The sequence below is a fragment of the Dioscorea cayenensis genome, chromosome 15, assembly GCF_009730915.1.
Source record: "Dioscorea cayenensis subsp. rotundata cultivar TDr96_F1 chromosome 15, TDr96_F1_v2_PseudoChromosome.rev07_lg8_w22 25.fasta, whole genome shotgun sequence".
Taxonomy (NCBI): domain Eukaryota; kingdom Viridiplantae; phylum Streptophyta; class Magnoliopsida; order Dioscoreales; family Dioscoreaceae; genus Dioscorea; species Dioscorea cayenensis.
This window is the reverse complement of record NC_052485.1, coordinates 12211116-12283204: the sequence shown is the minus strand read 5'-3', so window position 1 is coordinate 12283204 and position 72089 is coordinate 12211116. Positions and strand designations below refer to the sequence as shown.

At 37.2% G+C, this 72089-nt stretch overlaps 2 protein-coding genes and 1 non-coding gene across 8 annotated transcripts; 1 reads left to right on the top strand and 2 right to left on the bottom strand.

Annotated features, from left to right (window-relative positions):
* Positions 1–35891: 35891 nt before the first annotated feature.
* LOC120277903 (probable inositol transporter 2) lies at positions 35892–38708 on the top strand. Of its 6 annotated transcripts, none has more exons than XM_039284764.1 (7): positions 35892–35987; positions 36117–36281; positions 36563–36633; positions 36781–37116; positions 37192–37299; positions 37406–38002; positions 38113–38708. In XM_039284764.1, the coding sequence occupies exons 2-7, from the start codon at positions 36149–36151 to the stop codon at positions 38599–38601; spliced, it is 1734 nt and encodes a 577-aa protein (XP_039140698.1). In that variant the 5' UTR covers positions 35892–35987; positions 36117–36148; the 3' UTR covers positions 38602–38708. The 6 variants fall into 6 exon arrangements, with proteins under 6 accessions (XP_039140698.1, XP_039140696.1, XP_039140697.1 ...); XM_039284762.1 differs by having other exon boundaries at positions 35909–36024; XM_039284763.1 differs by having other exon boundaries at positions 35929–36035.
* Positions 38709–45173: 6465 nt separating this feature from the next.
* On the bottom strand, positions 45174–46193 carry LOC120277697. The gene is made up of 4 exons (XM_039284551.1): positions 46020–46193; positions 45868–45927; positions 45725–45787; positions 45174–45473 (listed from the first exon to the last, which is right to left on the bottom strand). Exons 1-4 carry the CDS (start codon positions 46191–46193, stop codon positions 45174–45176), a joined length of 597 nt encoding a protein of 198 aa, XP_039140485.1.
* Positions 46194–68566: 22373 nt separating this feature from the next.
* On the bottom strand, positions 68567–68673 carry LOC120278392. Its single transcript, XR_005541722.1, has one exon. It is a non-coding gene; the product is annotated as a small nucleolar RNA R71 (small nucleolar RNA).
* Between the last annotated feature and the right edge of the window lie 3416 nt (positions 68674–72089).

Below are 72089 nucleotides of genomic sequence, written 5' to 3'. Positions count from 1 at the left end.
AATTAATATTGTGATTACTTCTTCATCGACATATTTATTAGTGAATTAGTACTGGTTTCTACTAGTTTAGTCCTGGATTTGCAGCTATTATCGCTTACGTTGGAATATCATGTTTCAAAGTGTTCCGAGTCTATTAAATTCAATAGTAAACTTGTGTAGATTGTATGTGTCGATGCGCAGTCATATGTATTAAATAAATATTTTCAATGGTATTATCTTTATTAATACAAATATAACTTCTTTATTGCACACTGAATATAAAATACTTACATTACTATTGTATTATTACATCATCACATATACCCGAGACGGTTATTCATTCCAATTTGGACACTTTGTTCTTTCCAGGTTATGTACATCAATATGCTATTTTTCAGTGTATTGGAGTATTGCCTTGATAAAGTGGGACCCACAAACCTGAACTCATGACCCTTGCTTTCAACTCCACTGACTCTCTTGTTGTTTTATATTATTATATTATAATGTGAGACCCACCTTAAATTCAAATCTCAGAGAAAAATATAGGCGCCAACTTTAATTTGAATCACCTAGTCATAATTCAACATGTGGTAGTATGAACGTGGGCAGCTGTTTGTATAATATTAAAACGGATGGCCTAGGGGATGGGGGTTCTATAAATTGTACACACATACACACTTATAGATGAACTTTGAGAGCTCCTAAGTGTGTAAATCCAATATTTACAGACATGCCACTCTTATTCTCAATGAGCTCCTTCCTGAAGAAGCTTCATCTAGACTACGGATATATTCAATTTACAGGCTGTGATTAAAATTAATATTGTGATTACTTTTTCCTCGACATATTTATTAGTATTGGTTTATGAAGGTTCAGTCGTATATTCGCAGCTGCTGTCACTTACGTCGAAATATCATGTTTGAAAGCATTCCGAGTCCATTAAATTCAATAGTAAACCTGTGTAGATTGTATGTGTCGCTGCGTTGCTGTATGTATTAAATAAATATTTTCAATGGTATTATATTTATTTGTACAAATATAAATTCTTTATTGCACACCAAATATAAAATACGAACATTACTATTGCATTATTACATCATCACATATATCCGAGATGGCTATTTATTCTGATTTGGACACATGTATTCTTTGTCACTTCCCAAGTGATGTACATCAATATGCCATTTTTTAGTGTATTGGAGTATTGACCTGATGAAGTGAGACCCACCTGCATGAACTCATTACCCTTGCCGGCCACTCGACTAATTCTCTTATTATTTAATATTATTATATTATAATGTGGGACCCACCTTAAATTTAAATCTCAGAGAAAATGTAGGTACATCTATAAGTTGTGGACTAATATATATAACAAGTATGTGTTGTGGACCAAATTTTATATGATTTGGTGGTGTTATTGGTACATATACTATATAACTAAATATGTGGAATATTAGGTTCTTTACCAACACCAAGTTGTTGTTGCGAATATGAATTACATGTAATGGGTCGGATCCGTATTAGAGCTGTACCATGTAGAATAGCATGACCCTACATACTTGTAGGTAGTTTTGTTCTTAATAACATTAGACGAGCAATTATCTAGAGTCTTTTAATTAATTACTCTGCTAACCCTTTTTTGGGTATGTACATAAGCCCCTAGATGCTCAACTTTTATTTTAACCGCCATACAAAAATCATAAAATGACTTGGATGTAAATTCACCAAAATTATAAAAAAAATTATCTTTATTACATAATCTATAAATTGTTTTTAAGCTTGATAAATGATGGACATTTATAGGGTGTGAAAATTATGCAAATATATAAACATGCAAGTATCCACTTAATACTACATTTGGTCTGTAATATAGCAAGTGTACGGATCATCAAGTAATATCTCGTGGGTGAGCACAAGGGTCATATTTCCCCAGGAACGGCTGGAGGCTTCTATTACTACATTTTTACTTAATCAATAGCTGACAAGTACCCCTTGCTTATATCCCGCAAGTGCACGGGTTTGTCGAAGTAATAATCCCGGGTGAGCGGGGTCGAATCCACAGGGAGTAGGGAATGAAAATACTTAATTTGGTTCTTAGCTATGTGGAAGATCAATAATGATTGGTGTGAAATTGATTCAATTCTCAATAATAAAAGAAACAAGTGAGAGAGCAAGAATAAAGAAAAGGGTAAGGCAATCGATAAAGATGGGGTACTCGGATGATGCTTCACCTAGGAAAATCGTTTTAAGTGCAAGAACTCTCTATTATGCTTAATAATCGATGCAATGGTGAGTTGTGAAAATCCTTACATACATAGTCCCAAATCTAAGGTCAACTATGCCTAACTCTATTCATGTCCCGGAGGAGAGATTAAGTAACCTCTCAACCTCGCACTCGAATAAAGTTGCAATGGGCTCTAGGGATTCCAAGTGATAAATCACTTCCTAATTATAGACCTAACCCTTTGGTCCAGGCGGAAGGTCCCTAGCCACAATTAAGCCATAGATACTAAGATCCCCTCAACGCTTCACTCCATTGCACGCGCAATTAGGCCCCAGCGGAGGTTCATCCCTTAGACTATTCACTCTATTATGGCTGCAAAGAACTCAAGGAACGGAGGTAGAATCTATCACGTCGGAGGGGAAAAGGGACGCTCCTGTACCTCTTGACTCACCCTCTCAACCCTCTCCAACCTAGCTTTGTCTAACGCTCGTGGTGTGTCACTCACTCACAAGGTTACCAACAAGAACTCTCAACCCTAGTGTCACTCTAGGGGAAATGTTCATACAATCAAGCATTCAAGGTTGGAACTCACAATAAACATCAATTTATTGAAATCATAATAAAGAAGTTCAATGAAACGAGTACATCCTAGGGTTCACAATCACCCAAGTACCCACTAGGGGTTTAGCTCTCCATGGAGCTAAGTACAATCAAAGAAATTGAATGTAAAAGCAATGAATCCATAAAGAAACCCCCTCGATGGTCGTGTCGATGGTCTTGTGGAAAGTCCTCTACTCGTCATCCAAGGATTCCTTCGTCATAATCCTCGATCGAAGCTCCCCTACCAACCTTCTTCCTAATGGAATCTTGATGTCGGAGCCGTAGAACCTCTCCAAAACCTTGGCCAATACCCCTCGAAACCCTAGCCGAAACCTTCTCACAAGTTGGGGAAAAGATGGAGAAAAAAATGCTGAAATTGGGGCTGAAATCGGCTTTAAATAGGGTTGGAATCGGGCGACTGCACGGGCGTGTATGATGTCACACACCCCTGTGGAATTTCCACACGGGCGTGGATAATTTCCACACGACCGTGTGGATTCTCTGTTTCTTTGATTTCTCGGCAATGCTACAGTAACCTGCTACAGTACTCTGCCGGAAATACTCCCGAATTCCATACTTTCATTAGGGTAACGCAAACAGGCACACGTTTACGTCGTGAATCACTTGCTTCTTCAATGATGTACACGTTGGTGGATCTCTTGTTCTTATATGCATAAATCAGAATGCTCGAGTGTGACTGCCTCTGTGCCCCTCCAAATGAATGTGCTCACTCGAATACGAGGAGGTTGGCACACACTCTAGCATCTCACACCTGACCTATGTCTTCGCTTTTTAACCTTAGCAAGATCTCCTCCAAAATAGGTGCATTATGATCCACATTGGCCTATTTCCTTCATACTCGGCCTCACAACCCTACCTGCATAAAAGTAACATAAAAACACACATATTAATGTAAAAACCTGAGAAAAGTAATGTTCAACATAAGGAATGAACGCTTCGCATTCATATCGCACAAGCACTTATCAATAGCCTAATTGTTTACACTCTTTCTTTAGTTTACTTAATAATACGATTAATCAATACAATCAGAGTTATCATTAAGCACACTTGGAAGGAGTTGGGAGTATGTACTATAGTTATCTTGATTATTAATTATGATAGACGTTAAGTGTCAATCATGTTCTAGGATCGAATGAGGGGAATTCAAAGGCCTACTAGCCCCAAAACCCTTGGTGGCTATCTATGTTGAACCTCTTAAAACATGCATAGATCTATCATGGCATGGGCGTCATCAACATGGGGGCATAACCTTCTCATCCATATCAACAGTATAAGAACATGTAATGATTATGAAAATTAGAATAATATATATTAATCAATCAAGATTCACAAATAATAACCGAGGGACCTAGACGTATAATTCCCCTCTAATTAGGTTTTTATGAATCATAAAAAGAAAGCATCAAAGCACAAGAAAGCCACAAGAACAAATAAGGATATATTCCTAGACTAACTCCGTCTAATAGTTCTCCGAAGGTTGGGGATTAGAGGATCACAAGGTTGTCCGGATGACGTGTGTCACTTGTGCCCCTCTATTGATGATCCTTAAAGATGTATGTCAAGTGTGATCTTCTCTAATGATGCTCATTAACGTACTCTTGAGAAATCCACCGTGATTCGATGGAATATGGAAGAAAACCTGTGTCCCGCGGATCAAATCTCCAAAAATCCAACTGCCATACCTTATTCGACAAAAGTCTCCTCGATTTCAGAGAAACCTAGGGTTTTTATAGGGTCGGGTTCCGCTACGGCCTCACCATGTGCGTTGTGATACCTATGGTGAGTAAGTTATTACTTGGGCTCCAAGTAGTGTCCTGGCACGGTCCTTGATACACCCTTGCGTGTGTACCGCAAGTGCACAGGTGTCAAAGTAATAAAGTACCAAAGGGGTAGGTAGTCAAATTCACATGGTATAGACTCTAGAAACAAGTAATTAATTAGCTAAGGTGATGATCAATTGCTGATTATATTCAAAATGTTAAAGAAATAAAATGATGAGAAAATAAGCAAAGGATAAAGAGGAAGAAACACTCAATGATAAAGCGGGGTACTTGAATAGTGCTCCCCTAGGACTATTGTTTAAAGTGCAAAATAAATATTATGTCTCCCTAATTGAGATTTAAAGAGTTGAGGAAATCCAAAGGCTCACAGTCCCAAATCTAAGGTCAACTGTAACTAGCCCTCCATGTATGCCCTAGAGAAAAGGAATACTCTCAACACCTCACACTACGTGAGACTGCTTTGGATTCTAGGGATTCCAAATGATAAATCCTATTCCCAAATCTAGACCTAACCCTTTGGTTCAGGCGAAAGATCCCTAATCACAACTAAGCCCCACCAGAAGGGATCTCTCAACACTTCACTCTATTGTGCCTGCACAATTAAGCCCCAATGCAGGAGATCTATCAATATTTCACTCTATTGTGATTGCAAAAAACTCTTGGAATGCGGAGGTAGGATAAATCACATCGAAAGGGAAAGGGGACGCTCCGCTACCTCTTGACTCACCCTCTCAATCTTTTTTAATCTTACTAAGTCTAACCTTAATGGTGATGGTCACTCGTCAAAAGGGTGACTAGATGGATTCTCAACCCTAGTGTCACTCTAAGGGAAAATCAAACCATAAGCATTCAAGATTGAAACTTAATTAAAAAATCAATTGAAAGAAACATAATAAAAGTCAATGAAGCAAAATCATCATAATGTTTACAAGTTCAAGCACCCACTAGGGGTTTAGCTCTTTATAGAGCAATATAAAATCAAAGAACAAATCAAAGATAAATGCAAACTATCCATAACAATAATCCCTTTGTTATCCGTGATGATGGTCTCCAAGAGCCGCTTCTCCTTCTCCAAGGACTTCTTCGTCGTGCCTAGGGCACACTTTGCCGAGACAACGGCGTCAAAAGCTCCACCAATAACTCTCCTTCAAAGGAAATCGATGTCGAACAGGCCAGAAATGCTCTAAAACCTCGCGAAAAAAACTTCCAAGCCCTAGCCACGCTCTCTCCAAAATATAAGAAAAAGACCTCACAATAACTCTTTGAGGCGACCTTTTATAATGCTGAAATCGGGATTTCACACGCTCATGTGGATTTTCCACATGGGCATGTAGATTCTCTATTTTCTAAATTTTGCATTTTGTGAATAGTAATAGCTGCATTCCCCCCCTCCCTTGAACAGTACTGTGCTACAGTAACTGCAATAGTGATCTCGAATGCTTTTCTTCTATTAAGGCCACACGGTTGGCCACACACCCGTGTGGTAGGTCATGTCAAATGATGCTCTTGAAAACTCTGCACAAGCTAGAACATGAGTTTGTGACTATCTTTGTGCCCTTCCAATTTGTAGATAGATTTGCACATTCTTGGAAGTTGGGACACACCCTCATGTGTTTGATCACGGTTAATGTCTTGACACTTGCTCCACATAAGAGAATCGTTAAAACCTATGTTCATGACCTATTTTTACTTCCGTTCTTCTTATACCACCTACACAACCCTGAATGCAGAAAAGAAGACAAAAACACACAAATGAGCCATAAAACCTGATAAAAATGACAACCCCCCTTGCGTGTGACCCGCAAATGCATGGGTTTGTCAAAGTAATAAATCCCATGTGAGTGGGGTATCGTATCCACAGGGAGTAAGGAATAGAAAGATCAAGATTGCTACTTAACTAAGTGGAGATGAAATAATGATTGTGTTGATAAAGATCGATGCCAACGAACTAAAGAAAATAAGAACGAGAGGCACAACAAAATGAGAGGAAAGACAATCGATAAAAGTGGGGTACTCGGATATTGTTCCTCATAGGATTATTTCTTCAAGTGCAAAACCAACTATTATGCTTCCTAACTAATGCTTAATGAGTCGTGGACATCCTTAACCACACGGTCCCAAACCTAAGGTCAACCGTGACTAACTCTACACTATTTCCCACGCGGAGAAATCAACCAATCTCAACACTTTACACTGTGTAAAGTTGCAAGAAGCTCTAGAGATTCGAAGTGATAAATCCTATTCCTATATGTAGATCTAACCCTTTGGTCCAGGCGAAAGACCCCTAGTCACAATTAAGCCCCATGTGTTAAAGTCACTCCAACACTTCACTCTATTGCTCATGCAACTTAGCCCCAGCAGGGTTCATCCCTTAACCCTTCACTCTATTGTGACCGTAAAGAACTCTTGAAACGTGGAGGTAGGATAAATCACATTGGAGGGGAAAGAGGACGCTCCGCTACCTCTTGACTCACCCTCTCGACCCTCTCCAATCTTGCTTTGTCTAACTCTCATGGTGTGTCACTCACTCACAAAGATTACCAAGATGGACTCGCAACCCTAGTGTCACTCTAAGGGAGAAATCATTCAACAAGTATTTAAGATTGGAACTCAATTAAAGACATCAATTAAGGAAAACATAATAAAAGGTTAATGGAACAAATACATCCTAATGTTCACAAATCCAAGTAGCCAGTAGGGGGTTTAGCTCTCCATGGAGCAAGATACAATCAATAATGAAATCGAAAGTAAAAACAAGTAATCCATAGCAAAACCCCTCGGTATTCTTGTGAATGGTCTTGTGGAGTAGTCTCGTCCTCTCCAAAGGTCCACTTATCAAGCCTAGGGCATGCCTTGCCTGATCGGTGCCGACGAAAGCTCCCCAATAACTATCTTCCAAGAGAAACGCGGTGTTGAATCCATTGAACCACTCCAAAAGACTTGCCAAAGACTCTCTAAACCATAGCCGCCGGCCTCCCAAAAGTTGGAGAAAAGATAGAAGAAAGAATGAAAGATGGATCTTGAAATCGAGGCTGTTCGCGGCTTTATATAGGTTGGAATCAGAAATCTGATTTTCTGCGGGCTGTGAATAGTAACTGATACAGTAAATAGCTATAGTGTTTTGCTACATTAACCTGCCACAGTACTTTGCCAAAATACTCCCGAATCCACACTTTTCATTGAGGCAACATAAACTGGCACATGTCTATGTTGTATATCGCGTCTAATCTTTAATAAAAGGTCTCATTGGTGAAGATCTTGCTATCATTACACAAGTCGGGATACGCAAATGTGACTGCCTTTGTGCCCCTCTAAACCATTATGATTGCTTGAGCGCATGGAGGTTGGCACACATCCATTTATCTTCAATCACAACTTGTGTCTTCTAATTTGTTCACTCCAAGATTTCATCAACAAAGTACAATCGCAATCCACTTTGGCTTCATTCTTTCATATTTGGCTTCACAAACCTTCATGCACAAAAGTTCACAAATACACATGCATTAGCGCTAAAACCTGATAAAAGTAATGCTCATAGTAAGAAAAGAATACTTCGTATTAATACTAATACATAAGCACTTATCAAACTCCCCCACACTTAAGCTTTTGCTTGTCCTCAAGCAAAAATAAAACATTGAAGCATAGAAGAAGAAAAAATTGAAGTGCTTGGCCTTAGGTTCACCAAAGCATACAATGGAAGCATTCTACAAGTAAGGGAAATTTCAATACTAAATACGAAAAATCATTGCTCTAGCTAAAAACTTGAATAAAAAAGGACAACAAACCCGAAATCATGTAAGTGAGTGAACTCACTCAAATCAACCCAAAGTGTACTCCTCAAATTTCTAAGCATTAGGGACTTATTTATACACAAAACAAAGTAAAGAGATGGTAGTAGCTTCACACATCCTCTAAGATAGCCCTTTTCGAAGCGGCCACTAAGGTGGCTTCCACACTTTCGAGGTGGTAGCTTTTTCTACCGGGGTAGTAGCTTTCACTCATCCTATGAGATAGCTCTTTCTCTCATTAGGGCATAATTAGTATCCGACTTATGGAAGTAGCTTGATACTTCATAGGTGGTAGCTCTTTCCACCCCCAATGCGTAACTAAAACAAGTATTTTTCTCTTTTTATCATCTTTTTAGCAAAATGAAACACAAGAAATAAAGCTACTTTGTCCCTTAAAAACTTACTTGAGTTTCCAAAAGAGTTTAATGAGCGAGTAGTGCAACTAGTGTGAATTGGGCAAAAATTCCTAGAAATTCAAGTAAAAACTGGAGCATGAGAACATTCAATGTTAAAAATTCTCCTAAACTTAAGAATGCAATTATTGCACTAAGATGTACATTGCCCTCAATGTACACATGCAAGCACAATAAAAGATATAACAATCAAAATATATGTGGGAGTGGGCAATTGAAACAATACTCCCCTGAACTCCTAGTGATTCGTTTGATGGAGCTAAATTCCTTGGGAGTGGAGTTCCAACGGGTGGTGACGCACACACAACCAAGTGTAAAAACACATTGGCCGTGCCCATGATTAGTTCTCAATTTCCATACTAACAAGACCATCTGCACGTATACACAAGGGGTTCAGTGAAGCTCAACAAAAACAAAATTAACTCGAGTATATAAAAGATAGTGCAATGAACTAGAATTCGAGACAAAAATAAAAGATAAACTCAGAAGGAAGATCCTTTCTGAGTGTACAAGTCCGAAATAAAATACGGAAATGGAATACAAAAATGTAAGAGCAAAGAAAAGTAAAGACACATTAAGCGTCAGTGTCTAGCTGGGGCTCCTCTACTATTGCTGCTGATGAAGATACTGAAATAGGTGGATCGATCGGTACCTGAACTGATAATGGTGGTGCTGTGGATGCCTGAGGCAACGTCTCGCTCTAATAGCTGTTGTAGGATGTCGAGACGTGCCATCACCTCTGTTTGGTTCACGGCATGTGTAATGCAAACCTCAACCAAGTTTTCTTGTAGCACCCTTACAACGCTCTCGAGCCTCTCAAATCGATCATGGGCTCGAGGTGGCGAAAATATCCGAACTGGTGGGGGCTCCTATGCTGTAGGGGGAGCCTCCACCTGTGCTTGCTCTGTCTGTGACTCCAGCGCTGGTTGTGACCCCTCTCCAGTGCCGCCCTAGACCTCGGTTGTCTCAGAATGGGGCATGATCATCATATACAATCTTGGTCCGCATCTCCGGACCATCCCATCAATCTCATAGTGTCTATGCCAAGTGGAGTCGGTATAATGGCCTTCTCGGCCCCTCTGATAGTGTCTAATAATCCCATCCCCATGATAAGTCTGGTGATGAATGGACCTGAGAAAAGAACACCGACTCCGGCATACTGGCCCTGATGATGAAGATAATCGGCCATGATATGCCCCAAATGAATCGGCTCGCGCTGGACCATCGAAAATAAGTAAAGCAAATCCTGCTAACTCAAAACACCTGTGCTCTCACCTCGGCTGCTCACTAATCTGCTGAGCACTGCATGTATGTATCTATAGCTCGGCCAGGACAGGTACGTGGCTTTAAACACTCCTGGCTTGTACTAACCCTGTCCACATAATATCCAGTACGCTCTCTAAGGAGTCAAGCTGCCAGGATAATCAGTCTGTAAGCGCCCGTACTCCTCCTTGTCAGTAAAAGCCTTGTCATACAATCCCATATAGATCGAAAACTATGTAACACTCATACTGTAATAACGCACAAATGCTCAGAACTGCACGGTATCAACATTATCGAATCTGGAATATGCCTGGTAGAACTAAAAAGACGCTAAAACCTCGAGCTTCAATGCCCCGATAGCTGGCTCTCAAATTGAGAATAACCTCCTCTAGCTTCCTACGGCCAATAGCTCCTCGACCTCAGCGGCTAGTTCATCGCCTCGCTGCACCTTTCTCAGGGCAATCAAATCCAAAAACCATGACTGTCCAAACGTAAGTTTCGATAGCCTCTCAAATCGGACCTGGTGCTCAGGAATAGCGAATCCCATATCCTCCGGCTCAGGAGAAGGCTCACGTGGGCACTTGTTAGCTTGCTTCTTCGACTGGGGTGGCATATCTAAAAAAATTGAACAGGAATTTATCAAAGAAGCTCATAGCTCAATATTGAAGGAATCCACATGGTCGTGTGGAAATTCCACATGCCCGTGTGGATACACGGGGTGTGAAAACTACACGGCCGCATGCCAAAATTCCAAAAATACACCACACCTTCGTCTCTAAACTCATTCTAAACATGCATGGACCATCTATTCATAGAAACGAAATAGAATTCGCCATTTTAACTAATTAAAATCAAGTATATCAAAGAAATGAGAGAAAGAAAGTTTACCGACGAGAAGGAGATGAAAACTCTGAAAATCGCCCGGAAAATTCGCGTAAAACCTTGCTAAATCGACGGTGAAAGATCGGGGGAGTGAAAGAGTGTATTTTCTAAGCGATTGGGGGTGTGAAGATGAAGATACGTGAAGAAATTTTAAGGAAAACCCGCGTCTCTTGGAATTCTGCACATCCACATGGACGTGTGGAAATTACCCACACCTGTCTGACTCCACAGGAGGGCTTCACAGGGGTAGACGCAGTCCCTTGTGTGCTCTCAGGATAGCACACTTTATCCCTGAACGCATCCACATGGGCGTGTGGTAATTTCTCACGCCCGTGTGCCTGACCCACAGTTGCATCCATACACCCCTGTGGCTTCTCTGTCTAACCCAAAAAAATTTTAAGTGTAACACACGCCCGTGTGGAAATTCCACAATGGCTTATGGATCTTCATAGGGGTACTCATAGGGGCATTCACACTCCCCCATGTCTTCTTGGGATGGAGAAGAACTTTCTGCAGAGATCCACATGGGCTTATGGAAATTACCCACGCCCGTGTGTTTGTCATAGGGTCAAACACAAAGGCAGAAGCATGCCCTTGTGTCTTCTCAGGATAAATCTCTAAGTATCTGCAGAGAAACACATGCCCATGTGGAATTAACACACGGATGTGTGACCGTGACAAGGTTATTCACAGGGGCCAACACACACCCTTGTGTCCTCTCGGGATGAGCTCTGAATGAAAACACACGCCCGTGTGTGAATTCCACACGCCCGTGTGCCTTCTCGGGTTAACTTAGAAAAATCTACAGGCTCTGCAAAATTTTCCTGAACATGTATACACACTCAGAGCCAATTTCGACAATGCAGAATAAACCAGAGAAAACATTTAAAACACGGTCAAATGACCAAGAACTTCACCACACACATTAAAGCACACGATAACACCAAACAATCCACGAGAAAAATCACAACAATAGCATGTAAACATTAAGACAACAACACTCAAGCCTTATTCATAAAAACACTAAGATAAGAACTAGAAAACAGTAAAGAACTTGGGTTACCTCCCAAGAAGCGCTTGTTTAACGTTACTTAGCTTGACGTACCTTGCCTTACCTTACGGGGGCTCACGAAGAAAGAATACTTGCTTGTCGTATTTATTAAACTCTTCACCAAAATAAAGCTTTAGCCAATGTCCGTTCACCTTGAATGTACCCTTCTCCGGATGAGAAATTTCAATAGCACCATGGGGTGACACCTCAGTCATGGTGTAAGGCGAAAACCATCTGGACTTGAGCTTCCCCGGAAATAGCCTTAGGCGAGAATTGAATAATAACACTTCATCACCCACCTTGAATTCTTTCGGAGTTTTAATATGCTTGTCATGCCACTTCTGAATTCTTTTCCTTGTAAATCCTTGCATTCTCATACACCTTTATTCGTTATTCATCCAACTCATTAAGATGAAGCATTCTTTGTTCCCCTGCTTTGCTCAAGTCAAAATTCATAGCCTTGATGGCCCAATAAGCTTTGTGCTCGAGCTCCACGAGCAAATGACACATCTTACCATATACCAAATTATAGGGAGTGGTCCCTATCTGTGTTTTATATGTCGTACTATGAGCCCAAAGTGTGCAATCCAGATGTTCCTACCAATGCCGTTTCCCTTGTTCCATGGACTTTGTCAAGATTCTCTTAATCTCTCGATTTGTGACTTCCACTTAACTACTTGTCTACGGATGGTAGGGATTAGCAAGGCGATGATGCACCCGATAGCACTTCAAAACTTTCTCAAGCTGAGTGTTGTAGAAATGAGTCCCTCTATCACTAATGATAATTCGTGTGGTCCCAAAATAAGTGATCAACCTCTTCAAAAATTTTACCACGGTTCTGGCATCATTAGTAGGTAAAGCTTGAGCCTCCATCCATTTAGACACATAATCAACTGAAACCAGAATGTATTGATTACCATTAGACTTTGGAAATGGACCCATGAAGTCGATACCCCATACATCAAACACCTCACAAAATTGTATTAGATTCTGAGCATTTCATCCCGTCGTGATAGATTTCCAGCACTTTGACAACTGTCACATCGAAGAACAAACTGATGTGCATCTTGAAATAAGGTAGGCCAATACAATCCGGCTGCAAAAGCCTTTTTAGCAGTTCTACTTGACGCATAATGCCCCCAACTGGCCCGGAGTGACAATGTGCAAGGATGTCCCATCCCTCTTCCCTTGATACACATCTCTGAACTATGTGATCTGTAGAAATGTAGAACAAGTATGGGTTATTCCAAAAGTAATTCCTCAGATCACTAAAGAACTTCTTATTTTGCTGGAATGTGCGGCCTTGCTTAAGAACTTTCCCTGATAAGTAATTTGCAAAATATGCGAACCATGGAGTGCCTTCTGATTCTGAACTGTGAACTGCATACAAGTGCTCCTCGGGAAAGAAATCATTAATTTCTTTGCTTGTTGGCTCTTGACCTTCACACCCCTCCAATCGAGACAAATGGTCTGCGACCACATTTTCGGTGCCCCTCTTATCTTTTATCTCTATATCAAACTCTTGTAATAATAGGATCCAATGAATCAACCTCGGTTTCGCATCCGCTTTGTTCATAAGATAACGGAAAGGCTAATGATCGGTAAATACAGTGACCCTAGATAAGATGAGATATGGCCTGAACTTGTCAAAAGCAAACACCACTGCTAACAACTCTTTTTGGTGGTGGTGTAATTCTCTTGAGCACTTGTAAGTAACTTACTAGCATAATAGATTTGTTGGAACTGCTTATCTTTCCTCTGTCCCAAGACTACTCCAACAGCATAATCACTTGCGTCGTACATGAGATCAAAGGGTTCGTTCTAATCTGGTATAGTTAAAATTGGTGCTTGTACTAATTTCTCTTTCAACAAGTTGAAAGCGATCAAACAGTCATTCCCAAAATCAAAGGGGGCATCCTTTTCAAGGAGTTTAGTCAACGGTTGAATGATCTTCGAAAAGTCCTTGATGAACCTTCTGTAAAAATCCGCATGCCCCAAGAAACTACGAACTCCTTTTACATTTGTAGGTGAGGGAAGTTTCTCTGTGACTTTAATCTTCGCCTTGTCTACCTCCATCCCCAATTGTGAAATCTTATGTCCAAGGACAATGCCTTCTTGGACCATAAAATGACATTTCTCCCAATTAAGGACAAGATTTGTCTCTTCACACCTCACTAGCACTCTCTCCAAATTCTTTAGACAAATGTCGAAGGAATCTCTGAATACCAAAAAGTTATCCTTGAATACCTCCATTATGTCTTCTAGAAGATCATCGAAGATGGCAGTCATGCAATGTTGGAATATCACCGTGTGTTACACAACCCAAAAGGTATTCTTCTGTAAGAAAAAGTACCATAAGGACAAGTGAATGTTGTCTTCTCTTGATCCTCTAGAGCTATTGGAATTTTGAAGTACCCCGACATACCATCAAGGAAGCAATAAAACAGATTCCTTACTAATTGCTCCAACATCTAATCAATAAACGGCAATGGAAAATGATCCTTTCGAGTAGCATCATTCAGCCTTCTATAACCAATGCAAACATGGCATCCTGTGACTGTTTTGGTTGGGATTAGTTCATTCTTTTCATTCTTCACAATTGTCATTCCTATCTTCTTCAGGACTACTTGAGTTGGCCTCACCCATACACTGTCGGAGATGGGATAAATAATTCCCACATCTAGAAGTTTTACCACCTCTGCCTTGACAACTTCCTTCATATTTGGGTTTAATCTTCTTTGGGGTTAGATCACATATTTGTAATTATCCTCCATCAAGATTTTATGAGTGCAAAATGATGGATTGATGCCCTTGATATCTGAAATCTTCTAAGCAATAGCCGACTTATGTCTTTTCAACATATTCACAAGCTTGTCTTTCTGATTGGTAGAAAGATTCGAAGCTAAGATCACTGGGAGTTTTGATTCTTTCATTAGAAAGGCATATTCCAAATGTACAGGCAAAGATTTAAGTTCTAATTTGGGTGGTTCCTTAATTGATGGGTGCAATCTGTCTTCCTTCAATCTGTCAATTTCCTAAAAACCATCCTCCATTTGTTCAAGATCATTCCCCATCTCTTCTGCTCTTGCACAAATCTCTGAATAATCGTCAATGACAATAACATCCTCTGTTGCATAAATTTTCTGCCCTGAAGTTGACACACCCAACGAGAAAAGTTCTTGCCTTTGTTCATGATAGGATAAATCAAATTGGGCAAGGACCCTCTCTAAGCTTTCTTCCAAATTAGTGCTTATAGATGCCAACGCGGCCTTTTCAAAATGTTCCAGCGTACTATCTAATTCGCAACTTTGATCCTGAATTTTATCCACGTAGTCAACAACTGATCCTTCCACGGGATGGTTAATGGTAAATTTCTCTTGCAAGGAAGAATGCGACGTGGTTTGAACTGCAAAACAACTGAACTTTCTGTTCTATATTTTCAACCATTCCCGTGATTGTGTCAAATAATTCAGTTACGCTAATCATTTTTCCTAAAACCAAAGAGAGAACAAAACAGATCAGAACAATGATAGAATAAGAAAAGGTGAAATAGAATGACTGGTAAATAGCTAAAAATAGCAAAGTGCAAAGTGTTTTCAAAATGCTTATTCCCCAGCAACGGCGCCAAAAACTTGACAACGCCCCTTGCGTGTGACCTGCAAGTGCACGGGTTTGTCGAAGTAATAAATCCCAGGTGAGTGGGGTATCGTATCCACAGGGAGTAAGGAATAGAAACACCAAGATTGCTACTTAACTAAGTGGAGATGAAATAATGATGGTGTGGATAAAGATCGATGCAAACGAACTGAAAAAAATAAGAACGAGAGGCACAATAAAATGAGAGGAAAGGCAATCGATAAAAGTGGGGTACTCGGACATTGTTCCTCCTAGGATTATTGCTTCAAGTGCAAAACCAACTATTATGCTTCCTAACTAATGCGTAATGAGTCATGGACATCCTTAAACACACGGTCTCAAACCTAAGGTCAACTGTGACTAACTCTACACTATGCCCCGGTAGAGAAATCAACCAGTCTCAACACTTCACACTGTGTAAAGTTGCAAGAAGCTCTAGGGATTCGAAGTGATAAATCATATTCCTATATGTAGATCTAACCCTTTGATCCAAGCGAAAGACCCCTAGTCACAGTTAAATCATAGGTGTTAAAGTCACTTCAATGCTTCACTCTGTTGCTTATGCAACTAAGCTCCAGCGGAGTTCATCCCTTAATACTTCACTCTATTGCGACCGCAAAGAACTCTTGAAATGTGGAGGTAGGATAAATCACATCGGAGGGGAAAGGGGTTGCTCCGCTACCTCTCGACTCACCTTCTCGACCCTCTCCAATCTTGCTTTGTCTAACCCTCATGGTGTGTCACTCACTCACAAAGATTACCAAGATGGACTCTCAACCCTAGTGTCACTCTAAGGGAAAAATCATTCAACAAGCATTCAAGATTGGAACTCAATTAAAGACATCAATTAAGAAAAACATAATAAAAGGTTAATGAAACAAATACTTCCTAGGGTTCACAAATCCAAGTACCCACTAGGGGGTTTAGCTCTCCATGGAGCAAGATATAATCAATAATGAAATCGAAAGTAAAAACATGTAATCCATAGGTAAATCCCCTCGGTATTCATGTCGATGGTCTTGTGGAGTAATCTCGTCCTCTCCAAAGGTCCACTTGTCAAGCCTAGGGCAAGCCTTGCCTGATCGGTGCCGACGAAAGCTCCCCAATAACTATCTTCCAAGAGAAACGCGGCATTGAATCCATAGAACCACTCCAAAAGACATGCCAAAGCCTCTCTAAATCCTAGCCGCCAGCCTCCCAAAAGTTGGAGAAAAGATAAAAGAAAGGATGAAAGATGGATCCTAAGATCGGGGCAGTTCACGGCTTTATATAGACTGGAATCAGGAATCCACACGGGCATGTGGAATTTCCATACGCCCGTGTGGATTTTTGGAAATCTGATTTTCTACTTGCTGTGAACAGTAACTGATACAGTAAATTGCTGCAGTGATTTGCTACATTAACATGCTACAGTACTTCACCGAAATACTTCTGAATCCACACTTTTCGTCGAGACAACATAAACTGGCACACGTCTATGCCATAGATCGCGTCGCTTCTTCAATAAAAGGTCTCATTGGTGAAGATCTTGCTATCATTGCACAAGTCGTGATACGGAAATGTGACTGTCTTTGTACCCCTCCAAACCATTGTGATTGCTTGAGCGCATGAAGGTTGGTACACATTCACGTATCTTCAATCACAACTTGTTTCTTCACATTTGTTCACTCCAAGATTTCATCAATAAAGTACAATCACAATCCACTTTGGCGGCTTCTTTCTTTCATATTTGGTTTCACAACCCTTCATGCACAAAAGTTCACAAATACACATGCATTAGCGCTAAAACCTGATAAAAGTAATGCTCATAGTAAGAAAAGAATACTTCGTATTACTAATACACAAGCACTTGTCAAAAAACAATGCTCATTATAAGTAAAATATGCTCAATAATATGTATACACAAGCACTTATCAGTCCTCTGGGTGTTTAGTGTCTTGATAACGTCTGTGAAGGTCTTCACAACAGCCTCATGGTTTCTATGTTGCTATCAGTAGGTTCATACAGCCATGACTTGATCACGGCATTGGTAAGACAATGGGAAGCAAGGAAAAAAGGTTAGGGATTTATAGAGACAACGCCGGGGTGGGGGGGTGGGGGGGTGGTTAGGGCTTTCTTACAATTACTATGTTATGAGAGTTATCGGAGTGGAGCAAGGGAAGTAAGGAAAGAAGGTTTGGGATTTATGGAGAAGATGAGAGAACAAGAACACAAAAGCTATTTGCCAAAGATTTATCTCTTTCATTCATACTCCAAATTGTTAAAAGGGGTCTCCTTATAAAGAAGAAGAGAATACTATGACAAGCTTTACCACTAAGTCATCCTACCTAGGAGTAGGTTTTGACTAATACATTGTTTTATGTTACATGGACTTATTAATCAAAACCTAATAACATTAACCTAATGTATAGGGTTTCACACTATGTTAACCATAATAAGTAACCTCCAAGGTAGGTTAATTAATAACCTACAAAGAAGGTAAGACACCAACTCATACATACATACTACTCATACATATCTTTAGACATACACTCTTACATATATATGTACATACATACCTATCACCGACACACAAAAAACCCTCACCCATACACAAAAGAGACCAAGAAATGACCGATAAACTAGGCTTCCATGAGATTAACAATGTTTATTTCATCAAGGTGTCAATATCAAGCATTAATTCATCACTAGGAATGATGGCGATTTTATGATCTCTGAAAGAATAGGCTCTGACCCATGAGTTGATCTTCTTTATGTAAATGGTACTAGGTGCCATGGTCATGTATAGATTAGGGAATGGTGAGTAAACAGTAAAAGGAAGGTCTGGAGCAGTATAAACCTTCATAATAGGTGTCTCAAGGCTAAGTTAGTAATATAGGTGCAGATATGTACGCTTCCAGTCAGTGGAAACCATATGTGCTCACCATAAATGGAGCTGCTGTTGAAGTTCATTAGGAGTTAGGACACTAGTAATATCATCATATGACATAGGAAGTTGATAGGGCTCGTGTTGGTGAAATAAAGTGAGCTTGATGTGATGGCGTGCATTATCAGGATATGGTCCAAAAGCGGGTGGAATAATACAAAATTCCAAGTTGATGAAGCCTCCTTGAAAAGGATCATATTTAAAGAGTCGATGAAGAACATGAACAAGTTGCCAGTATTTGTTGAGAAGCTTAACCTGGAAGTATCGGTGATGATGAGTCGTGCTACATGGTTGTTCTCGATTAAATCAATTAGATTGAACTGGACGCCTTCAATAATATGGTTCTCCAGGAAGCAAGGTTGAATGAGCCTTGTATGATCATGAAACCTTATTCACAAAGACATCTGCCATCTTTATGTCCAGCTTCACGTAATGCAATTCCTCATAAAGTGAGTGTACTAGGTATTCGAGCTTCAGTTTGAAGAAGTTGTCACATTGTAGTTTGTTTAGCTAATTGTTGGTCTTTCTTTTTCTGCATAACTAATTCAAAAAAATTTTCTTTTACTTCACTAATTTTTTCAGGAAATATTTCAAACTTTCCTTCTTTTTTCTTTTTCTATTTTTCAATAAACTCTTTTAACTCTTCTATTTTTCTGATTTTTTTGCTAATTCTTTTTCTAGTTTTTCTTCTTTTTCTTCTATAATTTTTATCTCTGTTTCAAGAAATTTGATTTTCCTTTCTTGTTCGATGAAGTACTCTACCGTATGTGGCTTCAAGACTTGAAAAGTGATTCTTGATGAGGTCAAAAGATTTGGGTTTGTGGAACTTGAGCTTGGGAATTTATTTCTATTATAAAAATAAGAGCTAAGAGTATGAAGAACTAGCATGAGACTTTTTGGATTATTTCTAGAGGCCCAAATGTTATCCAAGAGGATATGTTGATGATCAGTGATCGACAGAGGTGTATTGAAACAAAGACTTGATCCTATAAGGAAAACAGGAAGTTTTAGGGTTGGTTCTAAAGGAAAATTTTTCTTGTCCATCTAGAAAAATAAAGAAGGCCTGATTAACTAATAAAAGATTATTTGGTTAATAAAAAATTACTTCAGGTAATTGGTATCAACTCAGCATATCCCATGCTTAAAAACACGAATGATCCTACAGGCTTTGTAGTCACTATTCCAAACATTTAGAAATACAAGCCAAGGGTTTAATAGGGGAAAGGCTTCTTGATTTCCATAGTAACAAAAGCTCTGAGGAACTTACTGGGTTTGTAATCCCCCTTTTTGTCAACGCATAAGGACAAATCAAGTGGTTTCTCTAATTATTCTTGACAATTTATTTGCTAAGAAATTATGATTTCCTTTTATATATTCAATTGTGACTTGGAACCCATTACCTATTATGTAATCTACAAATTTTAAGCATCTATTTTCTAATAATTTGCTTTCTGGATTTTTATTATAAGATGATACTATTGCTTGCCAGCCTGTCCTTAGTGTAATACTTTTTTTTAGGTAATAAATAATTAAAATTTTTCCATTGCTTTTATTACTGCTATAATTTCAGCATCTGTTGTAGTTACTTTTGTTTGATATGTTCATTATCATATCTACTTATTTTTTCTTCTTTTATACTAGAAAATATAGTAGGTCTATATTTTAATACAGCTCTTCATCTGCCAATTCGTCTATTTGATTCAATAATTAAATAACTACCAGGGGGAGGTAATTCAAATGGTTTTAAATTTCTTATCTTGTCCTTAATTTGCTGAACTAATTTTATGTATTCATTATTGAAATGTCTTTCTTCTATTTGTTTAGTTTTATTATATAATGGTCTTGCTAATTAGCTTAAATTTGGTATAAAATTTCTAGCATAATTTAATTTTCCTAAGAAGGATTGAGTTTGTTTCAAATTTTCTAATTTATTTGGCATTTCTAAAATACTAGAGCCTATATGTTTTTGGAAATAGATTTCTCCTTGTCCTATTATTACACCAAGAAATTCAATCTTTCTACTTCCCATTTTGATTTTATTTTCAGATAATACTAAACAATTCTCTTGGCATTCTTTAAAGAATATAATTAAATGTTGCACATGGTCCTTTACATACTTGCTAAAAACCAATATATCATCTATATAGGTTATAATAAAATCTGTATATTTTCTAAATATATCATCCATTTTTTTTTTTGGAATACTTGTGGCGCATTTTTTATGCCAAAAGGCATAACAACCCATTTGTAATGTCCATTATGACTAATAAAGGCAGTCCAAGGTCTACTTTCTTTTGCTTAAGGGACTTGCCAAAATCCAGATTTTAAAACAAATTTACTATAGATATAAGTTTTTTTTATTTTATTTATTAGAGCTTCTTTATTAGGTAGTGGATATTTATCATCTTCTAATTTTTCCAGATTCCTAAGTTTATGAGGTAAACCTCTTGATCTTCTTACTTCTATAGATTTTCTAGCCATATGTTGTAAATATCTTTTTTCCCAATGTTCATTTTCTACGTTATATGCTTTGTTAAGCATGGCATGTTTATTATCCTATTGTCTTCTTTATATCTTTTGTTAATTCTACTTGTATTTTATCGATTTTTTCTACCATAATTTTTAGGTGACTAAGTTCTCTATAAATAACTTCTAATGATTTAAGAGTCACTTGCCTTGTAATATGATTTTCTATGTTAGTTTTGATATAATCTAATTTAGTTAATATTGCTAAGATATTTTGATATAATCTAGTGCATTTCTTTCTAATAAATGTACTCTAATTTCTTCTAAAATTTTAAATTGTTGTTCTATTTTATTATTAGTTGTTTCTATGGAATCTACTAGTTTTAAAATACTTAATTCTTTTGTGTTCATAGTTATATTTTGTTTTGATAGATTATTTTATTAAGTATTACTATGATTGTGAGCATTTTTGCTATAATTTTGCTAATAGTAATTGCTAAAAGAGTTAAGCATTATTACTAAGATTAATAAACATTGATTATTATTGTTAAACATTATGCTAATAATTTTTTTTAAAGTAATAATTATTGCTAAAGTATTTGATAATAATTATTACTACTTTTGATAGTAATTCTTGCTAAATAAAAGTACTACTTAGTAATAATTATTGCTACTTTAAACGAAATACTACTTTATAAGAAATATTACTACTTAAATTAATTATTGCTACTAAACTTAGAAATAATTATTGCTACAAAAACAAGATTATAATAAATATTACTTCTTACCACTATTAGGTTTAGTTCTAAAGGAAAGTTTTTCTTGTCCATCTGCAAAAATAAAAAGAGTCTGGTTAGCTAATAAAAGATTATTTGGTTAATACAAAATTGCTATACATAATTGGTATCAACTCAGCTCATCCCATGTTTAGAAACGCGAATGATCCTGCCTGTTTCATAGTCACTATTCTAAACATTCAGAGATACAAGCCAAGGGTTTAATAGGGGAAAGGCTTCTTGATTTCTACAGTAACAAAAACTACACACTCAACAATGGAAACGAAGATAACATTTCATATTAAAAGAGTTGTCGCTCACATTCATTCTGCGAAGACCATATTACAAGTGGCCATATTATAGAGAACTTCGTGGAAACAACTGACACATCCCTTGCGAGTGAGTACCACAAGTGCACCGGTTGTCAAAGTAATAAAGTACCCTGGTGAGTGGGTAGTCGTATCCACAGGGAATAGTGATTAGAAACACAAGAATTGCTATTTAACTATGGTGAAGATGATTCAAAGTGGTATGAACAATATCGATGCAAATAGAAATAAAAAGAACAAGAAGGAGACGCAATAAAATGATAGGAGAGGCAATCGATAGAAAGTGGAGCACCCGGACATTGCACACCCTAGGATTATTGCATCAAGTGCAAGACCGATCATTATATCTCCTAACTGATGTTTAATGAGTCGTGGAAATCCTTAAACACACGGTCCCAAACCTAAGGTCAACCGTGACTAACCCTATACTATGCCCCAGCGGAAAGGAATGCTCTCCATGCTTCACAATGTGTGGGGTTGCAAGAAGCTCTAAGGACTCCAAGTGATAAACCCTATTCCCTAATCTAGATCTAACCCTTTGGTTAAAGCGAAAGACCCCTAGTCACAATTAAGCCCCAACACTGAGGATTACTTCAACGCTTCACTCTATTGCTTGCACAACTAAACCCTAGCGAAGTTTTTCTCATAGCACTTCACTCTATTGTGACCGCAAAGAACTTTTGGAACACGGAGGTAGGATAAATCACACCGGAAGGGAAAGGGGACGTTCTACTACCTCTCGACTCACCCTCTCAACCCTCTCTAATCTAGTTTTGTCTAACCCTCATGGTGTGTCACTCATCCACAAGGATTATCAAGATGGATTCTCAACCCTAGTGTCACTCCATGGGAAAATCACTTCAACAAGCATTCAAGATTGGAACACAATTAGAACATCAATTAAAGAAAACATAATGAAAGGTCAATGAAATAAAATCATCCTAGGGTTTACAAGTCCAAGCACCCACTAGGGGTTTAGCTCTCCATGAAGCAAGATACAATCAATAATGAAATCGAAAGTAAAAATATGCAATCCATAAGTAAAACCCCCTTGTAGTCCGTATTGATGGTCTAGTGGAGTAGTCTCGTCTTCTCTAAAGGTTCCCTCGTCAAGCCTAAGGCACACCTCGCCGAATTGATGCCGACGAAAGCTCTCCCAATAACTATCTTCCGAAGGAACACGGTGTTGAAGACCGTAGAATCACTCTAAAAATCTTGCCAAAGTCTCTCCAAACCCTAGCCGCGAGCACCTCCAAAGTTGGGGAAAAGATGGTAAAAAGATGTTTCAAAACGTCTCAAATCGAGACTTAAATAGGGCTGTAATAGGGCATCCACAAGGCATGTGAAATTTCCACAAGCCCTTGTGAATCTCCTGGAATTGAATTTTCAGCGCGCTGTGAACAGTAACTACTACAGTGATTTGCTAGAGAACTTTTCATCGAGCTCACATGAATGGGCACACATCCATGCAGTAGATCACATTGCGTTTTTAATAAAATCACATTTGACGAAGATCTTGCTAGTGTTGCACAAGTCAGAACACATGAGCGTGACTGGCTTTGTACCCCTCCAATTTGCATGTTCACTCGAGCACAACGGAGGTTGGCACACACTCACATGTCTTTGAGCACAACTTGTGTCTTCACGTTTGTTCACTCCAAGATTTCATCAACAAATTGCATCCACGATCTACTTTTGGTTTTTTCTTTGATAATTGTCTCCACAACCCTAAATGTGCAAAAGAACATAAATACACATGCATAAGAGATAAAACCTAAGAAAAGTAATGCTCTATGTTAGATAAGAATACTTCATATTACTATTACACAAGCACTTATCAACAACCATAGTACAACTCCTGCACATCAAAGGCTTGTGACTTAATACTCTGACATCTCGGCCGCCCTGACCTTCTCTTTGTTATAGGTGGGCGAAGACAAAGATCGTAGGAATTATCTGTTGGTTTATTGCAATCTTATATAGGATATCTTGGGCTCCCATACATTGTCCTACATGAGTTGACAGCGCAGCAGTCATCCACGAAATGGTCAACATTGATATCTGTCTACATCATGGATGCACATGTAGCTTACATGGTAGTCCTTACACTTTCTACTATTTACAAGAGCATTTTCTCTCTCGTATATTGACAGAGTTGCTTCAAATTGTTCCCCATTTGAGCTGCCTACAACCAAACACCGACTTTCTTCTAGTGTATCTTGAATTTTCTTGTGAGTTTGAGAACATAGGTGACTTTCCCATTTAAGAAAGTGTTGACGTCGATCACACATCATGTTCATCAATTTGAAATTGCAACACATAAAACTTATGCTAGTAAATAATATCATATAATACTAGAGGGAATTGCATGAAACTTAACGGTTTTCAAATATTTAGAATAGTAAAAACACGTTGTGAGCAGGAACACTCAAAATGATATAAGTACTTTATTGAGTGAAGAGTAAAGGAGTATTCTAGCAATAACTATGAATACTAAATAGAAAATGTAAAAAACCAAACAACGCTACCAAGTAAACAAACAAATAGATAGCATTTTGAACGGCAACAAACCATAATGAGCAACAATAATTGTTATGAAACCAAACAATTTGTGCTTAATCAGTAATGGTAAAAAATAAGCTGAATATTTGGAGGAGAATAAGTAATAGGACTCTCACCCCATGGATGACCTTTGAACAAGTAATTGCTCCAATGCGACACTTTGGATTAATGAAAAAACCAGTAGTGCGACTGCATTGATGTGACTGAAAGCTCATTTACCGCTTCTTCATATTCTGTCGATGTGCAACTGTATGCAACCTTCTCTCGATGCATGAACATGCCATTGATAGCTAACAACAACACATATGACGGTAACTTTGTGTTTATCTTTTTTTATGAAGCTAAAGTTGAAATTGCGTTTGATAGCGAAGTCGTACAAAATCTCCTTGAAATTTTCTACATTTTCATTATGTTCACCCATTGTAATTATTCTATTCTCAGATGATTGCGAATAATTAGATGGTGTTATGGCTCCCCCTCCCACCCTTGATTCTACCAGCTGGTCTGGATTACATGAAGCACTTTGTGATATTGGTTCCTTGGTTATAGTAGTATAACTAAATAACTAGTTAGATATGTAAGCAGAAACTGCATTAAATAAACAGTTGGTAACCTTTGTAAATAGAAGAAGTAGAAACTAAAACATAAAATGGACAACAAACCACAAATAAAAACTTTAATGAGTATTAAAACATTTAAAAGAGCATAAAAATAAACAAAAGCAACTAAACATGATTGAGACATGAATTAAATAATGAGAAACAACAAAACTTGAAGAGGAAGCCTGGACAATATATACATGACAATCCTAACACGAACAAAAATATACAATAATGACATAGAGATCATGATATTCATCGATGTCTTAAGGTTATAAATGTGATGGACAAGCAAAACTTATGAAAGAAATTAAGTTAGATAACTAGATAACATATTTCAATCTACAATACATTCCAATTCGATGGGCCAGTTCTTTCAACTCTGGGGGCCATGATCTCAAACTTCCAGTAGGTCACTTGAAGTCTCAATGCCTCCAGTCGTCGGTGGACTCGGTGTAACTGCTTCGGGGATTGAAGATCAAGTTCTTCACCCTTTAGTAAATGTTCCATGAATTGTAACAAATAAATCGAACAGTCCACACTTCCAACTCTTTGCTTTGGATATTCACACATGTGTGTTAGCAGGTATGAGTTGGTGTCATTGATGTCGAGCTTAGCTTCCATTGATTTTTCAAACAACATGATTTGATTCCTCTAATTAACAAAGTTAAGGCATAAGAATTTTGAATAAAAAAAAATAGTGTCGTTCCTCCATTCCTCGTAGGACAAAGCGCTTCGTTCTCCTTTATTTCTTCAAGGTAAGCTTCACCTCAATACGTCTTCTCTCTGTCCCAAGAAGAACCAACCAAAAAACGCAAGTTGGCAAGATGACAACCACTCCGCCAGCAACGAAGAGGAAGAAGATAAAGTAAGTGATGGTCTACTAGAAATTCTCAGGATGTGAACCACTATGACAAGTAGGGGAATTCCAAAACTTTGAAATTTGTGCAATTGCTAAATGGGCAGTAGTGTGATTTCATCTTTATTTTCACCCTATTAACAAATTGTTAGACTAAGAAGTTAGAGTGACTATAAAGGAAAGACTTTTTGGGGATATTATAAAATTAAAAGTTGGTGAGCAAAATAATCCGAATCCAATGATCTGATCCGATATTAGATTTTTTTATCAGAATTTTTCTAGTACCCGATCCGAAAAAAAGAATCGGGTAACCAATTCAAATTTTTTAGATGAAAACCGGGTCGGATCAAGGCCAAGAAAAATTAAAAATCAGGTATTCAAATCCGAACTGGTTTTTAATTTTTATTATATTCTATATATATAATAATTTTAAATTTTATACGGTCTAAAAAGTAGAAATAAAAAAAAATCCAAATCCCTCATCTAAACCCTTTAAGAGTTATATATATACATTAATAAGTTTAAATTTTACAAGGGCTAAAATATATATATCCAAATGCTTAACCAAATAATTTAAAGAGTTATATACTTATATAGTTATATATCTATATATATATTAATAAACTTAAATTCTATAGGGGTTAAAAGTATAAAGAAAAAATTTCAAATCCCTGTCTTCCAATCCGCAACGATCATCACCCCACCGCCTCTTCTCTCTAGTCTCAATTCAAATCTCTTATCTCTCTGACAACCAATGATTATTATTAATGAGACGTTTGATGCTTCAAAAGATTTTGTAATGCTTAAAATTGATAAACTCTTTATTATTTTTGTTATGACTTTTGTTGTGCGGAGAATAATATAAGAGTTTAATGCTAAGTTATAAGTTTTTTATATTTGTTTTTATGTAATGTTGTTACATAAAACAAATTCATGGAGTAGATAAAATTAAATTTGGATCCGGGTATCCAATATCCGATCCGGTTTAAACCGGGTATGCGAAATTTGGTACATGGTTTAAACCGGGTCGGATACAGGTCGAGTTTTTGTCGATCCAAAAACTGGGTACCAGATCCGGTTTTAATAACCGGATCGGGTACCCGGTTTGCTCACCACTATGTTTTGTAGATACGGGAAAGTGTGAATGATGTTCTGAACAGTTTCTTAAAAATTAAAAAAAATCTATGCCCTTAATAATTCAAATGGAGCTGCACCATTGGACAAGATTAATTCGGGAAAGGTTGATCATGCATCTAAATAACTGCTTTGAAACTTTTCCGGTCAAAAGGAGTGATGATTTCAACAAGGTGGAAAAAAGACAGAATCAAATTCGCTTTCCACTATCAATAATTTTCTCATTTCTACAGTCACCAGGTTAATAATTTCAACAAGGAATAAAAAAAGCCAGAATTATATATGCTTTTCGTTGCCAATAAATTTCCTCATTTCTACACTCACCAACTACAAAATTAATTACGTGCTCCACATGGAAACTGGCAGGCAGCATATGAAAAGAAGAGTTTGCATGATTTGAAAAATCTTGCTAACCTTTTTAAATCATTTGCTGCCTATTAAAATTAAAATACCAAGAATTCAAATGACTTCATTTTTCTGTTTCTGTTTGTGTTTTTTAAGAGCTATGAGATGCCATACCTGCAGATAATAAGAGGACTACTTATCAAAAACAAACAAATAAATAATAAGAGAAATTTTCCATGATATGAAAAACCTGGCTAACCTTTAAAGATCACTTCACTACCTTTTTTCTGATTTCTCGAAATTCTAAGAATTCAAATCACTCAGAAGCTTTCTGTTTCTTAAATATGTCATGTGTTATGATATGTTGTCATGCATGCAAACTCGAATTGGATGCTACTCAAGTGCCCCTCATTTTGTGACTTGGGTAGTTTGGTAATTATATCTGAGACTGCTATTTTGGCAATTTCTTAATTTTTTTTTGTTTAACTTCAACAAAACCGGAAGATTGAAACATATCTCGTTGTCCACTAGTTCTGGTCATGCTTTATCTGTTTTATTTCTTAAAAAAGTTTTCACATTCATATATATATATATATATATATTCTATTGTCATTTAATATAAATAAAAATAAATAAATAATTTTTTTAAAAGATTGATAAACCATATTCATTACTTAAGAAAAAAATAAATAAATATATCTTTTATATTTTTATTTGTATATTCCTACATATATGACGCTTCATATTTTATAATATTTGTTATATATTTTATTTTTTTTAATATTATTTTAATATTTTAATAATATAATAATATCTTATATATTTTTTGAAATTTATCTTTTTTTTATAAAAAATTTACATTTGACAAAGAATGGGTAATATATATATATATCGATTTAATATGTAGAACAATAACCCATGCGGCCATGCTTATACATTTGTATGAAGAGGAATTGCATGGAGCATCCCTTCCATTTTGTCAATAGAGTAAAAAGTCCTTTGACTTTTCCATATCCCCTATAAGTCTTCCCTTTTCTATACAAATACTTTCAAGTCCAACAGTTCACTAACGGTGTTAAGAACAAGGTAAAATGTCTCTCTTGTCCTCAGTTGGTTATAAGATTTTGAAAAAAGTTGAAAATTAAATAGTTATTAAGTAACCATCACATCACATCTCCATACTCATCTCATCATCTTCTCCTAAGAAAAGAGAATCCTTTCATCTTCCTCCCTTTCATCTTCCTCCGTTGAACGGCCACATCGTAGCTGATAGGCATTCTTCTCGCTGCTACTGGAGAGAATGAGAAAGCTTGAGAGTATCCTTGCCCTCTATTTGCACACTCATGAAAAAAAAGGTTTCAAGGCAGACGGCATTGGAGGCCAACACCCTTTGGTTAATCTTATCTTGCATTTATGGTTTATTGTTTGTTAAATTGGATTATCATTGTGCATAAGCCCTGTAATTCCTTGATGAAGACGTGAAATTTGAGTGTGTAGTTAGCTTGTACAATAGGTTTGTGCCCTAATTTCAGTTGTAATGAATAAATCCGCATGAATGCATGAAAGCAATTGTCTTATGTGCGCAGAATTTCTCTAATAACATTGTTATCATCATGTGGAATATATGTTAGGGCTAGTATTTACAAATGTATTTGATGTTCATTTTTTTTTGCTAACAATCCAGTTATCGATGAGATTGTATCTCTTTAGTTGTATTATGAATGGATGGTTAACATTTAGAACCAAAGAAGATGTGAATGGATCATTAACATTTAGGATTCATGCGTTTTTATTATGAATGGGATTACTATTAGTGTTTACTGTTTATATTTCTGTTGTTCAGTTCATTTACAGAAGACAATTGCTTGCATTGTGAGTTCTTGTTGATATTATGGGTAAATTATATTATTTGGCAAAGATATAGTCGGTTATGACTTTGTTATTCAAGAAGTAAATATTGCCTGACCAGTTTGTTTTGTTTGTGTGATTAGGAGGATTATGGGCGACAATTCAGGGAATCTTGTCAACGGACGCTATTATTTAGCACCAGTTGTTGATACCATCAACCAGTTGAAGAAGATGATGACACGAAGGTACTGGGATATACTTCGACGGACACGATTCAGCCACCTCATGGACATTGAGCCCATAGTCCAAGAGCGCAGTGTTTTGGATGCGTTAATGCAGCTGTTTGATGAAAGGAGCAACACATTCCATTTGGGGGATAGTTTTTTGGAATTCAAGGACGAAGATGTTTCGTTAATATTAAGATTACAATGTGATGGCATCTCCATTGACTTCAAAAGAAAAAAGGAACGTTGTGTATTTGAAGAGAAATACTCAAAGAACGAAAAACTATGAAACTTTGATAGAAGAGTTAATAGCACTTCGTGCAAAGGTAAGTGTTCTTGAATAAAGGAAGATGTTGTTAAGAGGAATGAGGAGCAACCGACCCTATATTGTAGGATGATATTGGTCATTCAATTGATCCACCCCATGATGATCCGTCTGAACCCCCGGCCAAGAAGTTTAAGGAAGTGGCGTCCAAGCCACGAGTACCGAACCCCCCATTGGCGGACGTATCTGAACCATCCCAGTATGAGAAGCCAATCATGTGCGCTACAAGGCCAGTGAAATCTTCTTACCCAGCTCTTGCTCCGTCAACAAAAAATGTCAGCACTCGAAAAGGAAAGAAAATGACAATGCCAACTCCATCACAAATGAGTGTGCTTGATGAGAAAACAAATGATGACATTGACAATGCAATAGAGTCCTTAACCCAATTGAAAACCGAGGAAAAATTATTTACAAAAGAGGGGGAGAAGGAAGCATGCCCCGTAGAGGAAATACAAGATATCCCCACCAGTTTAGAAGATATAGGGTTACATATATGCCATGAGAAGGTAAAAGAACCTCAAAAAGATTTCATTTCAGGAAAAAAAATGAGCCGCGGGTTTTGGTCATCTGAAAAAGTTACAACAAATGGCATTGAGTGTGTTTCTCAACATCAAAATAGACGAGTAAGTACCTCGACAAATATTTCACACTGTGATGGTTGAATTTCACACTGTGCTGGTTGAATTCAAAATTAAATCTTCACTATCATGGTGTATTAATCGATTTTCAAATTTATGTGCAAGTTTCAATTTGTGCATGCTAGCATTACAACTAACAATTTAGATATCGTCGTAATTGTTTATTTTTATTATTAAGTGTTCATATTTATTATATTATATTAATATGTTTCCTTGATATGATACCAGGACTGTTGTATGGAGTAATGGATGGGGTCACACGACCCGATCTCATCTTCATGCTTTAATCGATGGCAAACTTTTGGTGCCGGATTTTGTCATGAATGTATTTGTCCTTATGTTACTTGATTCTTTGAAGAAATTCCCGCACAAGTTTGGTAGACCTGCCACAATTTGCAGACCCATGGCGCTTCCTCTTTCACACCAGGAGCATTCAGTTGATGGTCTTGATAAAATGATGTCCCCAGCTTTAGAAGATTATGTCAGAGTGAAACTTGTTCTCATGTCGATTGCTTTGAACAAACATTACCATCTTATTGTCCTTGACAAAGATAAGGAGAAATATTTTCATTATTCATCTATCTGTAATCTAGTTTATGATCAAGCAGCAAATGCCATGGTAATATTGATACCCATTTCAAGTTTCTGCTACTTTTTTGTAGCATTGTTTTCATGTTTTGCAGTGTTCCTTGCTTGAAGATCGTTTGCAAAAAAAAATCAATATCAATGAGATGACATCGTATACTCTTAGTTATGTTCGTGACTATCCACAACAAAGGGAGGACCAGTGTCGATTGTCTAGTGTACCTGATGCGCTTCATGGAACAGCTTCTGCATGGTGAGGAACTCAGTGTACCCCACTCAGATGTTGCCCATTTGCGACTGGAGTATGCTGTATGCATCTTGTCAAATGGCATCACACGAAACACACCCTAGTTAGCATTGTCTATAGAAGCGTTAGAGGCAAGTATAGACGCTGGGGAAAAAATGGATGATGAGCCACAACAAAGCCACCAAGAAACTGATCAGCAACTAAAAACTGCGCCACCCATCCCAGAGAGTAATGAAGAAGCACAGCCAAGTGGTGATTATGCCGAATCGGCAAATGCCTAACATGAAATGAATATCCTCAGTTTTAATATTGACTTCATTAAGAACGGTCATTAGTGTATTGTTTTACTTACTTATGCTTTACAAATTAACAGTAACAATCATTATTGTCTATTACTATTCATATATGCCATCTTATGGTTACTTAATCGCCTTATACATCACTTTCATTGCTTGCTGACCAATAAAGCTTACTCATATACAGTTGTTGTGTTTATTGTTTATAAATTGAATATGCCGCTCATTAATATATGGTTCCGTTTACATATGTGCTTCGTTGTTTACTTCCACAGATATCAGTTCATTTTCATTATCTGCTGACCAAAAATGCTATTTACACTTCAAAATTCACCATTCATGCCTAGTATTACTGTTAACATATATGGTTTGTTGTTTATGGTTAGACATTCATGGATGATTTTCAAAACATGTTACCCTAGTTCATTGTTCAACAAAAACATGCACTCCACCTGGTGCTTAGTCTGCGATTACTTCATTACATGTTGCCCTGTTATGTCCGATTGAGTGGCAACGACTACAATGTATTTTGCGCACATGCCATGCTTGTGACTCAATTCGTTTGCGCCCCGGATGACCAGGCCTTTTTTTTGTTTGAGATAGGCGGTCGAATATGGAGTTGGCGAGAGTCGTCCAATGGTTTGTCGTGATCTGGTACAGGGAATATTGATTCTTTGTATGTCAACTTGTAGGATTCGATAGTGTAGTATGGTTTAATGAAGCGATGGACATTTGTATCAATTTGCATAATCGTTGTACAAGCATGCTTACATGATATTCTGTATACCTGGCAGCAGCGACAAGAGCATGTTCGATCACGCAAATTAACAGAATTACTTTGGTGGTCAACAACCTCGAACTATTCTCCATCTGAACAACCTATCAGTAAGCACCTACTTTCGTCGATTATCGCTTCAATCTTCTTGTGTATCACAGGGCAAAGATAAGCTTCCCATTTCAAGCAACAATTACGTTGGTTGTACATCATGTTCATCATCTTGAACCTAAAATCATGAAAAAGGTTGTATAAATTGCACGTGGAGCCCATTACGTTGGTAAATATAAAATATAACAAGATTTAGGGGTAATAATACAAGTGCAAACTGTAGAACGTATTACCTAATTTCTAAACACCAACTACTAATAATAAACAGTAATGTGATAAACGAAAGGGAAATATAAAATACAGAACACAAACATCAAATAGTAAATAGATTAAGCGAAATCAGAATAGGAAAGAACAATATTAAAAGCAAATGGTTGATAGAAACATCAATACGAGAAAGTATGTAACAACTTTGCATTCTATTTAGAGACGTCTGAAATAAATTAAGAGGTTGAATATGGGTACCACCTTATTGCATCTACCATCTTACACACAGGAATGTGTCATGTTTCTCTTATCCATGCATTAAAAGATTATGCGACATTGGAATACATTTCACCCCACCGCTGGCCTCTAAACAAGTAATTGCACCAATGTGACATGTCCGATTTTTGGAACATCCAATGTTGTGCTTGTCCTGATGTGGCCAATAGGGAGCCTACAGCTTCATCATATTCGAAAGACGTACAGGCATATGCAATCTTCATAATCAAACTCCAGCACTCATCCTTTAATGACTTTCCTAGCTTCCCATTTGCTTTAAGAAAATTTGCATGTAGATGTTGCAAACAATAAGCATGCGGGGTGGAAAGAAAAACCTTCGCAATAGCATTCACAAGTCATTTCAACCTATCGGAGATGAATGTGACAATGTTGGTGTAGTCGTCATCACCTTATATTGCATCACCCGAAGTTGATGTAAACCATATCCAGTTATCATCAGTTTCATTATCCACGATAGCAAACACTAAATGAAAAAAATCCTTCATTGCCATCTTTGGCTATTGCACCCAGAAGGATACCGCCATATTTGTCCAACAAGTGAGTTTCATCTAGAAAAAGCATAGGCCTACAACCCTGCTTGAAACTATCAAGAGAAGCATGAAAATAGAAAAACCAATGCTTGAATCGTTCTTCATCAGTGTCGATAATAATGATGCTACCTAGGTTAGTTTCAGAAACTTTGGCTGCATACCATAGCAACAGATCAGAGCTTGCTATATCACTGCCACGAAGAATTCCCCTTGCCAACTCTTTACCCATCCAGGCTCGTTTGTACTGCAGACGAACACCGTGGTCACGTAATATATCTTGTTGTATATCCATTGCTCGGTATAGAGGCCAATCACTTAATTTTATTATTACCTTCCTACTGACTCATTTCTTTGATGCTCTCAGGTGAAATGGTGTGTTAATGCCCCCACCGCATGTATGTTCATGTGTTGTTTTAATCCTAAATGTAGGGAGGATTCCGTCTCTTGAGGCATGAACACGCCATTGACAATCCTCATTAGCACATGTCACAGTCACTCCATCTCTATCGTTCTTTATGAACTGAAAGTTGAAATTGCGTTTGACGGCTAAGTCACATAATGCATCCTTAAAGTCTTTCGCATTTTCAAAACGATGACCAATCATAGTAAACCCAACTTCTCAATCTCTTAACGGATCACGTATTGTTAAAGGTCCTCCATGTAACACTGACGGTAACATTGACAATGTTTTCCTAGTATGATGGAAAAGTAAATTGTTAGTTTAATAAATAAATAGAAACGCTTTAAAATTGAATGCTTACTACCAAAATATTAACAAAAACCAAAAATTTAAATTGCAAAACTGAAAACTAACTACAATCTAACGTGAATAAATACGAAAACGTTTTAATGAGCAAAAAACTAGCATAACGATCACCGTATCATATGTGTACACCATTAAAATTGAATAGAAGGACAATAGCTATCGCGTAAGCAGAGATATAAAACAAATGAAAGAATAAAAGATATATGATATTTACGATGGTCTCGATGACCCAGAGTTGTCTTTCGTGTTACTATTCATAGTCTCTAACAACATATCAATCACGTTTATTTTGAATAACCGGTGAATGTTGCACATTGTTTAGAAGTCATTTTCGGAACTAATGGAAGCCATTTTCTTCTGCTCATCTGGAATTATATATTTAACTCTGACCGAAGAAGCTTTAAGGTGCCAATACGTACATATTTCTTCCAATAATAATTCCCAGCCAGTCAAGACAGTTAAATCTAACACACAACCCTCTCCCTTATATTTCACAACAGTGTGAAACATGTTCATTAGGCACTGCAGCAACAAAACAAAAAAACCTTTAGTCATAAACGGACAACTTTTGAACATGGTGGTTGATAAAAATAAGATAATAATATGAACAAAATCTCTAACTAGACGATATCATTGACGTATGGTACACTTAAGATGAGATTCTTGCAGCTTGTGTAACGTTGCATTGGATAGCTTTTCTGGACTGGGGAGACGGAGACGAGGAACGAAGATAAAAATGGTTCTTTACATGAAGAGGATCTAGAATGGAAACAATATGAACAAGAACAACAGCTTCTTCACCAAGACACAAGTAGAAGAAGAATGAAACTTCCAAAGCAAGTTTCCAGTACAATAGCCATGCTATGATTTGACTTGGCACCATTATTCCCTCCAAACTTTTTCAAGGGTAGTTTTGAGATTAAACAAAAACATCACGGCTTGGGGTGACGAAAGGGAGGAACGAGTATAGAAAATATAACGGAAGGACTGACCAGGTATTAATTTTGTCAAAAAGACTTGGGAGAAAGTTTAAAAAATTTCAGGGGCTTAAAAATAATTTATGAATCTCAAATTTTCAGGGTTTATTAAAGGGGATCTGTACAACCATGCATCATGGGTTGGTTACAACCATATAAAGAGCACAAGCACTAAATTTTTTTCTGTCATAAAATTTAATTACTTAAATGAATATATTTAATAATTAATTTGTAAAATAATTAATATAAAAAGAGAACAATGATTCATTTAAAAAAAATTAATCTTAAATAAATTATTTTAAATTAACATTTTTTTAATTATTAAAGTGTGAAACAATATCAAAGTAAAAAAAGGCAGTGTGTGTCAATTTAACGTTCTATGGGGTTGTGTATGTAAATAAAACCAAGAGATTCTAAAGGCATGAAATTCATGACAAACGAACAAAGTATTCCCGAGTTGGCCTCTCTAGTTTATCCTTAAAGATGACTTCCTATCTTATCTTACCAGAGTCAAGAAGCAGAAGCAGGTCTTGGTTTCTTTCTTTAAAGGATTTATAAAGAAAGGTCTCTTGGAGGCATACAAGCATATCATTGACTTGTTGATTGCTTAGAGAAGCGCATCTTATCTTCTTTTTATGGTTTTGTTCACTCTGCAGTGCTGAGAAGGGAAGAAGGTAGAAGAGAAGAGATGGAAGGAGGTGTTGTTGAAGCTGATGCTTCAGCTTTCAAGGAGTGTTTCTCTCTTGCTTGGAGAAATCCTTATGTTCTTAGGCTTGCTTTCTCTGCTGGAATCGGTGGCCTTCTTTTTGGCTATGATACTGGTAATTCAACTCAACTATATTTCAATATTTCTCTTCAGATGTTCTTTTTGCATACATTTCTTATCCATGCTCATCAATTGCTATTCTGGATCAGAAATTTTCTTTACAGAATTCCAAAATAAGCAAAAAATTAGTTTTGTTAGCATTCAGCTCAAAATATGTTATGAGATGATGAATTGAATTTGTTTTACTGCATTTAATTGAAATTAAGCTCAATCAGTAGCTTAAAATTTGAGCATGTTTGATTTACATACATTTCTCCTATGGTTCTTTACTTCCAGGTGTGATTTCTGGTGCATTGCTCTACATCCGTGATGATTTCTCCTCCGTTGATCGAAAAACATGGTTACAGGTTTCCACTCCCTATATCTATCATTCAATCTATTTATCACCTATCTTTGCATAACACTAGCTAGTTAAAACCATGTTCTATATATCTTTAGCTAGTTATTTAACTAATATTAAAAAAAAACTTTACTTGAATGGTGTACAACAACAGGAGATGATTGTGAGCATGGCAGTTGCAGGGGCAATAGTCGGAGCAGCGGTTGGAGGATGGACAAATGATCGATTCGGGCGAAGATTTTCAATTCTAGTTGCAGACTTCCTCTTCTTTGTGGGTGCCGTCATTATGGCAGCGGCTCCGAGTCCTACTCTGCTCATTGTAGGACGTGTCTTTGTGGGTCTCGGTGTGGGAATGGCATCAATGACATCCCCACTCTACATATCAGAGGCTTCTCCAGCGAAAGTACGCGGTGCACTTGTTAGTACGAATGGCTTTCTGATTACAGGAGGCCAGTTTCTGTCCTCCCTCATCAATCTAGCATTCACAAATGTACGTATTTCGGACCAAATGGGCATTGAAATTCACTTGCAATCATGTTGTAAATTCAGTTAATTTTGGTTTAAGGTACATGGAACTTGGAGGTGGATGCTTGGAATAGCAGCATTGCCAGCTTTACTGCAGTTCATACTGATGTTGCTTCTTCCAGAATCACCGCGATGGCTTTACAGGAAGGTTGTAGTTCATTTGACATTAGCAAATCGAAACATAGAATTATAATTCCATTCAGGGCTAAATTCACAGATCAAAAGCATTTCTTTTGTTTGTGAATATATTTCAGAGAAGAGAAGCAGAAGCTGAGGCAATAATGAGAAAAATATACCCTGCTCAGGAAGCAGACAAAGAAATACAAGCACTGAAAGACTCAATTGAAGCAGAAATCAAGGAAGAAGGATCATCAGAAAAAATCAACATTACTAAGTTGCTGAAAACAAAGACAGTAAGGAGAGGACTCATTGCAGGAGTTGGTCTTCAAATTTTTCAGCAATTTGTCGGCATAAACACAGTCATGTATTATAGTCCAACCATTGTCCAATTAGCCGGTTTCGCATCAAACCAGACAGCTGTTGCCCTCTCACTTGTAACTTCAGGTCTCAATGCAATGGGTACCATTGTCAGCATTTACTTCATAGATAGAACAGGGAGGAAGAAGCTTCTGATCATTAGTCTATGTGGCGTCATTCTTTCACTCGGAGTTTTATCAGGTGTCTTCCATGAAACTACATCACACTCACCCAATGTTAGCAAGCAGGAAACATCCCATTTCTCTTCCTATACCTGCCCAGATTTCAGTTTGGCGACTACCAATTGGGATTGCATGAAATGCCTCAAGGCTTCTTCTCCAGACTGTGGATTCTGTGCTTCTGGAACAAACAAGGTAACTAACTTTCTTCATCTTGTTATGATACAAAAATATAAACTTCTTTAAATCTTAATATAAAATGTAAATGAATAAATTCTTTTTTCTTTGGGTGCCATTTGCTGCAGCTATTCCCAGGAGCATGTTTGATATCAAATAACACAGTGAAAGACTTGTGCCACAGTGAAGGAAGACTATGGTACACTAGAGGATGTCCAAGCAGATATGGATGGCTGGCTTTAATTGGTTTAGCCTTATACATAATTTTCTTTTCCCCAGGGATGGGAACAGCGCCTTGGATTGTGAACTCAGAGATATATCCCTTGAGGTTCAGAGGAGTCTGTGGAGGAATTGCAGCAACTGCTAATTGGATTTCAAATCTAATTGTTGCACAGTCTTTCCTATCACTAACACAATCCATTGGGACTTCCTGGACATTCTTCATTTTTGGAGTCATTTCTGTGGTGGCATTGTTTTTTGTCCTAGTTTTTGTCCCTGAAACTAAAGGACTGCCAATTGAGGAGGTGGAGAAGATGCTCGAGCAGAGGGATGTCCATTTTGCCTTTTGGAAAAAACAAGCTGGTGAATCAGAGAAGAAAGCTAATACTAATGTATGAATGGTGCATTATCATTTTGCTGTTGAACCTGTATTATTTTCTACAGACCTACCTCAAAGTATATTATTATTATTATTACCTCATTATCTTCATGTTTTTAATTCTTAGTGCTTGCACGAAACAGATAACAGATAGTGAGTTGAAAGGTTAGGGAAGTTTCTCATATTATGGAAAGTCATCTTATTATTTATTTATTTATGTTTAATAAATGCTCCTCTTACTCATTTTTGATATCTCATAACTCATGAAACACACAACACATTCCAAAAACAGAATAATGAAGTGATTTGAATTCTTAGCACTTGGAGAAAACAGAAAACAGCAAGTGATTGGAAAGGTTAGGAAGGCTTTTCTTATTGTGCAAACCTTCATTATTACATGCTGGCAAGTTTCTATGTGAAGTAATTGGATTAGGTGCACTAGCTGGTGAGCGTAGAAATAAGGAAATTATTGATTCTGGAAAGCATACATAATTCTGTCTATTTTTCCTTGTTGAAATCATCAATTCTTTTGACAAAAAAAGTTTCAAAGCAGTTTTTAGATGCCTCCCACATGATCAGGCTTTCCAGAATCTTGTCCAATAGTGTAGCCCTATTTGAAATTTTAAGGGCATAGAATTTTTTTCCCCCTACAAAAAAAAAAAAAAAGCTTTAGCTTGATCGGTAATACTTTATTAGAGAAATATTTTGACAAAAAGTCTAAATAAAATTGATTTTCTAAAAAGAAATATTCAAGGGCTTAATCTTTTATTTGTTTTTTTTTTTAGCCTTTATGACAATCATGAAGATCAGTGAGAGTGAATTTAGATTTCATGCTAACATGAATGAAAAGAACACTTTTGGACCAATAATTTAGCAGACATGGAAATCCAATGGGTTTTAGCTAGACCTGTCCAATGGTCGGGTTACACGCCCAAGCCCGAAGGCCCGTTTAAAAAATCGGAGGGCTTGAACAAATATATAAAGCCCGATGTCCGGGCCTTGGATAAAAAAAGAACCCCATTTTAAAAATAGGCCAGGTTTGATTTTCATTGTTAAAAACCCGACCCGACCTGGCTCGGTCCGAATTATAAAATATATTTATTAATTAATTTTGTATATACTTATATATATGGTTTGAATTTTATTGATTATTTATTAATTAGTTTTGTATATACTTATATAATATACATTTATTGTTGATTATTATTGATTATAATGGTTTGAATTTTAATTCTTGTAATTATATAAATATTTATATTTGGTATTTTAATTTTTAAGTGTTATGTAGAATAACATTTTGTCATATTCATATATTAATATTATTGTTAATTTTTTTTATAACTTATATATTATTTGATGAAAAACCTATTTGGGCAGGCTTAGACAGGCCTTAGGTAGAGGTCATTAAATTTGGGCGAATTCTGGCAAAGGTTAAAGCCCAGATTTTTGGGTTGGGCCAGGTTTGGACAAGCTTAAATTTTAGTAATTATGGATAAAGCCGGCCCGAACCCGGCTCGGACTGGCCCATGGACCGGTCTAGTTTCAACATCAAATCAATATATATATATATATATATATATATATATATTTGCCAAATTTAATATTACAATCTGAAAAGCATAATCAAATATCAGTTAGGAGTTGCATCAAAGTATTGGTTGAACGACAACCACATCACACATTCTTTATCAATTGATAATTGTTTCCGAAAAATTTCTATGGCTATAAAACCATTTAACAGATAATCATAGTGTGTGTGTGTGTTTAAAAGAAGGAATCACAGTGAATTGATTGGGAGCAAAGACACTGAAAAAAAAGGGTGAAAAAAGTAAGTAATCATCTCTCCATGTTGAGAACTAGTTGCAGAATGTGGCCTTTTTTCCCCACTTCTCCCCTCAATTAGATATAAAGTTGGGATATGCGGTTCAATACTTTTGGAAGATTCAAAGAGAACCAAATTTTCTTTTTTCTTATGCTAGCTCACAAGAAACTTTGTTCACCCACATCAAACTTTTGAAAATCAAATTCTAACCATTTCTTTTCTAATGGATCAGAAGAAGAAGATGCCATTAAAAATTAAAATAGAATAAGGCATATTTTGCAAGGGGTGAGGAAGAAATCCATTTTTTCTTCTTTCTTTCTTCAATATCCATTTCTATACCCTACTTTCAAAATATATATTTTTTTTCATTTTGTCTTTTTATATTCATTTATAGGTGTTTTTTAGGGCTGGTCAAAGGTCAAGTTAAAGTTTTAAAATTTTAGAAGTCTTCAAAAAATTATTTATTATAATAAATTAAGATCTTATATTTTTAATTTAGTACTTAAATTTACCTTTGGCTTATACTTAGGGGGTGTATTTGAGCCGAGCCGTTCATGAGCGGCTCGGTGTTTGGCTCGATAAGGGCTCGTTGGTGTTCAGCTCATATTGTAAATGAGCCAAGTTTGAACATCATTTTCAAGCTCGATTAATAAACGAGCCAAGCTTGAGCAGCTGAAAGCTCGGCTCGTTTTAGCTCGCGAACACAACTCATGAACAAGCTCGTTTATATGCTCGGTTGTGAGCTCATTTATATATATATATATATATATATATATGTATATTAAGATGAATATGTGACTATGTCGTTATTATCAACTTGAGTCACACATATAAGGCTCTAAACTACTATTCAAAAGCTTAGCTCGTTAAAAGCTCGGGTCAGCTAGTTCATTAAACTAATTGAGCTCGTAAGATAAACGAGCCAAGCTTGAACATTACCAAGTTCGGCTCATTAAATCTTGTGAACAACTCATTTATTGTATAATCAAAAGCTCGTTTATAGTATCATTTACAATTTTATTTGTAACAATCATTAATATAATCATTTATAGTGTCATGAACAACCTTATTTACCGGATCGTTAATAATATTACAAAAAAAAAACATTTATAAATAGTTACATCACAATGTTTATTTTGTTATTATTGTAATTATTTATTAACTTATTTAATAAATATTTTAACAAACTTGAACTCAAAGCTTAATAATTCCATAAACAAGCTTAAATTATTCTTTTACTAAAATGATCCTCAAACTCAAATCGAGTTGACTCACACTTGATAATGATTCATTAAATAAGCTTTAAATGATAATTTATTAAATAAAAAAATAGAATATAAAAAAATAGTCAAGCCTTAATCTAGCTAACGAGCCAAGTCTAAGCTTCAAATTTTTTTTAATAAGTTGAGCTCGAGCATGAAGCTCGATATAAGCTCGATTAGAGCTCGAGCTCGGTTAAAATAGTAATAAGCCAAATTTGAACATTAAAAATGAAGCTCGAAGAAAGCTCGGCTCAAGCTCAAATTCGACTAAATAGTAACGAGTCAAGCTTGAACAAGACAAAGCTCGGCTCGGTTCGGCTAATTTACAGCCCTACATACTTCCATATAACTTGTTCACGTAGCTCATTACTTCTGAAAATAAATTTTTTGCGAGGTTTTTCAGATGGATCAGAAAACAATGAAATAACAAAAAATTAAAACAAGACATTAATAAATTAAGGCTCATTACATGGCTGAGGTGAAACTGATTTTGTTCATGTCTTCATTTAATATTAATTTGTTTTAGAAAAAAAATGCGAACCACCTAAAATATATTTAAAGATAGAAGGGTCACAAGATACACACTGTCCGAACTAAAATTTTTAAAAAAAATAAAAACTGAACTAAGTCCAATATTCGGCTACTTTCAGAATTTTTTTTTTTCTATTTGTTTTTCCTTCATCCATGGGTGTTGTATATATAGAAGTGTTGCATGAAAAAACAAAATAAAATGAAAAACCTAATCATTCCCAAAAAGCTGAATGAAAATTTTTTGTTAATCAAACCATTCAATTTAGATTATGGTCAAGTTTTACAAAAAATATTAAAAATTTACCTATATTGTTTCATATAGTATAATATATTTTATTTTATTTTATTTTATTTTATTTTAATTTTGTGACACTATATTATTGCCATGTGATATATACAGGATGGATGTTCAGTGATGTATGTTTCAATTTGCATGTGAAACTTATATTTATTGTGCTCAAAAAACTTTTCTTCTTTAATGTTGATCTTATTCCAATTTTGCAATGACATATGAATTTATTAGATTATTATGGACTTTATTTAAATTTAATAATATCATCATATTACTTTTCTTTTACTAAGATAATTTTTCATTATATTAATTTTAAAAATAATCTTAAATATAAGAAAATGGGTTTGGATTTGGTTTAAATTAGGGAACAAAATAAAGTAAAAATAAAAATTATTACTCCAAATACTAATGGGATACGATGTAAAAGATATATATTCTAAGATATATATTGGTAAATGTAATTTGAACATCCGCATTGGAAAAGAAAGAAGAAAGAGAAAAAAAATATTGTGTGAGGAGAAAAAGTGTAACAGGTTTAGTAAGAGTGACCATAGCATTTTAGTGGGTTGAGAATGGAGTGAGAAAGTGTTGAGTTTGTTTTATTAAAATTTTCTCACTAGAAATCAAGTTGGACGGCTGTGATAGATTGAATTACTATTATGATCATGATATGATGGTTCAATGGTTTAATTTTTACTGTGTAATTATTTATAATACTATACATCCAAATTTACACTGTTCACAATGCTGTTGATGTTATTGTGTTTAAACACTATATATATAACAACTATCACAAAGAGAAATGTTTTACAATCATTTGATTAAAATTCAAAGACTGTACATAGAAGATGCGACCTGTGTATATATATTTCATATGTACTTGTTGCATGGTCAATGATATAGATCATTATTTTACTTATTTTCTCCGGAGTCCCACTAATAGGGAAATTATAGTTCAGGTTGAAGATTTTAAAATAAACAAATATTTTTACTTTTTGGCTCACTAACTAATCTCACAACTTAAACGTCATAATCATTAAAAGAAACAAAGCACACACAATTAGGGATTCATTTCAAATCGTTGTGGCCATTATTGCAGCCAATATTTTCATACAGAACGTAATCAATTTGGATGCGAACCGCTTGCGCATTGACTTCGTTTTCAATCTTTATCAAGTCATTCATTATTTATCACTGATTGTATTTTTTTATATACTAGTATTTGACAATTTCAACGCACGTGTTTGTTTTAATTTTTTTATTAATAAAAAAAATATGAAATTAATAATATTATTATTATTAGAGATAATTAATGGACCTCTCAAACCTGTCCCAATTAAATTAAAAAAATTAATTATATATCTTTATAAAATCAACATTGATTTATTTCTAATAATCATAATCATATTTTTGATGAATTTTAGAGTAAATTTTTCAGGTGGGCACCAAACTTTGCTGTATTTTCAGTTTGAGCACCATCTTTCAATTTGTATCAAAATGAATACAAAGTTTTAATTTGGTTTCTCCGGTGGGGCAATTGGGGGATTCCGGTAAAAAATTAATGACGTGGACGCCAGAATTGTGACGTGGGCGACTAGGATCCCTGTCAGCATTTCTCCACATCAGCAACTTATACCACATAGATTACTCCCCTCCACGTGGCGGACACGTCACCGCCTCTTATTCACCCCCATTTGCCCCTTTCTTCTCCTCCGTCTATAGCGATCATCGCCCGAGCCCTAGCAACTGTTCCTTCACCCCCGACCACCGGCTGAGCACTGATAGCTATCCCCTCGCCTCCCTTTGTTCTTCAACTCTTCCCCTCCCGATCACCGTCCCGAGCCCTAGCAGTCGTTCCCTCTCCCCCACCCTACGATTAAGCACTGGTGGCCATCCCCTTTCGTTCATCTCTTCTAATCCAGATGAACGTCCGAACCCTAGCAGCCATTTCCTATCCCCTGCCTTTGCTACATTTTTCATCTCTTTCCCTCGCGATAACCATCCGAGCTCTAACAACCATTCTCCCAAACTACAGTGGTCTGTTTATAAATGCCCTTACTAGAAGAAGAAGGAGAGGTTTGAGGAGAAGGAGTTTACCAGGAGGAGTTCATTGGAGGGGAGATGAAGATTGTTGCTGAGGAACTTTGGATGTTTTTTTTAAGTTGTAACATTAAACCAAACTTCATATTTTCCCCTTCTTATGTATATTCCAATTCTCAACAAACAATTTTAATTAATTCAAATTGTGTAAATCGACTGCAAATCCAGTAATTTACTAGAAGAAGTACAAACAATCATTCAGTCTTGCAAAATTCAGATTTTTAAATTGGCTACAAATTTAATTCGGCAAATCCACAGCACAACCAATATTTTGAATTAACATTTGCAGCATTCCAAACTAAAAGTGTATTTTACAATTCACTCCAACAAAATTCATGCATATCTGGAAGAAGACATATATGTAAATTGTATTTCTAATGACAATTCATATAAGTGTTTGACAAAATTCATACATATTGCAGAAAGCAAAGTTAGCAAAGTGTTTGAAACTATACAAAATTGTCACTGATAGTGTTTGTACTGTTACAAACTCCAAACTTCACAAAACATAGTTGGTGCATGACATTTCACTTAACATAGTAGCTCTAAAACAAGCCAAAAAAAAAAAAATTTGCTGATTTAGATTATGCAGCTCCTGGAGGAATCCACTGTTTCCTCTTTTTTACTCCTACAACCCCACCTTTCTCCATGCCATCTGATGGTTTCTCCTTGACATGTGACCTTGTAACAGGTGTCCTTTGTATTTTGTGCTCCTTGCTGCATGGTATATTATTTTTGCCCTTTTCTTTTCGTTCATGTTGCTCTTCTATATTAGTTGTTTTTTTCTTCACCCCTCTTGGCATAATGTTTTCCCTTGTCTCCTTTAATTGAGCAGTAGTTGATGAGATGTTCATATCATGCACAAGTTGAGATGCATCGATGACCTACAGTGAAAGTCTTTATGGTTAGCTAATTTATTGGCAATTACAAATGGTCCATTAAGCTTGTTAAGAGACATACAAACCTGCGGTGAGGGATCTATTTGGTTATGTGCATGTGTTTCATGTTCTGCAATGGAATGGCCTCTAGCTATGATATCAACATATCATAGGAATCATTTTCACACATGGAATGTTAATAACTAATTGTTATTCAAGTCTATGCTTGGGAAAAAAAAATATTAAAGAACCATTACTTGCTGGAAATGGTCTTGTAGAACACTTCGATCAATATCTGCCATGGGATCATTGCTGGTATCCTGACCAAAAAATTATAAACTCTATCAATTATTAGCTCTACTAAATCAAACAACAACTAGTGTAGTCACACACAACTCACCTCATTAACTTGTTCTGTTGCTTCAGAAGTACTTGCTGGCTCTTCAGTTTGTTGCTTATCCTGTTAGTCATGAACATTGTTAACATCTAGACACCTACACACACACACACACACATATCTAGAATATTCTATCGAATAACATAAAAAATTACCTGTGACCCATTAAACCTTCTATTGTGGCCTATGACACCACAGATACTACATTTGATCTTCAAACCCTTCCTGGTAACTTTCCCCTTGTTGAAACTAGTCTCTTCTCCTAATTCTCTCCTTCTGAGCTTTGTCTTCCTCCCCCTTTTCAAGTTCACAGGATTAGGTTGAGTCATGGGTGTCTCATCAATGATAGGCCAACAGTCCCTGCCTTGTGTGGGGTTTATAATATTTTTTTATATGTAGCTAGAAACTTAGACACCTTGTAGCATTCATCTATATGATTCTCGGGCTTATCTTTATTATAAATGATTGCCGAGATCACATGACAGTAAGGAATTCCAGTTAACTGACATTTCCTACATGTGCATGTTATGTTCTCACTGTCCACCACGAATTGCCCATCAGGGCCCATGACTTGGTATTGGTGACCCCCTGACCAAGTTGTGGTGTATGACCAATTTAAATTTTTTGCTTTCTCCAATTTTTTTACAATCTTAGGGCAATGAATTGATTGACATTTTGCCATGGAATCCCTTCTTTTTTGTATCCTGATCATTAGTCTTGTTCTAATCAACTCATTCATAGTAATTATCCCCCTAGTTCTAGCTTGTAATATTATGCTATTAAAACATTCACACAAGTTATTCAAGAGCATGTCACATTTGAACTGAGTCTTGAAATGTGACCTTGACCAATGGCGGGGATCTATTTTCTTTAAGTAATCATATGCTTGGGGGACATCATCTTCATCGCATCCATTTCTTTATTAAATGCAGGTATGTATGGAGCCTTAGCACAATTCCAAATCTGATCCTTTAGGGTTTTTCCTTTAAATTTTTTTTGGAAGTTATTGTGTATATGTCGAAAACAAAATCTGTGTTCACTATATGGGAACATCTCTTCTATTGCAGGTACTAAACCCTAAGTTTGGTCAATCAAAAGGAAAATGACAACAAAACAAACAAAGGAAAACACATACAAAAAACAAACAGACTAAAGACAAACAATGATGTCATGATTAAGTGTCATACAAGTATCAAAATTCAACATAATTTTCAGCTATGGAATAACACATACCTTTTTCCTATCTGTCATAAAGGCCTAATGGTGGCTGTTGGTGATCTGCAGATCCTCGGCAAGCAGCTCTAGGAATCACATCCAATTGTCACGGTTCTCTTTTTCCACTCTAGCCCAAGCTATGGGATAGATGCAATCATTTGCATCTATTCCTACAGCAGTTAGGAGCTGGCCTCCGAAGAATCCTTTAAGGAAGCAGCCATCCAACAAAATGATCTACCTACAACCAACTAGAAAACCTGCCCTTAATGGGGCCAGACAGACATACATGCATTCAAATTTGCCTTCTACACATTTAAAGATCACAGGAGATGTTGGATGTGTTCTCAGTAACTTAAGTCTATAATGATACAACCCTTTCGTCTGTTCATACTCATCACCATCAAGCAAGCTGTGAAGAAAAACATGCACTATAAAAAAGTAAACAATCCATAGTTTGGGAAAATTAATATGAAAAAAAATTTAATATTCTAGACAATGAACCTGCTAGTAATTGCCTTTGCCCTCCAAGCCTTTAGCCGGCTGATGTCAACCTGTTAGTTCAACTTTACTGCCTAAATAATACCTGCAATACTCCAAGTGGGATCAGCCCGGAATTGCTCTAGATAATTCAATGCAATCCATTTAGCATTGACATGGCATGTGTTGTGGTCCCTGGCACACTCGTGTTTGAGATACCCAGACTTGATCTGAATGGTATTCTTATCCTTCACCATGGGAGAAGCCTACAGATAAAAGGGCCAGCCTTTCTTGCATATTGCTTTACACCTTTTGCTATTGCTTGGCCTGAAATTCATAACCACTCTATGCTGAATTCTGTAATTTCTAACAGCTTCTCAAAATTGTTTGAAGCTTCAGAACTGCATCCCAATCTTGAAATGTGGAGCTTTCATGTCTATTTCTTCTTTAAATTATGCATACATAGGCTTCTTGGGTCCAACTAATTCTTCATTTGTGGATGATCCAGATTGGAGCTCATTAGATTTTGTATATTCACTTTCAATTTCACAAATATCTGGTGGTCTACAAATGTCATCTTGTGCAGCACTAGGTGCACTGTTTTCCGTAGGTTCTGTATCAAGTTCACCACATCCTGTACTAATATCATTTGTACCAATATCATTTGTTTCTTCATTACCCTCACCCACTTGTGCACCTTCATTCTCTTCATCAACATCATACTCTTCACTGCTGAATTTGTAGTCTGAGTTAGGCAACCCACTAGCCTCAGCTTCTTCTCCTTCATTATGCCCTTGGTTGTCTTTTTCGCTTTCTGTGTCTGCACTACTATTTACTCCACCAATATCTTCTTCATCTTCAGCTGCTTTAGACATATTGACTGCATGTTCTGCTAGTAAACCAACCCCACGAAACTGTGAATTATTAGCATTAGTTCCAACCTCTAAGACAGTATTTTGCCCACTATTACATGCAGCAATCCCCCCAGTAGCTCTATTCCTATCCCTTATGCAAGGTTCAAGCAATCTCTTAACAGTGACATAAATGGTTAAAGTTCTACAGAATCCAACACTCCTGGCCATTAACAATGCATCCGCATCAGTGATAATATCTTTTAGACCCATGTTGTCAGACATTATATCCAGCCACCGTAAATGACACCCTTCTACATCCAAATTTAATTCTTTTACCATATTTACAAGTTCTATCTTAGACATCTTGTTAGGGCAACAATAATCAACATAACCAACTAGATTATTCTTAGCCCATTTCATCTTTTCACCGATCGAGCAATGGAATTCTATAGTAAAATACTCTGACGAGGGCTCTGTTATTAAATTGGCAAGGGTGATGGTCAATACATAGCACACCATATTAATTCATCAAAGAAAAACATATTATTTAAAGATCTGGATTTTATTTGGAAATTAAAATTAATCACACAAACCCTAGCATTGATTCAAAGCCAAAAACATTTAAATAGACATGAATCAAAGCTTACCGTAAACTGGTTCACCAGCATTCACCGGTCTGATAATCCAATCGACTTCCATGGCTTCTCTGGTGTTAGACCATGATAGCACCTTGATCTGCTGGTGTAGTCGTGATGATCTTCAGGAGAGCAAAAAAGAGTGCGAACAACAATGGCAATGTTAGGGCTCAGGCATTGGCCGAGAGGGAAAGAGATGAAGAAAAGGGTGGAGTGTGGATGATTGTTAGGGTTAGGGCGGGGGAGAGGGAACGATTGCTAGGGCTCGGGACGGTGATCGAGAGAGGAAGAGTTGAAGAACAGCGGGAGGCGAGGGGATAGCTATCAGTGCTCAGCCGGTGGTCGAGGTTGAGGGAACAGTTGCTAGGGCTCGGGTGATGATCGCTATAGATGGAGGAGAAGAAGTGGCAAATGGGGGTAAATAAGAGGCGGTGACATGTCCGCCACATGGAGGGGAGTAATCTATGTGGCATAAGTTGCTAATGTGGCGAAATGATGACAGGGATCATGGTTGTCCACGTCACAATTCCGGCGTCCACGTCATTAATTTTTTTACCGGAATCCCCCAATTGCCCTACCCGGAGAAACCAAATTAAAACTTTGTACTCATTTTGATACAAATTGAAATTTGGTGCTCAAACTGAAAACATAGCAAAGTTTAGTACCCACCTAAAAAATTTACTCGTGAATATTATATTGATTTTTGAAAATGTTTTTTTTTAAATAACTAAATAAAATGTTTTGCACATTATCAAAGCATATATCATTATATATATATATATATATATATATATATATATATATATATAATAATGATATATATATATATATATATATATATAATTCAAATTATCGAATGGAATCAATGTATATTGTTAAACTCAACGATTCATGATTACAAAAATAAAATCTTCAACATAGTACTTGATGGTGTTTAGAGACTAATAAATGCAAAGCAATTAATATAAGGTAGTGTTTTAATGACATCGTTGATTCCCCTCCAAAGGGGAATCAGTGCTTATCCTAATGCATTCACATGTTTGAGTATACATTGGTTGTTTTGATTACCCTCATAGAGGATATATTATCACTTCATAGATGGTAATTATCATTCCTCCCAAAATTGAGGAGAATGAAAGGAAGGGAGGGGATAATGGGCATGAAATGTCCATTTTACCCTCCCTAATATATATATATATATATATATATATATATATATACACACATAATATTAATATTAAAATAATTAATTTATAATAATTAGATAATAACTATATATTAAATAAATATTTATTTCAATACAAGTCATCAAATTAAATATTAAATTATAATATTTACAATAATTAATTCATGAATTACAATGATTAATTTAAATAAATAATGATAATAGTTAATTAAATGAAAATAAATAATAATTAAATTGAATGATAATTACATAATTTAATACATAATTATAATAGGAATTGCTCAAACCATCCCTCTATCTTTACTCAATGACTATTAAGTCCTTTGACTTTGTCATAACAAAAAAAAACCCTCCTTTATAGAATGTGGACTTATCAGTTAAACTAATCACTAACGGAATTAAATTGACTTGTAAATTACTCATTTGCACTTGGTGGTTTGGATGTTTTACACAAAAGAAGAATTTACCAGGTGAAATTACTTAATTACCCATGTTGGTTGCTCAAGTTTTAAGAGGGAAATTACTTTCCCATCACATCTTTTCACATCCCAAGAACACTAGCAGTTGGTTAATCTTGAAACCATCTTCTCCATCATCTTCTCCATCTCCTTAGTTCTAGGTTTTACTGGAGGATACAACACCGGTGCCGGAGACATCACTGGCCTTGTGGTGAAAAGCTTGTAAGGTTCTTCTTTGCAAACCCAAAAGAACGTGAGAGAATCCACCACACATAGACGGTATGGGGTGAAACCCTATTATTTCATAGTAGACATTGTGGTTTCGTTCCCTATCTTGTGTTCGATTTGGGCATATAGGGAAAATTTTAGTGTCTTGGGGATTAGTCAAGCTTGCAGTTACATGTTCACCCCCAAAGACAAGATCTTGAAATTCTATGGCAATGAAAGCACTTGATATGTTGTTTATTGATTTTGTTTTGTGTTTTCTTTATTTGAATACGGTTGTCATCACTTTGAGCAATTTATGGTGGATAGCGAAGATTTACTTTTGAAACTTGAATGGCAACCTAGCATGAAACATACGTGATGTTTATGTCCTGTGTTACATATTTATTTTCTTGCTTTAGAGTTCACAATTTCATTCTAAATCGTAAGGGCATTGTTCTTCCTGCTTACCATGGTATGCACCTATTTAAGACCACCGCTGCCTTCTCATGTAAACCAATTTTTTATGATTATTATGTAAGAATCAACGACATGCCCAACCAAGTTGCGAACCTCGTGAATGGGAGGTGTTACCTAACACCACTCATGGATACTATACAAAAGCTAAAGGAGAATATGGCAAGGAAACATTGGGAGTTAATCCGACGCACATTATTTGCACATTTCCTGGAAATGGAGGCTGTAGTCCAAGAGAGCATTGTGTTAGATTTGCTTATGCAAGTGTATGAAGTGCGGACTAATACATTCAAGCTAGGTGACAGTCACATCCAATTTAGGCCACAGGACATGGCAATCGTGCTTGGTCTACAGTGTAGCAGGTTGGCTATTGACTTCAGAAGGAAGAAGGAATGATGCAAATTTGAGGAGGAGTTCCTACCTAAAGGGGTGGACCGAACCAGAGACTGCCTTGTGAGGATGTTATTTACATTGGTGATCAGGAAAGATAGCAACAAAGAGGAAAGCTTCGTGAAGTTGTTATTAGTGTATATCCTGGGATTCATGCTCTTCCCCACCACATCATGCTCGGCACCAGGATAGCTAGCACTATATGTTGATGACCTACCAAGATTGCATCAATATGCTTGGGCCCATGCGGCACATAAGTGGTTGATGGATGATGTGCCAGATGCTGCAACATGAGTTTGAGACAAGTGTTCATCAACATGGTACTTGCGAGGATGCGTCATTGGATTGAATGTTTGGTTTTATGAGGTTACGGGGATAGGAAAGAAAACACAGTTTGGAAGATTGCCACACATCATATGCTATGGCGAGAATAGCTTTAAGAAACAATCCAGCTTGGGCCTACCGGAGACACTCACTGGGAAAGAGGTGAGTGGTTTTTTCTTACTCCTTTTCTTTCATGTCAGTTCCCTTCATAATGTTAATTGTTTAGGATAACAACATAGAAATTCACATTCTACTCTTCAATGTCAAATATTTATGTTTCTATTTATAAAATGACGTTTCCAATTACAAAAACTGATTGTACTCTGTTATTGAACTTTAAAGGGTAAAATTTCTGAATCTTGAAAATAAAGCCATGTTCAACATCGAAAACAACTAATTGTATTAAAAAAATCTTAGTTTATGTTTATCCCTTGACCATGTAGTTTATGTATATCTTTAAACATATAACTAAGTGGTTATTATTATGACACAATTTGAGCCATTGGTCCCAGAGGGCAAGTTTGAATTTAAAGTTATTGATTTTGGAAAAATTGACTATAGGGTCTTACAAGAGAGTCTGGTGGAGTCATCTACCCACCCCCAAACTTCAAAATTCATCAAAAAAAGACACATAAAAAGCCATGATAAAGCGAGAAAGGCGTCATCATCCAAAAGACAGAATTGAGACGTTATACTAGTTAGCATCGGATATAGTGGTCATAGACGTTCCCCCCTCTTGAGTCCGGATGAGAATAAGTTTGCTCGTTTATGGGATGAGGTTAGGTTACTAAAAGCAAGGGTCAGCGTCTTAGAGGGAACATCTTAAACACATAAGAACAAGTATAATAAGGACATGATGAAGCCAAACCCGAAGAATGATGTCATACCTTTCTAGGAGGAAGCATCACTCGTACTATAGAAATAGGGAAAAAAAACTCCCACTAAAGCGAGCCAGGGGCAATATTGTTGCTGATGAAACATCGGATGAGAACCCGTACGAGAGGCCTTTCACCTGCGCTGCAAGGGCAGTGAAAGCTTCTTATTCGGCAATTCCTACCACGCTAAAGAAGTCAACAACACCTGTAAAAGGAACAAAGAAGGCCACATTACCTCCATCGAAATTGACTGCAATAGACGAGGAAACCATAGATGACATTGGCAAAGTGGTTGTGTCTGTACAAGTTGGTCTTTATGAAGCGCAAGTTGAAGTTGACACCGAGGAACCCAATGTAGTAAGCATCGACATTGGGCTAGATAACATGCAAGCATCGAACCACGATATCATCCAGCAAGAAGCAACAGCTGCGCATATTGATTCCGACAATGACACACCTCAAACTTCAACGAACTTTGTACCATCGAAGAAAAGGCCTGTGGGATTTCAAAGGCTGACCAAACTACAACAAATGACTCTTTTTGTCTTCCTTAACACCCGAAATGGATGAGTAAGTCTATTTGAAAAACTTGTTAACTCGTCATATTGGTTGGTACTTATTTTTCATTTCAATGTGCATGAATTGTTTACAGTTTAGAAAACAACTTAACGGTGTACAATCTGGGGTTTAAGTATGGATAACGCATCTATGTTAAGTTATTTTGTTTTTGTGCTAAATCTTTTATTTGAATCAGAATATATGTATGGGCCAATGAATTGGAGCACACAAGTCATGCCCATTTGTACACCTTGTTAGATGACAAGTACATGGCACCGGAGGACGTTGTCCACACCTTCGTCTTGATGGTGCTCGATTCCATGAAGATAAATCCAGGACAATTTAAGTGAAGGTCAACCATGACTAGACAAATGGCCTTTACCCTCTCCAAAAGGGAACACTCAACCAAGAACTTGCACAAGATAATGACCCCGGCCTTGCATAACTAATCTTTAATTGAGGTGGTACTCATGCCAATAGTTTCACACAAGCACTACCACCTTCTCATTCTTGAGTAAGACAAGCAAGAATACTTGCACTACTCATAACTTAGAAGTGCTGTGTATGATCAGGCAGCAAGGGACATGGTAAAATCCACAAACTCTTGTACTTCTTTACATGCCATTTCATGATATGTGACTCGTTGCCATTGTGTTCACGCTTTCAACTGGCCTTATTCGATAAATATATTCAGGTGGCACTCGGTATTGGAGACATCATCTCGTACCCACTCATACATGTGAAACAATGTCTATAACAGAGGCCTAACAGTCTTGATTGTTGTATATATACAATGCGATTTATAGAGCAGATATTGAATGATGAGGACCTCCATGTGCCACTAGGTGATATTGAGTTCTTGTTACTAGAGTTTGGAGTAAGAATTTTGGCTGATGGAATCCTTCAAAAACCTCTACTCAAGGAAGATAACAATTTCAGCACCATCGTGGATGCAATAGGCTAGGACAACATAGGCGACTCAAACCTTGCACAAACAGATGAGAATCCACCCGAGACAATTGAGTCAACCGAACCACCTGAGACAACAACAATCACAAAAACATTTGTGGAGTAACAACAATAATAGGCGATTAATGAGACAGACGAGTGATATGCATTCTATTTTTTAGCAGTTATTATTTAGTTATATGTGTTGCAGTTTATATAACTCTTTAGTGAACTGGATATTAGGAACTTGTGTTTACTGACGGACGTTTCAGTTTATAATTTGTTATAACTAATTACTTTAGCATGTTCGTGGTTAAGTTTGTGGACTTCACTTTATGATATAAAACTGTACTTTGGCAAAGGCGATATCGTTACAATAATATAATCTGCTAGTTATAAACAATGTATGTTGTTTTTTTTAATGGATTTTTCAAGTAATGAACTATATGGACTAAAAATAACAATGGAAATGAATTTACTGAAAACAAAGGACATGTTTCGGCATACATTGGTTGTGAATATCCCAAGTAAAATACAAAGTTATGCAAAATACATATAAACCCAAAATTCAGTCCATGATAACCTCGTTACAAGTGGCCCTATTACGGATTACCTGTTGGCATTGACTGCATCGTAATTCTTATACCCCAAATGATTGTGACTGAATCCTTCGGCATCTCGGCCTACCTGGCCTTTTCTTCGCAATAGGTGACCGAAGTTAGAGCGCGCGGTTGTCATCCCTTGGTTTGTCATGATCTGGAATATTGAAAATCGGATTGGCATAAGCCTCTTGAAATAAGTTCACAGTGTCATATCTTTTAATGAAGTGGTGCACATTTGTATTTGTCAGCATGATTGCAGCACACACATACTTACACGGGAGACCATAAATCTGCCACCTAAAACAAGAACATTCCTTATCGTACAAACTAACAGAATTGCTTTGGTCATTAATCACTTCAAAATGTTCCCCATCCGAATGACTTATGACCAAAGCCCTGCTCTCCTCAACTACGTCCTCAATCTTCTTGTGGATCGTGGGGCAAAGATAAGTGTCCCACGTATGGCAGTGCTCACATCATTACACATCATGTTCATCATCTTGAACTTGAATCGGTGTAAGATAATGGTATAAATTAATGAAGGAACTATACTTGTAACCATGTATGATAGATATTAACCGTATCTAACATATAGTAAATAGAAACACTAAATATTAAACCAAACTGCCGGATATTAATCCGCAATACTAGATTCTAAAGCATTAAACACATACTTAATATGTAGTTTCGGATGATACATCAATACATAGTTTTGTAAAGTGGAAAGTAAATATAGGAAGCTATCACTCCATAACCCTCCCAAAATGGGGTATATCGTGCATAAGTGAGCATACCTGATAGAATCCACCATGTTATATATTGGCAGGTGATGTGCTTCTCTGATCCAGGAGTTAAATAACTTGGCAACATTTGAGTACATCTCTCTCCATCGTCGACCTATGAACAAGTAGTTTGACTAATGAGATACATCCGACTTGTAAAGCAGCCAACTATATCTCTATGCTGACATTTGTTGTAATTCATTTGTGGCAACGTCAAATTCTATCGATGTATATACGTATGCGACTTTGGCTATCAACCACCAGCACTCATCTTTTATTGATTTTCCTAATTGGCTATTTGATTTAAGGAAGTTGGCCTGAATATGATGTAAGCAATAACCATGTGGGGTAGATGGAAACACCTTGGCAACAACATTCATAAGGCCCTTGGACCGATCTGAAATGAATGTAATAATATCATGGTATTCATCATCGCCATAGAGTGCATCACCCAATTTCGATATGAACCATGTCTAATTATCATCTGTCTCATTATCCACGATGGCAAATGTTAGATGAAAGAACCCCTTATTACCATCTTTCCCGGTCACTCCTAATAGAATACCACTGTATCTCCCCAATAAATGAGTACCATAAAAAAATAACATGGGCCTACATCCCTTCCTAAAACCATCCAGGGAAGCATGGAAGCAAAAAAAAAATCTTTGTTTGAACCGCTCACCACTTCTCTCAATTAGAACGATGCTCCAGGATTGGTTTCAGCCACCTTACTTGCGTACCACAACAATAGATCATAGCTAGCTTTATCACATCCGTGTAGAATCCCTCGAGCTAATTCTTTACCCCTCCAAGCTTGTTTGTATGGTAAACGAATGCTATGGTCGCATAGCATATCCTGTTGTATATCCACTGCTTTGTATAGAGTCCGATCGCGGAATTTTTGAATTACTTTCCTTCTAACCCATTTTTTGGAAGCTTTTGGATGTGATGCTGAACCAATACCACCACCGCATGAATGCGATGTTTTGATTCTAAATGTGGCAAGGTTACCTTCCCGTGAGGCATAGATACGCCATTGGCATCCCTACTGGCACAAACCATGGTGACTCTCTCTTTATCATTTTTTGTGAAACTATAGTTGAAATTGCACCTGATGGCAAAGTCAGACAATCCATCCTTGAAGTGCCTCGCATCCTCATAATGGTGATTGATCGTAATTATTTTAGAGTCATTGGGTCATCAAGCATTCGATACTAGTGTACACCTCCTTGTGAACTTGATGGAAACAATGGGCATAGACTTGACGACGTGCTTTGTGATAATGGTTGCAGTGTAAGATGACATGAGTGACTGATTAGCAAAATTTGTAAATATGAACCACGATATATAAACATGTAAAACAATTTATAAATAGGAATATTCAGGAGTAAACATGAATACACATGCTAATACTCAACACATTATAGTAAACGGTTAGTAAAAATAATAAACAAAGACCATGGAAAGGAGTCTAATGCAGAATATAGCAAATAGGAAAACAAAAAATATACACTAATGACAATTACGGTAGCATTGATGGACTTCTTCTGTCTTCAAGCTCTTCCATGACTTCATTTATATTCTCAATAAGCATATCAACTATATTTTTTTTAAACATATAGTGGACTTTGGACGTTCTTGTGAAGTCAGTTTCAGAGTTGATGTAAGAAGTTGTTCTAAGCGCATCCTAGATTAAATACTTCACTCTAACCAGAGGAGCTTCAAGAAACCAACATGCACATATTTCGGCTAAGACAGATTTCCATCCGATCAACACAGTAAAATATACAATGAATCCATCATTGTTATACCTCACGATCCCACAAAATGAATCCATTAAAGACTTGTAAAAGAGAAAATCAAATAACCTTCACTATTCTTCACAATAAGGAAACAACCGAAATAGAGGAGTAGTTAAAAAGACCACCATTATAACACCTAACCACAACTTAACCAAGCTCCTCCAACTAGAAGAATGAAGAAGAAAAGCTTCTCAATGAAGAAGAAAGAAGAAGCCCAGTATCATGTCAATAAAAAGACCATGAAGATAACATCTAACAGCACCTCAACCAAGTTGCTCCAACAGGAAGAATGAAGAAGAAGCTTCTATAGGAAGAAGAAGAAGAAGACGCTTGTCAAGGAAGAAGAAGAAGAAGAAGAAGCTTCTCAAGGAAAAAAAAAAAGAAGAAACCCAGTATCATATCCATTACCCAAGAATACCAACAAGAAATAAGAAGACAAGAAGAACAAGAAGAATGAAGAAGAGAAACTTCTCAAGCAAAAGAAAGAGATGGTACGACAAGCATCATACCTTGTTCGCATAAGCTTCCCTCTGAAAAGATCGGGAGTCACATTTCCTGCCTCAAAAGACAAAGGGCATTGGTGGCATTTCAGAAAAATCTAACGGTGCAAGCTAACGGGAGGGACCAAAAAGACCATGTTTCAAAAAGGAAGGACTCGGTAGTTTACGTGCATGTCAAAAGGACTTATTGAGTATTTGAAAAAGTTTTAGGGACTAAAAAGTAATTTACCCCAATTATAATTCCTATAGTTATTAAATATTAAAAATAAACCCATATGGCATATATAAATATTATTTTTATATTAAGAGTATAATGATAATCTTCTCATATATTCTCTTCTAACTTTTTACATTTCCAAGAAACTTCTCCTCAAACCAATCAAAGTTTTCATTCTCATTCCCCTCCCAAAAGTTTTTAGGCGTTTGGATTACAGTAATGGGGATGAATGGGTAGGGAATGGTAATGGAAAATGTGTTTGGTTGGAGATGTAGTATATTGAGAATGGGAAAAGTTTTATTGCTATTGATTAATATTAATTTAAAAATTAATTTCAAATAACTAATTTAATGTCGTACTTGACTTTTTAATTAATTATATTAAAGTTTATATTACAAATATTAGTTGAATTAATTAAAATATTATCGTCCATATATATCATTTTATTTAATATTTTAATTCTTATAATTGCTAATTAATTTCTGTGTTATGATTACTATTTATATATTATAATTTTTTGTTTATAAAATAATTGAAATATAATTATTTATTTTATTGCTTCTTATTAATGTTACGTTGAAAATTACTTTTAAATAACTAATTTAATGCCATACTTGATTTTTTAATTAATTGAATTAAAGTTTATATTATGACTATTATTTGAATTAATTAAAATATCATGGTCCCATATATACATATATATCATTTTCTTTAATATTTTAATTTTTATAATTACTTATTAATTTCTGTGTTATGATTACTATTTATATATTATAAATTTTTATTTATAAAATAATTGAAATATAATTATTTATTTTATTGCTATTGATTAATGTTAAATTGAAAATTAATTTCAAATAACTAATTTAACGTGGTACTAATTTATAATTACTAATTTTATTATATTTTTGTTCAATAAATCGCGTACGTATTAATTTAATTATTTGTGTGACTTGATCTGAATTTCAAAATTAAACACTCAAAAATTTACTTTTGGCAACCTCAACCAAAATTGAAAACTCAAAATTTACTTTTGGCATTAATCAACGGTATGAATTTCCATTGCAATTCCCAACATGCATTAACAATATGAGGTCATTGTTCTTCAATGCCTTTCATAAAGCTAGTACATAACATTAAAAAAGACATAGAACCACCAAACTTCAACAAACATTTTAATAATCAACAAAACATCAAACAATTTGGTCCATTGTGAAAAAGGGAAACTATCACAGACATAAAGCAACTCCTTCCCATAATCACATGAACTTGCTAACACTTGCCTATCAAATTGATAAATCTGCAAATAAAGCACATGGGAATGGAAAATATTAGTAGATTTCTAAGTACAAACTTGACAAAGTACTTTAATGGCCAACAAACATTGCAAAATATTAGTTGAATTCTAAGTATAAACTTGATAAAATATCAGTTTAATGGGCAACAAATGTTGCAAGAAGACATTAATCATAAAGCCTTTTAAGTATTGAAAAAGAGACATGAAGTAACCATTGTTGTTTCTGAAATGGTAAACATTTGAAATATAAAATTCTTACTAAGATGGTTCAATCATTAGGCGGGCAATATGACATCATTGATAAGAAAACTCGGCAAAAATGCAGTTTCTTTTCTGTTGGAAGATCCCAAAACACTGTTAGTTGATATTCATCTTTTGCCAACACTTGCAACATGAACATTGTCTCATCTTCTGTAAGACCATCATTAGAAGAAGCACATCACTAAGTGATCGGTTTTTCCCTTGCATTTCTGCATGAGCTGTATCATTGTGCAATGTGATTTCAATGTTACGAGCAAATATTTTGACATTCTTTGTAGCAATTTCATCATTTTGTGTATCAGATTTAGTTTTTTGTGCAGTGGACTCAGCAGTGCAAGCTGCCAACTCAGCATTAAGGACTGCAGCCTTAGCCAATGCTCTAAATTCTGGGTTTACCATATTTACAAAATCCTGAAAATTTGTAAAAATTTGGTACATTGTTGAGTCATTAGCAACAATCTTCCTCTTTTGACGCCTAGATGTTGAGGTGCTATTGTCAGATATCATGGGTGATGGAGACTATGTTAGCGTTAGCTCTTATGTGGGCATGGATAGGTCATCAAAAGGCATTTGAGATAAACCCACATCTTCCTCCAATGAGATGTTATCATATTGTTCATATTGTGCTGCATCATCGCCGATTACACCCCTATTGTTGCCAAAGGCTCTATCTTTAGTGAAGACAGGTGCTAGATCATTGAAAAAAGGAAAACTTTTGCCATACAATCCAATCGCTTCTTTGTGAGTTTGCATTGAAACCAATAAAAAATAAAGATGTCAACAACTTATCTACGATAGTGCACAAGTATTAAACATGAGTCTTGTTTTTTTTACGTTGACATACTCATTGATAAGTGTTTAAATACATCACTTTTATTATATATATTTTATGTACTTTTATGTATATTTCTATGACTCTGATAGCATTTACGCGTTTTATTTGTTACTATTGTTTTAGGATATCGGAGGATCACTTAGTGTGTGAATAAGCTTTGTTTTGTCATAAATTGAAGAATTTATTGAAGCTCGCATGCATCCTCAGACTCGGGTCATTGTAGTAGGGGTTACTGCATCAATTTCACTATAGTAATGTGCGTCCAATATGCGACCCATAGAGAAGAGACAGAGAGGTGTGGGGCCACACACCAGCCTGCACACACACGAGTATAACTTCATTTTGAAGCTTTTAAAAGCCAAACTAGGGCTTTTTGGAGAGGTCTTTTGGCCACCATTTCCTCCACTCTTCTCCAATATCATCTCCATCATTCTCCACCACCATCACTAGAGTAGTTCGTCAGCCGAAGAAGTTATTTTTGGAAGGCAATTTGAAGAAGCAAGAACTCAAGAGGGAGAAGGTCAAGCTCAAGGAAGAACATTGAGGAGTTTGATGGCGCGGATCCGACGAGCTCTTGTCACCGCTTTCTAGCCTACATCTAAGGGAATTTTTATGAGCTTTGTCATTGATCATCTTTTCTATTTTTCTCTTTGTTATGTGGAGCTAAACTCCTAAGGCCACCGGGCATCCGGTGAACCTTGGGAGGAGAACTTGTACGCATGGATGATGATTTTGTTTATGAATTAATGTTGGTTTGTTGCTTGGTTTCATTCTATGTGTACTTGATTGTAGTGAATTGCATGAGAACTTTGTGATTTATCTTGTCGATTGTACTTGGATGCATAGGATGCGACCTTGCATTAGATCCAAATAAATTGAAGGGGGATTCAATGCACTGGTACATTGGAGGTTCTGGGTGTCGGTAGCTCCCCTCAAATTTTAGGGTGATTCTAGCTGAGAGAGAGTATTAGAATTACCCTAGGCAAGACTCCTTGTTCCGAAAGACATCATAGGGGTATCTTCCAGATGGAGGAACCTGTATTTTATTAGGGCTACACTACGAAGGTTCCACGGTAGTTGACTCCCGAGTCTAGCGGATCAAACCTAGACAACTTAGCACTCAATTTCCTAAATTGATCCTTGTTCTTCTTCTGAGGGGATCCTCGCTCGAGGCCTCTTATGCTCATTGTAACTTGCCCTTTAGATCGCTTGCATGGTGTACCTTAGTCCATTTTGTTTATAGTTCTTTATTTTATTTATTTTCATATTTGTGTTTGGAAACTACAATCTCCTTGTTTGTTTGATTAGATAGTGATACTAGGAGGAAGTAATAGCAGATCTTGGGTAACAAAATCCGAATTGCGTGTGTGTACCGCAAGTGCAGGGGTGTCGAAGTAATAAAATACCCCAGTGAGTGGGTAGTCGAATCCACAGGGAACAGAAGTAATAGTAGTAACTAATTCTTAGTTATCTAGTCGAAATCAATGGTTGTGATGAAGTAACCTACTTGCAAGAATATTAATAAGCAAGCAAAGGAGAAGATAGAAAGTAGAAGAGATCATAATCAATAAAGATGAGGTATCTGGGCAATGCTCCTCCTAGGATCTAACATGATGCTTGAGACTTGCTAAATGCTTCTAAACCGAGTTTAAAGAGTGGAGGTAATCTAAGAACAATTGGCCCTTGCCTCCAAGCCACAGGTACTAGTCCCCTATAAGGTCCCGGTGGAGAAATTGCTTAATCTCAACACCTCACACCTCATATGACCTCAATAAGCTCTAGGGATACGTAAGAGTGAAACCGATTCCTAAAGATAGATCTAACCCTACTTCTAGGCGAAAGATCCCGAACCCCCTACAAGGTCCCTGCCGAAAAATCTCTCAATCTCATGCCTCACACCAAATATGGTTGCATAGAGTCTAGGGAATACAAAGATAGGAAACACTCGTCGGAAGGGAAATGGGACACTACACTATCTCATGACTCACCCTCTCAACTCTCTTTAACCTTGGAGTTCTAACTCTAATGGAGACCTCTCTCTCATCAGAGTAAAAAATCATGAATATATAATCAACCACAAGGATCAATAAAACATGAAAGCCATGGGAAAACAAGATTAAAACTCAATTCAACTCGGATTTAATAGAAAACATAAATCAAATCAATACAAAAGATAAGATCCTAGGGTTCACATGCCCAAATACCTACTAGGGTTTAGTCCTCCATGGAGCAAGTTATAAAATAATGATTAATACAATGAATAGAAATGTAAACCATAGAGAAAAACTTCCTTGAATTCGTGATGATGGCCTTTGATAAGTGCTTGTGCAATATAAATGCGAAGTGTTCATTCCTTATTTTGAGCATTACTTTTCTCAGGTTTTTACACTAATATGTGTGTTTTTATGTTACTTTTATGCAGGTAGGGTTGTGAGGCCGAGTATGAAGGAAATAGGGCAATGTGGATCATAATGCACCTATTTTGGAGGAAATCTTGCTAAGAGTTCAAACGCGAAGACATAGGCCATGTGTGAGATGCTAGAGTGTGTGCCAACCTCCTCGCATTCGAGTGAGCACATCCATTTGGAGGGGCACAAAGGCAGTCACACTCGAGCAGTCCGATTTATGCACATAAGAATGAGAGCTCCACCAACATGTATATCATTAAAGAAGTAAGTGATTCACGACGTGAACGTGTGCCCGTTTGCGTTACCCCGATGAAAGTATGGAATTGGGAAGTTATTCAGGTCGAAGGTTGTAGCAATGTTGTAGCAAGTACTGTAGCAGCACTGTTCACAGCCGGCCGAGAAACCAGAGAAACAGAGAATCCACACGGGTGTGTGGAAATTATCCACGCCCGTGTGGAAATTCGGCACGGGCGCGTGTATCATCCACGCCCATGGAGTTGCCCGATTCCAGCCCTATTTAAAGCCGATTCAGCCCCGATTTTGGTATTCTTTTCTCCATCTTTTCCCCAACTTGCGAGAGGGCTTCGGCTAGGGTTTCGAGGGGTATTGGCCAAGGTTTTGGAGAGGTTTTATGGCTCCGACATCGTGATTCCATTAGGAAGAAGGTTGGTAGGGGAGCTTCGATCGAGGCGTATCCTATACCGGACGAAGGAATCCTTGGACGACGAGTAGAGGACTTTCCACAAGACCATCGACACGACCATCGAGGGGGTTTCTTTATGGATTCATTACTTTTACATTCGATTTCTTTGATTGTACTTAGCTCCATGGAGAGCTAAACCCCTAGTGGGTACTTGGGTGATTGTGAACCCTAGGATGTATTCATTTCATTGAACTTCTTTATTATGCTTTCAATAAATTGATGTTTATTGTGAGTTCCAACCTTGAATGCTTGATTGTATGAACATTTCCCCTAGAGTGACACTAGGGTTGAGAGTTCTTGTTGGTAACCTTGTGAGTGAGTGACACACCACGAGCGTTAGACAAAGCTAGGTTGGAGAGGGTTGAGAGGATGAGTCGAGAGGTATAGGAGCGTCCCCTTTCCCCTCCGACGTGATAGATTCTACCTCCATTCCTCGAGTTCTTTGCGGCCATAATAGAGTGAATGGTCTAAGGGATGAACCTCCGCTGGGGCCTAGTTGCGCGTGTAATGGAGTGAAGTGTTGAGGTGATCTTAGTATCTAGGGCTTAATTGTGGCTAGGGACCTTCCGCTTGGACCAAAGGGTTAGGTCTAAATCTAGCAAGAGATTTATCACTTGGAATCCCTTGAGCTCATTGCAACTCTATGCGAGTGCGAGGTTGAGAGGTTATTTAATCTCTCCTCCGGGACATGAATAGAGTTAGGCATAGTTGACCTTAGATTTTGGACTATGTATGTAAGGATTTCCATGACTCACTATTGCATTGATTAGGAAGCATAATAGAGAGTTCTTGCACTTGAAGCGATTATCCTAGGTGAAGCATCATCCGAGTACCCCAACTTTATCGATTGCCTTGCCTCCTCCTTACTTTTGCTCTCTTACTTGTTGTTTTTAATTTCTGAGAATTGAATCATTACCACACTTATCATTGTTGATACTCCACATAGCTAAGAATCGAATTTAGTGTCTTTACTCCCTACTCCCTGTGGATTCGACCCCGCTCACCAGGGATTATTACTTCGACAAACCCTTGCACTTGCGGGATATACGCAAGGGGATCTTGTCAGCCTTGATGGGTCGCTCAACACCTTGAAGAATCCTTTTCCGAAGCTAGCCAAAGCCCCCCTCGATCCTATGACGGAGAAAAGATCGATCAAAGTTGGCGAAGAACAACCCCCAATATCGCCGAAGACCTCCTCTAGAACCCTAGCTAGTTTACCCTTAGAGTGTTGCCAAAAAGCCAAGCAAAAAGTCTCCAAAGAATAGCAAAGAATAGGACAAATGACCTATTTATTGTCACAAATCGTGGCTGTCACGTGCCTTCACGCGCCCGTATAGATTTTCCATGCGCCCGCGTGAGCTGTAAGAATTTCTATGCAGTCACGTGAACAGTAATTCTACTACATTATTGCTACAGTAAAATGCTACAAGAATCTCCACGTTCATGAACTCCTCTCGTGTCTTGGTCCTTGAATTGAACAAGAGCTCTCCAAATGTATCTTTATAGCCTATCTTTGCTTCCTTTTCTCCCTTCAAGGCATTCACAACCCAATTGTACAAAAGAACACCAAATACACTATATGAGACATAAACCATGGTAAAAATGATACTCAATGCATGTAAAACATATAGGAAAATATGTCTACTCAAGCAATTATCATTAGGCTTTTGGGATTATGACCCTCTTGCGCTTGTGGAGAAGGTTCATTATTTGATGACCCGTGTACTTGCGGTCGGGGAGTCGTAAGCTCGCTTTTTAGTGTATCGCGTAATTACCATCACTCATCGTAGGAGCTTTTATCACAAATAATAGTGCTGCTTTCAAAGTTCTAATCAAAACTACTCATCTGCAGAATATCGGAGATGACATTTGTCTTAGTCCTCAAAAGTTTCACCCATGACTCAATATTTGGTATAGCTTTCAACTTGGTTTGTGGAACATTTAGTTGTATTATTTTTTCCCACCGAAGGAGATATCCACTCCGAAAGCCATTTTCAGCCTGCGATATAGGGTTCGTCAAAATTTCAACCAACTCATCAATGAGGGCTTTATCTTTTTCTGGTGTCTACTACTATTTGTTCTATCCCCTTTTGTGTTGTTATTTTTCTGTCTCCATACTACAAAAATGTAAAGAGAAGGGTCCACATTAAACAATATGAATATAAATAAATTGAAGAAATGCATGATTGACAATAAATCATTCTCCATAATAATATTAATTCAAATATAAATGCATGTTGATAGAAATGAAATCCAAGTGTGATAATGAGCATCACTCATGCTGATGTTGATTTTGCTAAAAAGGCTTTGAACTTAATGACGAAAGCCATAGGCATAATTTCATAAATTAATACTATATTTGTTTAGTAGAGCATAAAAGGATCCATATCCTTGATGCTTTCTAAAATCATTCAAGCTAGCACAATGATTTGGAGGGGCACAAAGGCAGTCACTTTCTAAGTATTCCGGCTTGTGCATGTGTAACAAGATCTCCACCAACGCGGCCGTTCATTGAAGAAGCAAAGCGATCTACGACGTAAACGTGTGCCCATTTACGTTACCTCGATGAAAGCATGGTTTCGGGAGTGTTTCAGACCGGTATTGCAGCAAGGTATTGCAGCAAAATACTGTAGCAGGTACTGTTCACAGCCGGTCGAAGAAGGAATCGTCCAGAGAAGCCATACGGCCGTGTGAAAATTCCACACCCCCATGCATTTATTCCATACGGGCCATGTGAATTCCCCATTCCAGCCCTTTAAAAGCCGATTTCAGCCCCGATTTCAGCCCAGATTTCAGCATTCTTTTCTCCATCTTTTTCCTAACTTGAGAGAGGACTGCGGCTAGGGTTTTGAGAGGTATTGACTAGGGATTGGGAGAGGTTCTACGGCTCCGACATCGCGCTCCGTTTGGAAGAAGGTAAGTGGGAGAGCTCTCGTCGGCACCGATCCACCGAGGTGTATCCTAGGTTGTACAAATTGACCTTTGGACGAGTAGACGACTCTCCACAAGACCATCGTCATGACTATCGAGGGATTTTCTATGTATTCATTGCTTTTACGTTTGAGTTCATTGATTGTAATTAGCTCCATGGAGAGCTAAACCCCTAGTGGGTACTTGGATTGTGAATCATAGGATGTATTCGTTTTATTGAACCTTGTTATTATGCTTTCATTAATTGATGTTTTTATTGAGTTCCAATCTTGAATGCATTGTATGAATACTCCCTTAGAGGGACACTAGGGTTGAGAGTTCTTGTTGGTAACCTTTGTGAGTGAGTGACACACCACGAGAGTTAGACAAAGCTAGATTGGAGAGGGTTGAGATGGTGAGTCGAGAGGTAGCGGAGCGTCCCCTTTCCCCTCCGGTGTGATTTATTCTACCTCAAATTCCTCGAGTTCTTTGCGGTCATAGTAGAGTGAATGGGCTAAGGGATGACCTTCCGCTGGGGCTTAGTTGCGAGTGCAATGGAGTGAAGCGTTGAAGTGATTTTAGCATCTAGGGCTTAATTATGGCTAGGGACCTTCCACCTGGACCAAAGGGTTAGGTCTACATATAGGAAGAGGATTTATCACTTGGAATCCCTAGAACTCATTGTAATTCTATACGAGTGCAAGGTTGAGAGATTGTTCAATTTCTCCTTCGAGACATGTATAGGGTTAGGCATGGCTGACCTTATATTTGGGACCATGTATTAAAGGATCTCCATGACTCATTAATGCATTAATTAGGAAGCATAATAGAGGGTTTTTGCACTTGAAGCGATTGTCTTAGGCAGATCAATATCTAAGTACCCCATTTATATCGATTGCCTTACCTCTCCTTTACTTGTGCTCTCTCTCTCTTGTCTCTTTTACTTTTGTTTGCATTATATCTCACCATACAAATCACTATTTATATTTCGCTTAGTTAAGAAACAACTTAAGTATTTTTAGTCCCTATTCCCTGTGGATACGATACCCACTCACCTGGGATTTTATTACTTCGACAAACCCGTGCACTTGCGGGATATACTCAAGGGGCGTTGTTAAGTTTTTGGCACCGTTGCCGGGGAATAGGTGTTTAGAGATACTTTGCACTTTATTTTCTTAGCTATTCATTTATTCATTCTATTTCACATCTTCTTTTCTATCATAATTCTGATTTGTTTCCTTTCTTTTTGTGCAGCTCTAGGTTCATGACTAGAGGGAACCCTCAATATTGATTGAAGGAGATCCCGAGCTCGAACGTACACTTAGAAGAAAAGGGAAAGAACCCGTGCAAGAACAGTCTAATCTAGCTGATTTGGAAGTTGAAGGATCGGATAATATGCTGGAACAAAATGAGCAACAGAGGACATTATCTGATTATGCTAGACCTTCAGTATTGGGGACACAATCAAGTATTGTGCGTCCCCCGATTACAGCTCAGAACTTCGAGCTGAAGCCAGCATTCATCCACATGTTGCAGTAATCCACACAGTTCAATGGTTTGATCGATGAGGATCCAAACAGTCATATATAGAACTTTCTCGAGGTGTATGATATGCTCAAGATAAACGGAGTGCGGATGATTCCATCAAGTTGAAAGCGTTCCCATTTTCCTTAAATGGGAGAGCGAAACAGTGGCTATATTCATTACCTAGAGCATCAATTACCACATGGGAGGAGATGATAGAAGCTTTTCTTGCCCGTTATTTCCCTCCTGAAAAATCTACAAAGCTTAGGAATGAGATCTCGTCCTTTGTACAGTCAAAATTGGAGTCTCTATTTAAGACGTGGGAAAGGTTCAAGGAGCTCCTAAGAAAGTGCCCGCAACACGGATTCCCATAGTGGATGATTGTTCAGACCTTTTACAACGGGTTGAATCTGAGCACAAGGCAACTCTTGGATGCGGCAGCAGGAGGTACCTTAGGTAGCAAGACCTCCAATAAGGCTCGTCAACTAATTGAAGAAATGGGGTTAAATAGCTACCAATGGAATGCTAGGGAGAAGAAGAAAGTGGCCGGGCTTTATGAGATAGATGCAGTAACTTCATTGGCGGCTCAAGTGGACTCATTGAGTAAGAAGTTAGATGTTCTAACTTCGAATAAAGTATTGACTGTGACTACTTGCACCAGGTGTGGTGGAGGATATGCTCTCTCCGATTGCCCGATATCTATTGGTGATGCATCTTCAGTTGAGAATGTTGATTTTGTGGGTAATACGATGAGGAATCAAGGGAATTCATATAGTAACACCTACTATCCGGGTTGGAAGAATCATCCCAATTTCTCATGGAGTAACCAAGTTCCACAAAAGGTCATGGGGTCACCGGGTTTCAAACAACAACAAGCCCCAAACATGGAGAACCGAGTTTCCGGTTTGGAGACCTGAATGACCGATTTAGAGAAGGCCTTGAATAGATTTGTGCAATCATCGGATACAAGGTTTCAATCAGTTGGGGCTACACTTCGCAACCACATCGCTTCTTTGCACAACCTTGAGAATCAAGTGGGGCAAATTGCGAAGTCTCTATCAGAGAGATCACAAGAAAGCTTGCCAAGCAATACCGAGACCAATCCTAGAGTACATGTAAAGGCGATCACTTTGAGAAGTGGTCATAGAGGTTGAAGAGGGAACAAGCAAAAAGAAGGAGGTGGCTGATAAGTGCTTGTGTGATATGAATGCGAAGCATTCTTTCCTTATGTTGAGCATTACTTTTCTCGTGTTTTTACACTAATATGTGTGTTTTTATGTTACTTTCGTGGAGGTAGGGTTGTGAGGCCGAGTATGAAGGAAAGAAGCCAATGTGGATCACAATACACCAATTTTGGAGGAAATCTTGCTAAAGTTCAAACGCAAAGATATAAGTCGGGTGCGAGATGCTAGAGTGTGTGCCAACCTCCCCGTATTTGAGTTTGCACAACCATTTGGAGGGGCATAAGGGCAATCACACTCAAGCATTTCGTCTTATGCACATAGAACAAGATCTCCATCAACTTATCCATCATTGAAGAAGCAAAGCGATCCACGGCATAAACGTGTGCCCGTTTATGTTACCTCGATGAAAAGTGGATTCAGGAGTATTTTTGGCAGAGTACTGTAGCAGGGTAATGTAGCAATCACTGTAGTAGTTACTGTTCACAACCGGTCGAGAAAACAGGAATTCAGAGAATCCACACGGGCGTGTGGAAATTATACACGCCCGTGTGGAAATTCCACATGGGCATGTGTATAATCCACAGGCCCGTGTGGTCGCCCGATTCCAGCCCTATTTAAAGCCGATTCGGCCCCAATTTCAGCATTCTTTTCTCCATCTTTTCCCCAACTTGAGAGAGGGTTTCGGCTAGGGTTTTGAGAGGTATTGGCTAAGTTTTTGGAGAGGTTCTACGGCTCTGACATCGTCATTCCTTAGGAAGAAAGTTGGTAGGAGAGCTTCCGTTGAGGCGTATCCTATACCGGACGAGGGAATCCTTGGACAACGAGTAGAGAACTTTCCACAAGACCATCGATACGACTATCGAGAGGGTTTCTCTATGGATTCATTGCTTTTACATTCTATTTCTTTGATTGTACTTAGCTCCATGGAGAGCTAAACCCCTAGTGGGTACTTGGGTATTTGTGAACCCTAGGATGTATTTGTTTCATTGAATCTCTTTATTATGCTTTCAATTAATTGATGTTTGTTGTGAGTTCCAACCTTGAATGCTTGATTGGATGAACATTTCCCCTAGAGTGACACTAGGGTTGAGAGTTCTTTTTGGTAACCTTGTGAGTGAGTGACAATCCATGAGCGTTAGACAAAGCTAAGTTGGAGAGGGTTGAGAGGGTGAGTCGAGAGGTACAGGAGCGTCCCCTTTCCCCTCCGACGTGATAGATTCTACCTTCGTTCCTTGAGTTCTTTGCGGCCATAATAGAGTGAATGGTCTAAGGGATGACCCTCCGCTGGGGTTTAGTTGTGCATGCAACGGAGTGAAGCGTTGAGGTGATCTTAGTATCTAGGGCTTAATTGTGGTTAGGGACCTTTCACCTGGACCAAAGGGTTAGGTCTATAATTAGGGAGAGATTTATCACTTGGAATCCCTAGAGCTCATTGTAACTCTATTCAAGTGCGAGGTTGAGAGGTTATCTAATTTCTCCTCCGGGACATGTATAGAGTTAGGCATAGTTGACCTTAGGTTTGGGACTATGTATTTAAGGATTTCCACGACTCACCATTGCATTGATTAGGAAGCATAATAGAGGGTTCTTACACTTGAAACAATTGTCCTAGGCGGAACATTATCCGAGTACCCCATCTTTATCGATTGCCTTACCTCCTCCTTTACTCGTGCTCTCTTACTTGTTGTTTTTACTTTTGAGAATTGAATCATTGTCACACTTATCACTATTGATCTTTCACATAGCTAAGAAGTGGATTAAGTGTTTTTATTCCCTACTCCCTATGGATTCGATACCCTCTCATCCAGGATTATTACTTTGACAAACCTGTGCACTTGCGAGATATACGCAAGGGGACCTTGTCAGTGGCATCCCCACCTGTCAAACCAAGAATCCCCTATCCTTCTAGGTTAAAGAATGACCAAGCGGATGAACAATACAAAAAGTTCCTGAGTTTGTTCAAGCAACTCTACATTAACATTCCTTTTGTTGAGGCATTGTCTCAAATGCCTAAGTATGCAAAATTCTTGAAGGACTTGTTGACTAACAAGAGGAAGTTAGAGGAGAGTGCTTCAGTGATCTTAGATGCTTCTTGCTCGGTGATTTTGCAAAAGAACATTGGCAAATTTGGTGAAGAAATGGCATTGGCAGACTCAGGGGCCAGTATCAACGTCATGCCATACACCTTCTTTTAGAAGCTAGGCTTGGGCGAGCCTAGGCCCACTCGGATGACTTTGCAATTGGCTGACCAAACGGTGAGACATTCGAGTGGTATCATCGAAGATGTACTTATCAAGGTGGACAAGTACATATTTCCTGTAGATTTTGTGGTGCTAAACATCAACGAGGATGCGGATGTACCCTTGATACTTGGGAGGCCGTTCTTGCGGACTTCCAAGGCATTGATTGACATGGATGGTGGGGAGCTAACTTTGAGAGTTGGAGATGACAAGCTCACATACTACCTTGCTGAAGCCATGTGGTATTCTCTTGATTTCGATGATACTTTGTATTTTCAAGATACTACTGATGAGATTGTTGATGAATATATACAGGAAATGTTCAATCCAGACCCGTGCAAGGGTTTGTTCGACCAAGA

Coding starts and splice junctions, on each gene's coding strand:
- LOC120277903 (XM_039284764.1), top strand. CDS start 36,149: ATGGAAGGAGGTGTTGTTGAAGCTGATGCTTCAGCTTTCAAGGAGTGT. Junction 36,634..36,780: donor ATCGAAAAACATGGTTACAG/GTTTCCACTCCC, acceptor GTACAACAACAG/GAGATGATTGTGAGCATGGC. Junction 37,117..37,191: donor TCAATCTAGCATTCACAAAT/GTACGTATTTCG, acceptor TTTTGGTTTAAG/GTACATGGAACTTGGAGGTG.
- LOC120277697 (XM_039284551.1), bottom strand. CDS start 46,193: ATGACTCAACCTAATCCTGTGAACTTGAAAAGGGGGAGGAAGACAAAG. Junction 45,928..46,019: donor GAAGGTTTAATGGGTCACAG/GTAATTTTTTAT, acceptor CATGACTAACAG/GATAAGCAACAAACTGAAGA. Junction 45,474..45,724: donor TACAAGACCATTTCCAGCAA/GTAATGGTTCTT, acceptor CTTTCACTGTAG/GTCATCGATGCATCTCAACT.